Below are 72,089 nucleotides of genomic sequence, written 5' to 3' on the forward strand. Positions count from 1 at the left end.
TATGTGACAACATTGTACTCTACTGGCCCAGTGAAGCATGTTGTGACCTTTTCATATTAGAATTCGGCTCCAGTGCATCTGGATGAAGGTTTCATGCCCATTGTTTTAAGGCTAATGTTTATTACCAGAATTTAGATGTGGAATGTGCTTTATTGCTCTGGTTTCTATTAGAATATACATGTGAAATGCCTTGTATTGTTGTAAGTTCTGAGCAGGTGTTAGATTGCTAAATAATGCAGTTTGTGGCCTGAGAACTTAGACCAGGTGTTAAGATGATGCAATATGAATACTGGGAAAATCTAAGTGTCAAAAATTATGTAATTTGGGAGGACCTTAGAGACATGTTTGTTAGTAATGTTTAAATACTATTTCTCACAAGAGACTAGAGAGCATTTTGATCTTGGATATCCATCTTATCAGCACTTTGTCTTATGCTCACATGTAAGTTTTTGCGCTGTGATTTCTTGTAGGAATAGTTAAAGCTAGTAAAGATTATTTAGGTATTTTTCTTTGAAATCAGACCTGTACTACTGTATTATTTTAAGTTTCTGTGTGATCTCTGAACTCTTAGATATCTCTGAGGTGTAGTAGTTTTGTCTTGTGTTTTAATTATTTATTATTAGATATTTTTAAAACCTTCTACCTGTGGCTGGTTTATGTAGAGATAAAGTATGCTTTAAAGTACATTATATATTTATAGAGTTTTTTGTAGTAAGCCCTTCCAATAAGCCTTGAGACTGATTAGACATACTACCACTGGATTATAATATTGCAGTGTAATAAGTGGACACCCATTTAAGGGCCGTTTAGTAGCTGATATTATTAGCTGGGTGGTGGCAGTAATTACCACTGTATAGTCTGGGTAAAGGGGCACAGCTGGAGAATCTGTGTCAGCTTTTCCCAGTAATGTCTGTGTGGTTGTATAACCTCTTCTCAAGGTGTGTGTGTGTGTGTGTGTGTGTGTGTGTGTGTGTGTGTGTGTGTGTGTGTGTGTGTGTGTGTGTGTGTGTGTGTGTGTGTGTGTGTGTGTGTGTGTGTGTGTGTGTGTGTGTGTGTGTGTGTGTGTGTGTGTGTGTGTGTGTGTGTGTGTGTGTGTGTGTGTGTGTGTGTATGTATCAGCTACCTGGGCAGAGAGACAAAGCACTGGTTGGACAGAGAGGGTACTGGAGGTTTTAGCTTGCCCATTTAGGCTGGACCCTATAGCTGTGCCAGTGGGGAGTCTTACTGGGGACCTGGTGAGCAAAGGAGTAACCAGCCCCAGACTGACTGTGATCTCTGTGCGCACTTAAGGGAAATTGTACTTTACTGTGTGTATTAGTTGTTTAGTTGTCCTTTTCTCTTCTATGAGACGACCTTCCTGGTGTTAGTGGTGAGGATTGAGGCTCCTTGATTACTCGGCCAGGGCACGGTCGTCACAATCTGCATGAAAGCAGCTCTTTCCAGTCATAGTTGGGCACCAAGCAACACACACGGAATGCCAAGAACACCCCAAACTAGGGAGAGGGAGAATTAGAGCAGGGGTGGCATCATTGTATTAGGATGCTCGAAAAAGGGGTGATTTTGTTGATATCATGTTGTTGTGGGAAACAGGTAGATGAAACATTGGTAGATCAAGGAAGTTGTTATGTACAGATAAAATGTTCTGTCAAATACAAAGAATTACAGTAGATGTTATTTATATAATCTCAAGAACAGACATGAGTACAATGAGGAACTTGCAATCTCAGGTGATCGTTTTTATGGTAGGTTTAATAGTGTCAGTGGGAAATAGGAAGACAGTATATGTTGATGGGGAGCCAATGTGGATCAAATTGTCAGGATCTACAACTTTTTTGCAAGATATCATAAGCAAATGGAGCTAATAGATGCATATTTAAGGTAACCAGAGTAAAAAAGGCAAATAAAACTTCACTTTCTATTCCCATAGGTGCCAGGTATGGTGGAGAACAAATAAAATCTTAGTCAATGAAGAGTACGCCTACACAGCCAGGGATGATGCGGTGGGACGATTGATCCTGTCATACTATGCAACATTATCAGCATTGTTGGAACTGGAGCTTCCTGCTGAGGTTAGTAGACACTGGTGATTCCCCGTTTATAAATTAAAATAAAACTACTTCATTAAGTGGGTAAAACAGATATTATTGGAAGGGTTTGAAAATATACCAGGGGACTCAGTGGAAAAGTGGGAGAAGTTAAGAATAATAAAATAACTGTTAAGATTACAGAGTACTTAAAAAGTAAAAGTAAAAGTTGGAGACCACAGATCAGAGCAGTGCAACTTCAGACTAGAAGTAATAGATTGGTGCAAGAAAATAAGCCATGAAAGGTTAAGGAAGTGGCATTAGAATAATTGGATAGAAAGTTGCAACTATATAAAACAGCAATTAAGCATAATTACTTTGAGAGTGCTCTGAAATCAGCTAATACATTGGCCAGTAGGTTAAGACAACAACAAGCTGAAAGGGCTGCGTATAGAATAAAGAATCTTTTAGAGGGAAATAGTGAGGAGAGAAAAGGAAATACTGGAGGTGCTGTTATGAGACATTGTGTACAGGTGGGAAGGTTCATAATGAGGAAGACCACGTAGCAGAGAAATGTTGATCTAAAACTGCATTGTTGAGATTGGAGTATAGAAGTGAAGAATAGCTGATGCAGACATTCACAGCAGAAGAGATACAAGGTGTGGTACTGTTAGCGGCCAACAACAAATCACTGGGCTCTGATGGTTATTCCCTGGAGTTCTACAAGGTGGGAGGAGATCAAGCAATTAAGGAATGGGTGAATCTAGTCAATAAGATAACAGTAATAGGTAATTAGTAAAGAAATACCAAATTCTGGGAAGAAGTCAGTTAGTATGGCAATTCCCAAGAAGAGAAACACTTGCTCTGGCCTTCTTCCTACAGACTCATTTTAATACAAAACCATGACTATAAGGTGTTTATGATGTTGCAGGTGAAAAGGATAACAGTATTAAATTCAGATTTGTTACATCTGGATCAGTGTGGGTTTGTGGGAAGGTGCTAGATATTTGATACTGGGGACATTGTTGATTATTTAAGAAGTCCAAGCAAAAACGAAAGAGTACTGATGATGAGGCTTGACATGGAGGAAGTGTTTAACAAGGTGAGTGAAGTTTTTTGCTTATTATAACAGAGGAAATAGCTTAACTGGAATAATTAGTATGGCTTATGAGGCCAATCTATAAAGGGGTAAATGCAAGGAAACAATAGTACTAACAACAGGCTCTAGACAAGGTTGTCCAGTATCCTCACTGTTATTTGCTATCAACTCAGAACCACTGGGCATATAGATCTTGGAGTCAGATGTTAAGGGTATAGATGGAGGGGGAGTCAAGACATGTTGCAATAATGCTGTATACAGGTGACATATTGCTAACCTTATCTGCCCCTCAACCCCAAAATGAACCTGGAATGTAGTCTTTAATATGTTAGTAGGGTATGATCAGATGTTAGGATATAGTGTGAATGTAACAAAAATGCAAGCACTGGTGTAATTCCCATATGTGTAGGGGCATGAAAAAAATTAAATAGCCAGGTCTTTTCTGAAGGATACATGGGAAGGATCATATGCACTAACTATGGATGAAGTGATATAGAAAGTGTGAATGTTTTTCATAAACTGGTGGGTATTACCTACTGAGTTAGATAGTGGCCCTACAAATGCTTATTTTACCATAATTTCTATGTTTATCAACTGTATTCCGGAGTCAGATAGAAAGAATAAGTAATAAAGTAAAGTAATGGATGGGAAATTTCCTGTGGAAAAGAAGGCATCTTAGGGTTGCATGGCCCATGTTAGCATTGTCAAAAGATTTAGAAAGCCTAGAGTTCCTGCTATAACGCAGTACATGCAACCAGTGTAAATAAAAGATATTACTGATGCGTGAATGCTGAATATAAAGCAATCTGGAAGTGTATTCTACTGGAGAAGATAAGAAGGGAAGACAGAAGAGTTTTAAACTGACCAATGTCAAAAGACACGTGTAGTTAGCTGCTAAGGAAAGCAAAATAAGGTTACAAATATCAATACCAGTAGAATGCAATTCAGCAGGCAGTCACTCAGAATTGTTTTTGGAGATGGAATGTGGGCATTATGCAGCTAAAATATTGGTGTCATTTTGTTAATCAAGGAAACAAGGGGACCTTTGTGATATTAAAGCAAGACGTAAGTATTTTAGGAGTGTGAAGGAAACAGGGAGAGGAACAATCGGTTATAGTGAAATAGATATGGCTGGTGTAGGAAGGGAAGGTATCAGCTAAAAGGCTGGTAGGGGCAAGTTATCAAATTTTGCAGGATTGAAGGGTGAAGAAAGTTGAAAAAATGTGGACTAAATGGAGTGAGATATTTCAGGTGTACTAAGGACTGTGTAAGAGAATATCAACATTGATAAAGGGGTTTATGAGAGCTAGGAATTTTAGGATATTTGTGTGATGCTGTTCAAATGTGCACCCCTCCCCAGGGCAAGCACACTCCTTTGCAATTTTTGTCTTCCAAGTTTGCCCTCCCACCACAGGTAGATGGCTTGTCCTCCATGCCATCTTCCCCCCTAAGCACATGTGCCAACCTTAAGATTCCTTTAAGGTTTCCTATAAATAACTTTGTTCTTGAATGTGACAAGTGAACTCCATCACTTTTACACATCTTAGCCACCATTCTCATCTGACCATAAGACTCACAAGTGATCTGGCACTTGATCCAGGGCAGGTTTTGCATTTGGACCGAGTAACCTGAACCAAGGCATCTGTAAATGAGAAATGTGATCTGCCAGTGAGCTATCAATGCCTGGTATGTGTTGTGCCTTAACTGTGACATTTAGTGTTAAGTGCTTAAAACAATGGCTGGCTAGCCAGGTTGCAGCAAGCCAGCATTTGTCCAAAGCAGGTCAGCTCAGACTCAGCTTTCAGAAGGGGAGCTGTATGAACAGGTAGGAACAGGATAGGTCAGGAGGGTTAGAGTGGGATGAACACTCCTTTACTCCCTAGTTTAATGTTCACTATATGTACTATGTTGCTGTATCAGAATAAAGCCAAGCCACCCTCTCCTTCATGTGTTCTCCCCATATTTTCCAAGGCCACTATCACTGGAAAAAATTCCATCACTGCAAATGAAATGCTTAACCTGCCCTTAACTTGACTCAGCCATGCCACACTGAACCACTGCCCTTGGAAATAGCTCTCAAAACCTATTCCCCCTGCAGCATCTGTCTGTGGGCACCTGATGCAGTGGTTGGTTGTCCCTCTCCTGCCATATTGCTACCTCATTGTAATCTGGAAGAATACTCAGCCTTATCCCTAAATCCTTCTTCATTCCTTGTGAAACCCTAATCTGGTGATGTGGCTTTGTGCAACTGGATAATTTTGCAGCAAACCATCTTATAAATGAACGCCCCACCAGGATTACTCTGCATGCAGAGTTCATCAACCCTACTAGCTCTTGCAATTGTTTGAGTGTCATTTTATTCTGATCTACCACTTGACTTAATGCTAAATGTAACTTTTGTGCCTTGTCTATAGGAAGCCTACACTAACTATTCAATGTATCAATCTCTATACCTAAAAATGGTAATCTGTTTGTCGGGACCTCTGCTTTGTCTGCTGCCAGTAGTACCCATAGCTCTTTGCATACTTGATTAAAGGTGTCTACAGCTTATTGACATTCTCCTATGTTTTTTCTCCCTACAAATAAAAAAAATCCAAGTAATAAACAATGTTGTCTTCTCCACACACATCTCATATTACTTCAAGTGTAGGCCATTCTATGCCAAACCTGCTTGTAATTCTGTATAGAAAATCTGCATACCATCTTCTAACAAATGAACCCCATCCCCATCATACCTATCTGGCCACCTGACCCGAATGCCAGGGTTTGGAATGTACAGCAGACTAATGTTCCTTAACAACTTATCGATAGTATTATTAATTCTCCACCTCATCCTCTCCACTACTTCAATGGACCTAGCCCCCCTCCACCTTCTTCTCTGTACCACTTCTGACCAACAGATAATAGCCTGCGGGCAGCAATTGTGCATATAATTTACCTCCTGCACAATCAAACCAACCAAATCCTTTATTGGAAGCTGGCAAATATCATTACCCCTAAATGTATTCCCAGTCTAACTGTTTGTTGCAACACTGCCCTAAACTGATGCCATTGCATGCCTGCTACTCCAAACCAGACTGCCTCATAAGAATCTTGATTCTACCTTCTGAAGGATGAGTGGGCTGAAAATTGAGAGTTAAAGTCACTTACACATGACATAGCTTTTATAAGCATTGGACTTCCACCTGCCCAGCTTCTTAATATCAGCCTGTGATGCCTACACTGTGTGTGCAAATGAAGCTGCCCCTATATGAAAAGAATGTAATGTATATCTATCTGTGTATAAGCCACACAAATTAACAGCCTCCCTTAAGATTGCCCTCACCTGATACTGTGTAAGAGAACATCTTGCTGATAACAAAAGGATGGACCATCTAACATGCCCCTATAGTTGAGGTACTCCAACATAACTGTTGCCAACTTCCATTCCATACTCTTTAGGATAACAACTCATACCAACTGACTCTCCCCTTCTTGATTTGTTTTAGATTTAGCCACATAAACCCAAATGTCTTCCCCAAACACGTGTACATGTGCCAAAGGTAAAACCATCCGTAGTTGGTAGTATTCAACTTAGTTTCCCATTCTTTAAACAAGTCATGCAGACTTTTTTTTACATTTCTACATTAAGCTTAACAGTCTGAATTTCAATTTGCCCTGAAGTTTGTATATCAAAAAATGCTACTTTTGAATTCTGACCATAATGATTATAACGGATTCCTTGCCATTCATGTCTCAACCTACCATATTCATTATAGATGTTATCATTTATATTGGTAGGTTTGGTTTTTAAACTTTTTTACTAGTTTATGTTTTATACTACATAGAACAAGCCACACTCAAGAACTCAACCAAAGCCATGTGCTGTGAGATGGGTGAAGTGGCAACATGGTCAATGTGCCATTGTGCCAGTAATAACTTTGACACACATTCAGCTGCTTCCATACCACCAGAGATAGCGACTTATCATGTGCAGAAAATAAATGGAATTATGGCTACCTTATTAATCTTAAATACACTGCAACACTCCCACACACAAGCATAAGTCATAGCAATACAGTAGAGAGTTGATTATCCAAACTAATTGGGACCCAGGGTAGTTTGGTTAATCAAACTGTTCAGATAATCAAACATACATTAAACTGGGTAAAGAAATTCTAAAATCTTGTTTTATCTGCACTCAGGGAATACACTTTTCAAAAATTCAGCAAGTCTAGTGGACAATAAAGAATATTTTTCACACACAAGCAGGCTACAAGTTCAAAAAGCATGCACAAGCTAATACGTATAATGTTTACAAATTCAGATTTTATGATTTTTTCCTACTCAAAGACTTTGGAATACTGGGTTTGGATAACTGATGTTTTGGATCATCGATGTTTGGCTAATAGACTCTCGATTGTACCAGTTTTACTCTTATGTCAGCAAATACAGTGCAGTGTTTGACAGTGCACCTGCCCTGCCAGATCAATGATTGCTGTTTAACAATGATGAAGCAACAGCAGAGGTAAGATACTTGTATCCACAAATGGCCTTCATACCCATCAATTACAATTACTTTACTGGCTGTGTATACCATGGATGTCCAGTTATGGTTAACAATATAATAATGGTCAAATTATAAAAAAAGTATCCAACCTTAGTTCACAAAAATGCACACTAATCGTGCAGTTACTTTCAACAGACAGCTCCCACCCCTATCCAGCAGTTATAGCCAATTCTGTGTGCACTTCAGATTTAGGGCTGAGATCATGGTGATGGCCATGTAATGTATTTCAGCTTTGTTTGACACAACCAGTCTTACATTAGAGTAATCCAAGTCATTTCACACAATTCACATTAATTCTGCAAAGCCTGACAAATTAACAAACAATGGAAGTTAGTCATTTCCCCTACAGACAGCCCTGCAATTATAATTTGTCTGCATAAACCTTAGATGCCAGATGCTTATAAAATAATGAAAAAATGAATAAAGAAATAACTTACTCTCCCACCTTCTTGATCAGTGACAAAGCCAAAAAGACAACAAAAATATGAAGCAAAATCTAAGACATTCTTTAAAATCAGGGACATCTGAGAACTAAGGTGACAGACTCATGTGAAATGGCATAGATAGGAACATTCCTTGAAATGGGATCTTCTCTCTCTTCTCTCTCAACTTCTTTGCCCAGGAATCCAGAACAAAGCCAAAAACAATGAAGGAAGGGGACAAAGACCCAAAATTAGGGACGTTTTTAAATGTTACTCTACTTCATTTAGAACATTGGTAGAATAATAGGTTTTGCATCAGCATGTACTTTTTGAGGAGTACAAAATGTGAAACTCTTAATGTCTGGCATTATTAACTCATTGTCAGTGATTTACCAGAAAATCAAACATTTTTAGAATCAGTGAAAGAATATGAGGCAAAATCAGGGACGTTCTACAATTTTGTTTTTGTTAAAAATGCGTGAAATAAGTTAATATATAGATTCTATTAAACTTCATTTATTATAAAAGTAGCTAAGGGGTGATTTGGTTTCATTGACTAAAATCACAAGTCAGCAAAAGACACATGCATCCATTTATGTACCATCTGTTAAGAGATTTTTTTTTCCTGAGGATATCATTATATACCATTATACTGAACCAGGAAACCCCACAGGGTATCTCATTTCATCCAGTATATTGCCATCTGCTTACTGAAGTCTCACAGTGTCGCATTATCCCTCTGTATATGTTTCCTCTTGTGGCATCCTCTTTCTTTCTCTTTGTAGAACTGTTGGAAAATCAGGATGCAATATCACAGCTATGCCGAGCCCACTCATGTCTGCATTCCTTGTGATTAAGTACAATGAAGATCTAATTCTACCTTCTAGTTGGTTGTGGCATTCCCCTTCTTTCTCTTTGCAGAACTGTTGGAAGACCAGGATGCAATATCAATTTATATTTATATATATATATATATACATATATATATATATATATATATATATATATATATATATACGTGTGTGTGTGTGTGTGTGTGTGTGTGTGTAGCACTACTGTGACAAAGTACAGCAAATCCTTTTTAGTGAATTAAGTGCTTCCAAAAGCAACTCTGCACTAGTAGAATTAATTTCATATGAACTTTGGAGAAACTAATTCCACATCCTTGTTTTTGATCATAAGTATCCAAGTTATTTTTATTTTGAAGCTCAGCTTTTTCCATTAAAAGCATCAGGCAATAGTCATCCTACACCACATGTACTTACTTAGCTACTAATAGCTCTGAACATCAGAGACAAAGCCATAAATATGAGGAGACACATTCTCTAAATCAGGGAAAATTTTAAAATATTAGACTGGTTCATTTAAAAAGTTACAACATGCATTTTCTGAACTAAAATGTATGAAAATCTACTGTCTGGCACGGTTAACTGACTATTGCCGAGTGATTTACCAGAAAATTAAAAAAAACTTTCAAGGGACAGGGCAAAATTATACGTCCCAATCAGGCACATTCTGCAAAATCAGAGACAGTAAGCTGGTGGGTGGACTGGTCAACAAACCTCCTCAGTCATGACTGGAGCACTAAAGAGCAAGTAGTACAAACAATAAAGCATTCACATCTGGTATCCTGAGAGTGCCAGCATAAAAAAATAAAACAAAACAAAAAAACAAAAAAAAAAACAAAACAAAACTTACGTCACGCTACCACCAGCAGAAACTTCAGTTTCTCTTCACACTGCAGATATTCCATGTACTCTACACTTCTGAATTTGCTGTCTTTCTGCTCCTTCTCCCCCACAATCACAGGATTCATTGTCTGTGTATTCCACCATGTACTCCATATACTTTACACTTTCACATTTGCTGGCTTTCTGGTCCGTCCCACCTACAATCCACCTAACTCATTGTCTAGCTAGATCATAGGCAGAACTGCACAGGAAGCAAACATTTTGAATGGCCAGATGTACAGCTGTTTTGTCTTCAAACAGAGGTACTACTGAGGACCATTTATTTATTTTCTAAAAATAAAGAGGTGCTACATTTCTGTACTTTAAGAAAATAAGTAGAGGAAAAGTACCCCTAACAGAATGGTGCCCTAGATGGGTACTAGATTGCCTGTGCATAAGACTGCCCATGTTTACATCTGTATAATACATGAACACATATACTGTTATGCGTGTGCCCTTTTCTACAACATTATGGTAACACAGAAGGAAGTACTGTCCCACATGTACAATGATGCTATATTATCAATGTTATCTTGCCCAGTACATTAATACTTAGTAACATACATGACAGTTAAATGATACGCTGCTTAGGGAGTGTGTTATTTTATTTATTTTGTGTTTGTGTGTGTTTATAACTGAGAAGGTAAAGCACATTGAGTACATAAAGTCAGTACTGTTTCTAAAGCCATGCTTACCTGTAAGATGTCAAAAAAGGGCATTGCTCATGTCTATGGGAAAAATGCAGTGAGCTAGTAGTACAAGCAAAACAAAACAGTGGTATGCAACGATTTATTGCAAAAGAAAGGTTATTTCTGGTGGTTTAAAAGTAAGTACATGCTTCTCCTAAAGTCAATTATTTCTATTTTATATAAGCAGGTTAGGTAATCAGTTTAAATATCAAGCTGCAGAAATCTTCATCTTGCTTTAATATGAAATGCTTTAAACAGCAGAACAATTGATTATTTTAAGAATAATAACATCACAAAACTATGTAAAAATTAATTTATATGTGACTCATTTTACTGTAAATTAAAGTATATTTAGAAATTGTCATGGTGTCCCTAACACCAACTTTTTTCAGAACTCTAAATACATATTGGTAAAATATATACAATTTTGTAGATCCTGTTGGGAGAAGTTGGAATGATTGACATATGTGGTCTGTTGCATTGTCCCTCCACGTATTAAGGCTGGAACTGGTCCAGATCCAGGTGATTTTATTGCAAATCTATGAAACAGTTAAATGCAGCACTATGTAGAGGTGCACATTAAAAATGGACACTTTGAACCAGCGAAAAATAAATTGCATACAAAAAGGGAAACCTCTTCTCATTGTGACAAATTATAAGCAGCTTGGTATGCATGTCTTGGTTATGTTTGTAATTAAATAACAGACCAGCAAATATGACAGCTCTGGAAATAGAAGAAATTCACATTCAGGCATACATTTTAGAATAACAATATTAAGACAAATGTTAATAATATGGTGATTTACAATTCTATAACAGGAACAGACTCCTCACCCACATAAAACAAGAGCAACTTAGATCTGTGAATGGGAAACAGAAAATTTACCCTGGGATTGCCCCCTGTATTACTAATGGACAGAGGCAACTCTTAAATGCTTTATCCCATGTGTGGGTCTCCTCAGATTATCTGTGATACGATCCCAGTTATTATCATTAGCAGTAATGTATAATTATTGACCAAGGGATGGGTAAGGCCAATTTATAACCTAATGGGATAGGTTATTTCAAGCACAAAAAGGGAAATTGGCTAGGCTTAAAATGTCCCACAGAGGAAGCTAGCTTAATACTTACCTATGAACCTTTATGTTAAGGAGAACAAATAATGCATTCAGCTGTGGGAAAAAAAGCTTAGTCTAGGTTACAATAACTTTCCAGTTCTACTCATATTCAATTTGTTCTACTTTAATGCATTTCCTTTATTTCACAAAACTGTTTGGATGTAATATATATTTTATTCTTTTCTGAACACTCTAACAAATATCATCTTCATAGGATCATAGGTTGGTACTAGGCTATCAGCCCTAGGGCCTATACAAGCCTAGCCATAACAATTCCCTGGCTATTTCTTCCCACACTATTTACTTCCCTGGACCCCTGTCTAGCAGGGCAACTGACATGATCCCCGGGGTGAATTTCCTTTCTCCCATCCAATCGTCAAGGTTCCTTTTGAAGAGGGCTAAAGAGGCACTCTGCTTGACATGTATGGGCAGTCTATTCCAGACTCTGGGGAGTCTCTGAGTCAGGAACCTATCCCTCCAACATGTTTTGTTTATTGTGATGACAAGGTTTAAATCTCTGGAGCATGTGGCTCTGAGGGATTGGGATTTCTTTAAGCGTAGCATGTCCAACAGCTCTGGGTTTGACATGGCCTTGTATGTTAAGCAGAGATTGCCTCTGAGTAGACGATATGTGACAGAGTATAGCTGGAGTTTTTTAAGGCGGTCAGTGTAGGGCATCTGCTTTAGGCCTGTGATTCTTTTAGTGAGGTATTTCTGTGGCCTTTCCAGTTGTTGCAGATGTCTTGAGAGGTACATACCAAATGGGGCGTTGTATTCTATAATGGGTCTAATGAGGAATGAGTACAGTGGGACAATGACCTCCTTTTCTCTGGATGAAAATCCCTTAGTGATGAGGTGTGCGACATAGAAGGATTTCCTGACTGTTGTGGTGATGTGGTTATCGAAGGTGAGACCACTGTCCACCTGTGTCCCTAAGTCTCTTATCACACTTTTGGTGTTTAGTGTACTGCCACCTATGTGGTAATTCACAGGTACATGTTTTTTCCCAAAGGGGATAACTATACATTTCTTGCCATTGAGCTTGAGCCCATGGCTCTGGCACCAAGCATCTGTTTCTGTAAGGCCCTTTTGTAGAGTATCAACATCATTTGGGGATTCAATAATGGCTCCCAGTTTGCAGTCATCTGCGAACTTTGTTAGCCAGAGTCCCTTAGTGTTGGCCTGTACTTCAGAGAAGTAGATGCCAAACAAGAGCAGTCCCAGGACTGAACCCTGAGGTACTCCACTTGTCACTTGTCTGGAGCTGGATTTGGAGTTGGCTACTTTACAGTGTGGGTTCTGTCAGTAAGCCAGTTGGCAACCCATTGGGTGACGTAGGGGTTAATACCCAGCTTAGTAAGTTTATCTATGATTCCAGAGTGCGGGATGGTGTTAAAGGCCTTGGTGAGGTCTAGATAGGCTGTGTGGACCACCTTACCCTTGTCCATGGCTCTGGAGAATGATTCAAAGAAGTCAATCAGGTTCAGGAGACAAGCTCGGCTCTTCATGAACCCAAACTGAGTGGGGTCCAGTGTTTGAAGGTTGCCAATGTCTTTGTTTATAAGTTCCATGATAATACGCTCCATGGCCTTGCAGATAAGGCTCGTCAGACTGATGGGACGGTAGTTTCTGGGATCCAAGATGGATCCCCCCTTGTGGAGTGGGATAACTGTAGCTCTGCACCACTCAGTGGGCACAAAACCTGAGGTGAGGCTATGATTAAGCATGACACTTAGTTGAGGTGCCAGTTCGTATTGTAGTTCATGTAGTACACAGCTCAGGATATTATCTGGTCCCATGGATGCTGTATTCTTAGCTTTTGAGAGTGTGTTTTGTACCTGTGTGCCATTTTATTGGATTGGGCATTTGGCCGGTATTGAGAGATGGCCATTTAAGGTGAGAAGGGGGTGAAGTTGGCACTGAATTGATCTGCCAGGATATTGGCAATATCCTTGGGATAAGTATATTTAATGCCATTCTGTTTTAGCTCAGAGCAGGTCTGAGCATTTCCATTTAAATTCTTGACATAATTATAGAATGCCTTGTGGCTGTCTTTGGAATCTTTGGCAATTTTATTTTCGTAACTAGCTTTGGAGGATTTTATGAGGGATCTCAGTTTCTTACTGAGGCTGGTAAGGGAGTTTTTTGCATCCTGGGATTTTCCTCTTTTCTGCAACAGTTTCTTCCTTTTGTTGTAAAGTTTGTTTATGGCAGGGGACCACCAGATTGGCTTCCTTTTTTAGGAAAGCATCTTGGTTCTATTTGGGATGGCACAATTCATGCATGAGTGGATGTGCTCGTACAGTGCCTTAGTGTAGGATTCAGCAGTCAAACTTTCAGTTCCCGTCTGCATGGGTGTCATGAAGTTTGTCACTTCTGACTTGAGTAGCATGAAGTTGGCTTTGGAGAAGTTTTTTATGGAGGTTTCCTTACTGGGGGGTGGGGGTGGGATGTGGATGTTAAGAGCGATTAGCTTATGCTCAGACCTGATTAATGAGGGGGTGACCATAGGTGTGGAGCATCGGTTTCCCATGGTGGTAATGACCAGGTCTAGGATATTGGAGCCCCTGGTGGGACTATGGATTAGTTGATCCAGGGCATTGGAATTTATGAATTCCAAAAACCGTTGGGCAAAGGTGTTGGTACATGAGTAGTTTTAATAGTTAATGGCAGGGTAGTTAAAATCACCCAGTTTTAGGGTGCTTGGTTCTATCTTAATATTTTCCAGTATGTTTAGAAAGGAGTAGTGAGAATCTTGGGGCATGGTGGGGGATCTGTAGCAAGCTACAATTTGGATTGCAGTCTTACCTAGTGTTAGTTGCACCTGGAGAATTTCAGCCGCATTGTGTTGGGCAACTAGCCTGGTGGTGTGAATATCCTTGGTGAATATGGACACTCCTCCACCTTTGGTGTTTTGGTCCTGGTTTGGTGGCCGAAAAGTGTGGTAAGAGTTGTAGCCTGGTATTGCAGTGGTGCTCTCTGGAGCCTAGAACCAGGTCTCAGTTACTGCACAGATATCGATGTTCTCCATTTTTAGGAGTGCCTTGAGGGAGTGCATTTTGAGGTTTAGACTGCTAGCATTGAGTAGCATTACCTTCAGATTTTGCATGCTTGTACCTGTTACGGTGGTGGTTTTGTCCTTTGAACTTTGCCTAAAAAAGGCACTATAGGGGTGGCAAGAGCCTTAGCCAGTAACCTGAATCCCGGAGGCGACAGGTGCAGACCATCTCTGGCAAAGCATCGGGGTCTGTTGATCATGTCGTCCCAGGCAGACAGATACTGGATCCCCTTTGAATGACACCAGAAGCTTAGCCAATTGTTGAAGTCAATCATTTTGTCCTTATATTGTGGTATCATTCTGGGTGAAGGCAGGATGCTACTCAGGGCTAGGGTCATACCTGCCTGGGCCACATGATCCGAGAGCTCTTCCATGACTCTTTTCATGTAGTCCACAGAGGTACGTCTCAAGTCATTCACTCCAACATGGACAATGACAGAGTCATATTTGTACTTGTTGTGGAGTGACTTGAGTGCATGTGTTATGTGGTAGATCCTGGCACCCGACAGGCAGCTGATTGTAATTTTCTCCTTGTTCAACCTGGTGAGTGGGACATCAGTGTGCCGGACTATAGAGTCACCTACGACTAAATTGTTAGGTACATTGTCTTGCCTTAGGGGCTGTTGCTGGGTGGCACACTGGTGTTGTGAGCTATGTGACACTTTGGTTGTGATTGGTGTTTGTTTGCATTTCAGCTTCAGAAGTCCTTGTTGCTTGGGCAGGTTACAGTTAAGGGCCTCTGCATATGTGGATTTAGTGTTGCTATATGTGGGTGTTGGTGGTACGGGTTTAGGAGGGCTATGTGTTGCTTGAGGTGTATTGTGGGTGTTAACCTTCTCCTCTTGACTGTCTAGCACAATCTTGGGTGGAGAGAGCTTTGCTTCCAGTTTGGCTATGTAAGTGCATCTCTCACAGGTTGTAGTGTTGGGTGGTAGGAGGAGAGGGTTGTCTGTGTACATGAGGCAATTGCTGCATTACCCCAGTATGCCCAGACTCACCAGGTGGACAGGAGAAATCACCAGAAGCTGACCCTTGGACATGCCTGGTTTGGTGCTTTTTTTTTTTTTTTTTTTTTTGTAAGGTACAGGAGCTGTTTTCCCTTTCCTTAGCAAGGTACTTTGCAATTATAGGCTGTTTAGTGCCTACGATTAATTTCTCCTTATTAACAAGGAGAGTTGAGTGCTTGTATCAGTTTAAGGCTTCCTAGTGCTTTCCAGCAGGTATTAGAGCAATTGCTAGTCACAGGGATGCTTAAAGGTAAGATGAAAAAAATGCACACTGCAGTGTGCACTAGAGACGTTAGATGTGAAAGTAGGTAACTTAAGTTTTACCTGTTTAAAAAGTTAAGGTTTAGTGGAGAGTTACTATTTTTAAAACAGCAAGATGGATTGAAAGGGGTGATCACTTTTGGTGAACAGTTCACTATTTGAGCAAGTATTTACATGATTTACAGGGAGCAGTGAGATGCACTCAAGTGAGTGTTCACAGTTGTAATAGCACTATAATACATAGTTTGCAACCTTAACAGAACATGCACCTAAGTAGTTAAAAAGGTGACCTTGTAGTAAAGTGTGGAATTTATGGTGGCTTGTTACAGTTGCAAAAATGGTTGGAGTAGAGATATGACTTTTGGAGGGTCTTAAAGGAGGATGTACATTTTTGTAGTCTAAGATCAGGAGGAAGGTTATTCCAGGACTTGGCAATTTCGTAGGCAAAAAGAGATTCCCCTGAGTTGTTTTTGCAAGAGATGGTTTCAATTAAGGCTTTGTTACTGGAGCGTAGTTGTATGTTTGATTGGTGGAAGTTGAGGAGGTTGTGCAGGGCATGTGTTTTTTTCAAGGTAATACAGTATTTGGTGGGCTATATTGAGTTGGTGGTATGTTAGTAGGTTGGGGAATTCTAGCCCGTGTAGGGTTTGTAGGGCATGACAATGGTGGAAGTGTGATTTGGCATTAGCAGCGAATCTTACAATTTTGTTGTAACAAGTTGAGAGTTTTTTTTAGTCGGATTTATTTAGGTTGGTTAGTGAGGGAGAGGCATATAGTAGTGTGGACAAAAGGTGAGTTCTAGCTATGGACACACGTGATTCTGAGGTAAGGTACCTTTTGCATCTATAGAGGGAGCCTAATTTTTTATAAACTTTATAGATGGTTGTTGAAATGTGTTTGTTGAATTTGAGTTGTTGGTCAATGGTAACACCAAGGAGTTTTGCCTCTGAGACTGGGGTGATCTGGGTGTTGTTGGTGGAGACTATGGAAAAGGAGAGGTCAGTGGGTTTGGGTGGGTGAAACAACATGAGTTGAGTCTTTTTGGGGTTGAGTATAAGTTGTGAGCTATTGAGCCAGTTCTCAATTTCAGTAAAGGCTAGTTGGGCTTTTTGTTGTAGAAATTGGTTATTGGGTGCAGAGCAAATGAGGGTTGCGTCATTGGCATATTGGACAATGTTGACTTCTGTGGTAGCCAGGTGGAGTTGGTTGGTGAAGATATTAAAGAGAAATGGGCCAAGGATGAAACCTTGCGGTACACCTAGGGTGACTGGGAGTGGGGGGGATAGGGATTTGTTCCATTTGACAGACTGGTGTCTGTTATCTAGGTAGCTTTTAAACCAGTGCAGAGTGGGGGAGTCAAAGTTCAGGGCAGAGAGACAGGTTAGAAGTTTTTTGTGGGATACTGTGTTGAATGCTTTGGATAATCAAGGAAGGTGGCGGACACCAGTTTACCTTGGTTTCTGTAGGAGTTTATGGTGTTGGTGAATCCGAGTAGGGTGGTGGAGGTACTGTGGGATGGATGGAAGCCATGTTGGGTTGGGGGCAGAAGGCTATTGAAGAGGAGGTGGGAGTGAGGCTTGGTGGTATACAGATCTCTCTAGAATCTTTGGCAGGGGTCAAAGAATTGCCATTGGGCGATAGTTAGAGAGTTCATAGGAAGGGCCACCTTTGTGAAGGGGAATAATGAAAGAGGTTTTCCACAGGGTTGGCACGGTGTGTTCAGTAATGGATCTGTTAATTAGTAGTGAAACAGGATAGGCTATGACTGTTGATGCGAGTTGGAGGTGTTTGGCAGGAAGGGTGTCAGTGGCGAGGATGGTGGGTTTGAGCTTGGATAATAATTTTTGTATATAGGATGTTTGCACTAGTTTTAGTGAAAAGGGGGTACAGTTTTGTTGAGGTAAGGGGGTTTGGGGATGGTGGTGGTGGAGTTATTTATAAGTTTAAGTATGGAGGATTTGAGTTGTTGAAGTTGCAGGCTGTGTTAAGATCTGTACTGGGTGTATTGGGGGGTGGAGTGGTGGATTTGCCAGGTTGGAGTATATTATTTAATGTTGTCCAGTTGTTTTCAAACAACTGCAAACTAGACACAGTCAGAGAATCCCCCAATGACACTGATACCCTCCAGGAAGGCCTGCCTCAGACTAATAACTGCTGCCAGAGCTGCAGTCTAAAACTCAGTGCTATGAAATACATAGTGGTATCCCTTGGGAAGACGGCGACCCCTGGAAATTACCACATTGATAATACACCCGTAAGAGTAAACCTGGTGGTTGGGGATTTGGGAACACATATAGGCAGTAGTGTTGCTTTTGACCATCATGTGTCTTTGGTAGTAAGGAAATCATTCTATATCACTCAATTTATAAATAAGGGTATGGCACCTGGATCCAACGATGTCCTTATTCTGCTGTACTCAGCCCTTATTAGACCAGTCACTAAGTACAGCATCCCTTTTAGTGTGAACTTGAGTAGGCATATGTAACAACTGGAGCATCTGCAGGGGTTCCTCACAAAAAGAATAGATGGCCTAAACAACATGTCCTACTCAGACTGCTTCAAATCCCCATCTTTGTACCCTGTCTCATATAGATTGCTAAGAATTAATCTATGCCCAGCATACAAAGCATTCTCTGATCCTACTCTAATGGATCTGATGCACATCAACAAAACAAATAGCATCATAATTACCCACTCTAGGGACCTAAACCTCATCTGCCTCATAAATAAGACACACTGAAGGGACAGGTATGTGTCTCAGAGACTATCTCTTCTCTGGAACATCAAGATATTCAGACAAATATGCATGTTATGATACAAAATACCACTTATTTCAGTAGAGGACAAAGGAGTGTTAGGTTTAACAGACAAAGAAAAGTCAGAGGTGGAGAATTCACTTGCACATTTTACGGAGATTTTGCACTTGATAAAAATCCAGTTGGATATCAAGATGCACTTAAAATATATTCTGAGCTTCCAAACCTTCTTGGTGAACATGGAGAACAGACTAATGTAATGAGAGTATGGCTGTATCCACTAAAGAAATTAGATTCTAAGGCAGTGCTAAAGCAAACGGAGTCTGTTTTAGAGCAGTTTAATGAAACTGAAATGCAGTGTAATGATAATTTAAGTGACACTATTTCTGTGCAGTTTTCAGACATAAAAATTAAGATTGCCGATTTCAGAAATTTATGCTTTCAGTATAAGTTGATTTTTCACAGGTCTTTGACCAGAGTACTGCCATCTATTTGTGGTGGTGGACAGGAAGACAGGTCTTTGAGATACTAACAAGAAAAGAGCAATCACTGTTCAATACCAGCAAACTTACCAAATGGCTAGAAACTAAGGAAAGAAAAATTAATGAAATTCAAAGTTACGTAGATATGATGAAAAATATAAAACTTGCGACTTCAAGAAGGGAACTTGACAGAGAAGTTCTAGATCACAAGGTCGATTATGTAGACTGTTTCACATTCACACCACTGTCAAATCGCATTATGAACATATCCACAAGTGAAATGAAAGGACATGTAGACAAAAAAAAAGAAGTTATGTACTTACTCACCATAACGTTCCATGTTTATTGTCGATTTTTCATCTCCCCTCACATATGGGTCCAGATCTGATCCATCGGATCCGACTTTGCTGTTACCAAACTTGTGGCAACCAAAAAACTCTTGGACACCTCCCCTTACCCACAATGCATCTCTCCCCATTACCTCAGATCTTGTTTGTTAGAATCATAACCATAGAAGAAAGAATTTTAGCTTTAAATGCCCCAAAATATTTTAAACAAGACTATTTCTGGAGTATAGGGAAAAAATAACCTAATACTTCAGAATCTCTTCCCGTCAAACCAGGAACCCCATGGAAGGGGAATGGAGGGAGGGGATCTGAGGAGAAATGAAAAATTAACAATACAGATAGAACGTTATGGTAAGTACATAACTTCTTTATTCGATATTGTCAATTTTTCATCTCATCCTCACATATAGGATTGAGTCCCTAGCTACCTTTAATCCAGGTGGACTCACAGGAGAATGTTCCTCAGAACCATCGAACCAAATGAGACCTCCCCTGGAGACCAAATCTAACTTGTAATGAGTGATAATGGTATGATGCCCATGTGGCTGCTGCACAAATATCATCCATGGAAGCATTTGTCTGCAAGACTGTATATGTAGCCATAGCCCTGGTAGAGTGAGCTGAAATGGATTTGAAAGGTTTCATGCCTTTTCAGGTGTAAATGAAGAAAAAGTAACTTTGGAAACTGGTAGACCTTTCCTAAGATCTGCAAAGGCAATAAACAATTGGCTTACTTTCCAAAAATCTTTAGTTCTATGTAAATGCTAGGGTGTATTTACAAAGAGTAAGTAGACCTGTATCAAGAAACGGTCCTAGTCCTTTTAGACTTGAGTGGTATTTTAGTACCCGTAAAATAGACAGAAGCCCTCTCAACTGTACAGATTGTTGCAGAATGTCCAAATTTTGCCTCATACTTTTGGTCTGTTTTTCATAAAATTATGGTTTTCTGGCAAATTAGTGGCAAATCATTAACTATTGAAGTTAGAAAATATTGACAGACATTTGAGTTTCAGGCTTCCTACTCTTCAGAAAATTCATGCTAATGCAAAACCTGTTATTCTATCAACTTTCTAAGTTTTTAAGAGAAATAGTTAAAAAGTGTCCCTATTTTTGGGCCTTTGTCCCACTTTTACATATGGCTTTGTCCAGATTTCATGCTCTAAGTGTTTGAGAGGTATGGACAGGACCTATGTAAATAGAAACATAACTGTCTATGAACATCTAACAAGTGCAGGACATATTCACCCTTATTACTGAAGTTAGGGAAGAAGACAAGCAAAAGTATGGTCTAATTAATATTTGTTTGTGAAACAATTTTGGACAGAAAGGAAGGGTTGGTATGCAAAGAGACTCTGTCTTTATGAAAAACTAAATACGGAGGCTGAGAAGATAGTACCTGAATTTCTGAGATATCCTTCTTACAGATGTGATAGCCACTACAAATATAGTTTTCCAGGATAAGAACTTAACACAAGTAGCTGCTGATTCAAGGGACGGTTGAACAATCAGATGTAATACCAAATTAAGGTCCCAAAGAGGAGAAAGATCCTTGTGGCGAGGCCTCAACAACATGGTCCCTTTTAAGAAGGCTTTGAAAAGTTTGTGGGAAATTAGAGATAAGTTGTCTATCCCAATGTGAAAATTTGAAATGGCTGCTAACTGCACGTTAATAGTAGAAGCAACAGCTCCATTGTTGAAAAGATGGGCTAACAATTCTAGAATAGAGTGAATAGGAGCCATGAAAGGATCCAAACTGTGTTGTTGAGCCCAAATTACAAACCTCTTCCATTTACTCTTATAGAGTTTTTGAGTAGATGACTTATGGCAGAATATCACAGACTGGGGAGGACAGCATAGGTTGTCTGGCAATCAATGTAACTGGATGAATCAAGCTGTCGGCTTGAGGTTGTGAAGGTTGGGGGTGAAGCATTCCTTCAGGTGTGACAGTAGGTACAGAAAGGGTTCCAGAATCTCAGCCTCCTTCTGTAGATTAGGCCAGAGGAAAGGAAACCAGATTTGTCAAGGCCAATACGGGGCAATGAGGATTACTGCTCTCTTCAACCTGTCGGCTTTCTGAAACGAACTTGGGAATCAAGGGAATGGGGGAAAGCATACAATAGACCAGGAGTCCAATTGTGTATTAAAGCAACCCTTGGAGATTGCCCCGGTGGGGGGAATTAGGGTGAAATAGCTGCTGCATTTGTTGTTTAGGGGAGAGGCAAAAAGTCACAGCAAGGCTGGCTCCATGTGCAGAAAATGTTCTCCACTATGTTCTGGTTGAGGGACCACTCATGAGGCATGAGAATGGCTCTGGTCAACTTGTCTGCTATGACATTGGACCTTCCCAGAATGTGCATTGCTATAAGAAATCGGTTGAATGAAATCACCCATTGCCACATTCTGAGTGCTTCTGACACAGAGGGTATAATCTGGGTCTTCCCTCTTTGTTTATATACCAGACCACTGACATGTAGTCTGATTGGATCACTACCATCCCCAGAGGAAGAGCAGTCTGAAATGCCTGCAAAGAAGCATTGCTCTCATCTCCAGGATGTTTATGTGGAGCTTGGCCTCATCTGTGGACCAGGTTCCTTGGATCATCTTCCCCAGATGACACCCCCCACTTTATCTGGGAAGTATCCATGGTCACTGCAGCCTGTGGTTGAGCGGGAATAAAGGGTCAAACTTGTGTCACCTGTTCTGAACAAATCCACCATGAAAGATTCCTTTTGCATGTGTCTGTTATAAGAATTTGGTGAGACATTGGTTGGTGGATTATTGACCATTTAGCAGCCAGAAGCCATTGCATGTGAAACCTGGCTAATGGAACCAACACAATTGCCATGTATGACGAAAGGAGATACTGCCAGCACAGCTAGCTGGAATGTTGTAAATTATTACATGTCATTTGTGAATATCAAACTAATTTATACAAGATGCTAGTGTTACAAATGTGTTAGAACTTTATGTCACATAAGATGTTTGTGTTACAAGTGTATTAGAACTGTATTTCATGTGTATATCAAAGTTATTTGTACAGATGTTTGGGTTAAAAATGTATCTGTAAAGGGCTGTGTTTGAGGTGTATCCACAGTGTGCCCTCTTGGAAGAGAACAGAAATGTACATGCACTATTGTAACTGTTTTAATGTATATGTTAACAGAGGAAATTGGAGGGTTAACCTCAGTCCGGAAAACTTTAGAAAAATATCTGAAATTAAATTATTTTATAGGCTACCTCATAGGTAGCAAGAAACACAAAGTTTGAACTAGGAAGCTCTCTGTATTTTTTTTCGGGTAAACTAATTACTAGTCTTGAAATGTGGAGGAATGTAATTGTTTTATGAATTCCAGCATCTGCCAAATATCTGAGCAAAAGCCCTTGGAAGAGTATTTTTACAGGTAGATGCTAAATGTTACCAGCTGCCAGTAATGGGGGTTTTGGCCTGGGAACTAGAAGTCAAATGACAAGAAGCAACATCATTCTGCAAGTTATCCCAGCAGTAATATTTGAGATATTAATTTGAAAAGTCTCTTAGTGAAACAGGACATTCTGTATTCTGTCTTGAACCCAACAACAACAAGAAAAAACTTTCATCACATCTGCCTTGCTCTATTAGTAAGTTTTTAGGGTATAGTAATTCTATTAGATACAGTCAGGAATATAGTGAAGCTTAGCTTAGATATTTTTCTTTATTTGTGTGAGCCTGTACTGCAATGTTATTTTAAATATTTCCTGTGTTTTTGAACTTCATTGTCACTGTGAAATATATATTTAGTATTGTTGTGTTCCTTTATTATTTATTATTAAATGTATTTAAACCTTTCATTGTGGCTGATCTGTGTAGAGGTATTTAAGTTCTGAGAGTACTCGCATATTTATTTGGTGACACAGTGTAGGCCACTCCTAGTAGCCTTCCTCTTGGTCAAACTACCATTTGTATTAATATTAATATCACTCAGTGTATTGGGTACCCTTGGAAGTGCCTTAAGGTAGCTGGCAGAAGTGACTGGTGGCAGTGGTAACTGCCTTATAGTCTGGGCAGAAGGGGGCATAGCTTGTAAAACTGTGCCAGCCTCTTCCCCGGGTGTGTGTGTGTGTGTGTGTGTGTGTGTGTGTGTGTGTGTATAAAACAAATTTCCAAGAGTGTGTGTGTCAGCTACTTGGGCAGGGGCATGAAGCACTGGTTGCACACATAGGATGCTGAAGGTCTTGGCTTGGTCACTCAGCTGAGATCTAAACTCTATAGCTGTGCCAGTGGGGTGTCTTTTTGGGGATCTGGAGAAACAGTGAGAAACCAGCCCCGGACTGACTGTGGTCTCTGTGTTTTCTGAAGGGAAATTCCACTTGATGCAGAGAGCTGCATCTGGAAATACTGTGTGTGTACTTGTCATCCTCTCAATGAACATCCCACACTGTTGCCAGTGGTGAGGATTGAGGCTCTTTGATTACTGGTCAAGTGGTGGGTTGTCACACCATGGCCATAGATCCTAATGCCTGTAGAACATGTCGGGCAGCTACCTCTTGTTCCTGATAAATCTGTAAGTTTGCCATCTGATTGTTAATACTCTGGAAGGAGGAAGTTTTGCAATCATTTGAGTGGTGTCTGGTAGTGCTCCTATGAACTCTAGAGTCTACATAGATTCCAGATGGGATTTTTTGTAATTTATGGTTATGCTTAGCTCAGAACATACCTGAAGAATAGAGTCTCTTGCACTGATAAGTAGATGCCTGATAGGGGCGGATATGTGTCAGACAGCTAAATAAGGAAACACCTGAAATCCGTGTTATCTCAGGTGAGCCACAACCACTGCCATGCATTTGGTGAACACTCTGGGGGTTGTAGTGAGACCAAAGGGCAGTGCTCTAAACTGGCAATGACTGGCTCCCAGCTGGAAGCATAGATATCCTCTGGAGTATCTGTTCATTTTTATATGGTAGTACATATCCTGAAGATCGATAGAGCACATCCAGTCGTCCTGTTCATGAAAAGGAAGTATGGACTGAACCATTACCATTCGCAACTTGCAATGGCAAACTGACCTGCTCAGTCTGCTGAGATCCAAGATTGGTCTCCAGTCCCCTGTTTCCTTTGGAACCAAAAACAACCTTTAGTAAGTTCTGAATCCACCTCTGATCTCTGGGGACCTCTTGGATGACTCTATTTTTCTAGCAGTTTTTGAATTTGAATGACTGCCTGATCCCTTTGACTGAGTGGAATGTCTGGGAATCTCTTATTGGGAGGGGGCTGTTGAGAAAAGTGAATTTGGGGAATTTGGTAACCCCTTGATATTATGCTCTGCACCCACATATTGGGAGTTATGTTTTGCCAGGCCCTCTAGTGCAGGGATAGTCGACCCCTGATTGCCCCCAGAGGTAGACAATTGGGCCTCCTTTCAGAAGTGCTAAAAGGGCTTCCAAAAGAAAGACTCCCAGGACTCTTGGTTCTGTGGACCTCCTCTGCTGCAAGGGTGGTGTCTTCCATTATTGTTCCCCCCTCTGCCTCTAGGGGAAAAATATGCACATGTGTCTTGGTAGGACTGCTGAGACTTCTTGAACCACATTTTACTGCTGCCTCTCTGACCTTTAGTATAAGGTCTCTGAGGTGAAGAAAAACATGCCCACAGCAGAAAGGGTCTTACCTTCCTTCTCATACCTGATTAGTGTATCTTTGACTTTGGGACCAAAAAAGAGATGTGCCATAACACAGAGCATTGATGAATGAAGACTTAAAGGGTTTCACCAAATTGTAAAGGTGCATTCAAGCATGCCCCCCTCATAAAGATGGCAAAACCTGCTGCTCTGCTTGTTCCTTCGGCTGCATGCATGATGAGCATCATGGAAGAGTTAGCTACAGAATTTAGGGTGGCTAACTGGGAAGCTACTTTCTTTTTAGCTCACTCGGCTACTGCTCCTTCAAGGGTATCTGAAAGCTCCTTTATCAGATCCCTCTGTAACCTGGTGAAATGTGAAAGATAATTCAGCAACCACAAGGCAAAGGTCACTGAAGAGAACACTTGTTTCTCACATCTATCTATTGTTCTAGAATCCTTATTAGGAGGATGGATAGTTGAACTCTCCTTGGAAAGTTCCTTCTTGGTCTGTGCCACCATGACCATAGCATCTACTGCAACCCCTTTCATCCAGAAGACCTTGTTAGATGGGGTGGTTATAATTTTATTTGGTCTCCAGGGAGCAGGCTTGATGGAATCTGGAGTGACCCATATCTGCCGAGAAATCAAACCTATGAGCTCATCAGTAGGTGGAGTCACCCAGGAGGTGGATGGGCAGGAACCAAAGACTGCTAGGTACACCAACTCCTCAGGTGAAGGATTAATGGACTGCCAGCCACCCCTCTGTTTCAGAGTCTCCAGAATCTCCCCAAAGGAAACATCCTCAGGGGCTGACTGTGGGGATCCTTCTCCCTCATCGAGGTCAGTGTATTCCATGGCTGACTCTTCCATGGAGTCCAAATTTTTCCTTTTGCAAGGTCTCTTCCTAGGGACCTCCTCAGTGGGGTAGTCTGGGGAGGTATCAGAAAAGTCAGGGGTACCTGGGTGGGTATCCTAGCACCTGAGGTCCCACTGTCCTTCTGGAACATGGTGGTAAGAAGAGGAATGCAGGATATCTTGCTGGAATTGTGGATCTGAGGGTCAGGTGACCATTTACATGCAGTGGAAGCTATAGCCCTCTCCAAAGCCCCAAAGGCTGACCACTCCTGAATGGATGAGGACTCTGGCTCCAATAAGCCATGGCTTTGGGATGGGGTCCCCTCCACTCCAGATGGCAGTTCACCACGGGTTGAAGTCAGAACCGAGCTCACCTTCACATTAGCCCTGAGACACATTGACTGCTCCAAAGACCTGGGAGTTAAGCACACTTGAGGTTTGTAGGGCTCACTATGGCTCCAGGAACTCTCTGGCTCCAAAAATACCAAGGAGCTCTGAGCAAACTTCTGAAAGGCTAAAAGGCAGTGGGTGTATTGGACACGATGACTCAGAAGTTTGCCCTGAAGTTGGAGAAGGAGGAAGAGGGGGGAGTGGATGGTTTAGACAGACCTGGCACTGTAAGGGTTGAGGTTGAGGGGGACATAGTGATGCCCTGCAGCCAGAAATTCTTCTGCCTCATCCATTCCTCATCTTCTTCAGTAAGGTACCTAGTTGAATGGGAAAAAGAGGCATATGGGGAACTTGGTCTGGATAAGAAGAGAGACGGTACCCTCAATGGAACCGGATCAAAGGTCATGTAGTACGATGTCCTCGGTAGTGTCAGAATAGATTTGAAAAGATTAGCTGTTGGATCCAGCATCAATGAATCTGATCTGTCCTTACTAGATAGAATCAGAGCTGAAGAAATCAGATCCAACACAGTAGAGAGTGGTGCTGAAGGCTCCGATCAGGTGACAGACTCCACAGTCTTAGGAGATTTTGATATTTTTGTTCTTGGCTCCGAAGAATCTGTCAGCACCGAATATGGTCTTTTCTTTCCTCTATTAGAGGATTTAAAGTAAAGCAATGAAGCAGGGTTTGAATGAGCTGATTTCGTTTTTGTGAAAAATCCAGATTTATCTTTACTGTCAGAAATAGCCTCCCCAAAGGCTGAAGGCAACATGCCCCTCAGGTGAGGTTATTTTTCTTTCAACCAGAGCTCGATGGATGAAAGAGTGACAAATCAGACAGTCCTCTTGTAAGTGATGGGGTCCAAGGCAATAGACGCACAGGGAGTGTGACTCAGTAAAAGCGATCTTGTGCCTGTACTTTGTGCATTTTTTGAAGCGAGCAGGTTTCTCTTGCTTATTTGCCATAACACAAGAAAAAAATCAGACAGAGAATCCAATCACACATACACACACACACACACACACACACACACACACACACACACACACACACTTAGAGAAAAGGACAGAGGAAGGTTTATTTATTTATTTATTTATTTTTTTAATAAAGATAGATTGAAGTAAAGGAAAGGGAGAACTACTAACAATAGTAGCTAAGAAATACCCTTAAGGGTAAAGGGGAAGAGAATTAACCTACAAAAAGACGGTCGCTGGCGGGAAAGAAAGAGAAAGAGAGAAAGTGAAAGTAACCTAAATAAAGATGGTTACTGTAAAAGATAGATCCTAAATGATAAGGGAGAGACGAAAAAAATATAGAGAAATTTAGACTAAAGAGGAAAAATGTTTAAATAATACAATCTGATAACCAAGAGCTAGCTGATCAGACCATGTCTTTGCAAAGCAGCAAACAAGATCTGAGGTAATGGAGACAGATGCATTGTGGGTAGGGCAAGGTATCCAAGAGCTTTTTGGTTGCCATAAGCTTAGTAACAGCCAAGTTGGATCCGATAGATTGGATCAGGACCCATATGTGAGGATGAGATGAGAAATTGACAATATCAGATCTAATGATATGAAATCAGGAGAGGATCCCTGGTCTCTCTCAGTGCCAGTGAGTTAGAGCATGAGAGAACAGGCAAAATTATTTATAGAATTTGCAGGAGCTAATCAGACTGCACAAAATACCACATTTATTGTAGCTGCTGTGAATAACAGAGAACACACTGGTGCTTCTATTTACTTATATGAACAGGGAATCATAATTAGTGATCATTTTGAAACCCCATCACAGCCTGATGTAGCTATCCTCTATAGTGCAACATATAGCACCCTAACAATAAAGATGGGGATGCCAAACTATGGAGCAAACAATGTATTACATTACAGAGTAGAGTACTGCATTCCAGAAAAGCAAAACTGGGTACCAATTGGACCTCCAAGTGAGATTCAGTTGGTCACAATTTCTGGCTTGCTGCCAAATACCCACTACAGGTTCAAATGTACAGCAGTTTGCAAGGCTGGCATTAGTAAGGCTAGTAACATGAGCAGCATTATGAAAACACTTCCATGCTTCCCACCTGAACTTTCTCTGTATCAGAAAGAGTTATCTGCTGTAACAATTGTTTGGGTTAGACCTTCTGTGGTAGGAGAAGAAGTCAGTATCAGTCACTACATCACTGAATACAAAGAATTTACTAGTCAACAAACTCCAGAGGAATGTGCAGACACCTGGGTCCAGAAACAGACACACGAAGATGAGACAAGATGTGCCCTAGAGGCACTGAAACCTGATACATCATATATTATCAGTGTATTTGCCAGTTGTGGAACATCAGGTAAAAGTGACACAAGTGAAAAACTAACAGTATCAACATTATCTGAAGCTTGTGGGAAAAGGCCAATTGAGAATATTCTGAAAGACAGCAAGCTTATTGAAAAAGGAACACTTTCAGTTTATGCAGTCCCTCTAAACAAAACATTCTATAAGGGCAAATGTTACAAAAATGTGTATTAGGGAAAAGAAAGAAACAAAGCAAAAAATCAGTTATGGTTGTTTGAGCAAATGGGGCAGATAAAACCACCCTTATAATTGGGATGGTTAACTATATCCTGGGAGTGGCATGGAATGATGATTGTAGATTCAGAATAATAGAAGAGAGCACTTCTACCTCAGTATCTGAAAGTCAAACATCTGTAGTAACTGCTTATGAAATTAATCACCAGGATGGATTCCAAGTACCTTACACACTTACAATTATTGATACACCAGGGTTTGGGGATACTAGGGGAATATCAAGAGACAGAGAGATCATGGAACAGATCCATCAGTTTTTTTCTCAAATCCATGGGGCATTGACCAAATTGATGCCGTGTGTTTTGTAACCCAGGCTTCATTGGCTCGCTTAACACATACCCAGAAATGTTTTTGAGTCAGTCCTTTTCATTTTTGGAAAATAACACACAGATTCTGGTTACATTTGCAGATGGCCAAAGGCCACCTGTCCTTGAAGCTATAAAGAACTCAAGTATACCATGTCCAAAAGACAAAGATGGATTTTCCACTCATTTTAAATTTAACAACTCTGTTCTGTTTGTTGACAATTTGATAACCAGAAAATCAAATGAAGAAGATAGTGATGACAAATATGATAATTTTGACAAGCTGTTCTGGAAGATGGGAAGAACAGCATGAATACATTTTTGCTGCTCTGTTTAAAATGGAAACAAGGAGTTTATTTTTGACAAAAGAGGTACTCAAACAAAGAAAACAACTTGAGACGGCTATTGAGGGCATACAGCTTCAAGTACAAGCTGGACTTGCTAAACTAGATGAAATCAGAAAAACAAAGAACATTCTGGAGCAGCATGAAGCTGACAGAGATGCAAACAAACATTTTGTGTATGAAGTAGAAATAACGGTGCCAGTACAGAAGCCTATCACAGGCACAGGTTATATTACCAACTGCCAAAAGTGTCATTACACTTGCCATTATCCCTGTGCTATTCCCAATGATGATGGAAAACATGGATGTGCCGCAATGGGCAGCAATGGATACTGCACAGCTTGCCCTGGGAAGTGTTATTGGAGTGTTCACTTTAATCAAACGTACAGGTGGGAATATGTGCAGAAAAAGGTACAAAAAACAACAGATGAACTGAAACAAAAATATGAAAAAGCTCATGGTGCAAAACTGAGTACCCAACAAATTATTGATAAGCTTTTAGATGAATTTGCAGGCGTTGGAAGCATTGTACTTGAACTCATTGAAGTGTCCTCAGAGTGTGTTTCACGTCTAGAAGAAATAGCACTGAAAGGAAACCCACTCTCCATGCCCCAGTACATTGACTTGCTGATTGAAGCTGAAAAAACAGAAAAAAAACCTGGTTATATGGATCGCATAGAATCACTTAAAACTGTAAGGGAGCAAGCTGTGTTGATAGACAAAATTGCTCATAAAGAGCAGTTACTACCAGAACAATGGAAACAATACCAAGCTCAAACACAAAGGGCAAAAGGATGGAAAGATAAAGCAAAGGAGACACTCCTGAACTTTTGGAAATGGCTTGTGGAATACCCTATTAATTTTAAAAGTGATACCACAAGGATTCTAAGAACGAAGATACATATTGGTGGTACCACCGGTGACTAACTGGCAACCAAGAAATGAGAATTGGATTTGACTTTGCAGTAATTAACTGTAAAATAATCACTATTAACACATTAGCTCGAAAAAGTATTTTCTCTTTCAATTTAAAAAAGTAATGAATTCCCTGAAACATTATTCATAAAAGCTACCACCACATGTGGCAGTGCTTTTTCCTATCAATCAGGGATATGCCAGGGACACCACATCTGTTTAACTGCCAGGCAATTCCTCAGATGAAAAGTATTGTCATTACTTATGGCTGTTTGCAATTAGTTGTAGGGATTGTGCCTTCCAAACTGAATCTTAAATTAAATAGGTAGCTTGAAAGGGTTGAAATTGGGTTAGCCTTCTCATGTGCTATCAAATTTGTGTCAGCTTCTGCATAATGCACGTTTGCTAAATCTGGTTTTACTGTCATCTTCCCTCAAACAGGCAAGATTCAGTGCCTCACAGAGGCAGAGCACAGTACTCAGTATCACTAAGAAATGTCTACATTCAGATGTGAATGTGCTTCAGCTTGTAAAGCTCACGTGTTCTGTGGTATTTCTTTATACTCACAGAGGCAGGACACAGTACCCAGTATCACAACGTAATATCCACATTCGGATGTGAATGTGCTTCAGCTTGTAAAGCTCACGTGTTCTGTGGTATTTCTTTATACTCACAGAGGCAAGACACAGTACCAAGGAACAGTAAGAAATGTCCACGTTCAGAAGTGAATGTGCTTCAGCTTTTAAAGCTCACATATGTGTTCTCTGGTATTCCTTTATACTCACAGAGGCAGGACACAGTATCCAGTATCACTAAGGGTCATATCAACATTCATATGTAAGGATGTTTCAGCTTCCGGTGGTCATGCACTTGTTCCTTGGTATGTATGTATGTATGTGTCCTCAAAGAAGCAGGATACTGTACCTAGTCTAGTATCACAGTAAATCATGTCCACATTAAGATGTCAAGATGTTTCAGCTTTTCAGGTTCACAGATGTGTTCACTGAAGGTTAAGTACACATTCTCACAACGAGCTTCCCTGCTGCTGTAGCACTTAGAGGAACTGCTCTATTAACCTTTGATCCAGTGAAGCCTATGTGGAGGACAGCATCCCCACCTAACATTGGTACCATGACAGTAGTGTAGTAATTAGTTGCAGCTTTGCAATACTGCACTGCCATCCTACATCACTCCTTAGAAAAGCTGAAATCTAGGTTATGAATCTTTAATAAGCATACTGGATTTACTGATCAGGGATATTTTTATCCTGATTTCTAACACTTTCCTGTGGGATCTGTATTGAACTTAATCATGAACTGCATGGCTTTGAGTTAAGCTCCATATCTAGAGTTTCAGCAATACTGAAGATAAGGGAAGGACTGACAGTATCCTAGAAGAACCGCATTACCTGTTACAGGAGGAAGACATGCACCCACTGTCTTTCTCTCTGCTGCCACATCCAGAGAGTAGAGCCCCAGTAACAGCTTATTAGAGATCTAGTGGGGTCAGTTTTCAGTCTAGTGGTCCATGTTCATCATTACAGCTGACAATGCAGGCTACTACCTCAGGATCAACAGTAACTGTAACAAAAATTAATAAAAGGAGTTGCGCCCCTTCCTACTGTGATGATGCAATTCTTCTGTGAAGCAGCACATATATGCCCCTACATACCTGCAGCCCTCAAACAAGTGCTGCAGTTCTTTGTGGTTATACTCAGTGCTATGTTTGGTATTAAAAGTGCTCTGTCTATTTTTCTTCAGTTTATGCCATTCATGGTTTTGCTCTACAGCCTTACAAAGCAGGCCTATTTTCCTGAATAAATGCAATGTTTTTACATGCTGCTTTAAACGTTAGGAAACTATTCTTTGCAGTCCTCATTTTTTTGTTTTTTTACATTTTTTGTATAAGATATATAGTAATGGGTTAACCACAGTACCCTGAAGGGTTTTCTATATTTATTTTTAAACATGAGACTTTAGTGGTTAAAACCCATAACTGAAACTGATAATTAACTGCAGCTTTTCTCCTTGGGTCTCCACTGAAAATGGGCTACTAGCCCAGCTGGACTAACCCGGTTAACAAATGTCAATAAATAAACAAAAAAATAAAAATTAGCTTTCCTAAAGTGAAAGGAGAGTTAAAATCTCAACAAGCACTTTTCAGAAGCTCATGATTATATTTCTACATTTATGTCGTTAACAGTCTATGTGATTTATAAGCTGAGGACTTTTTATCAGTTATTTGTAGTTTCTTGTCAGTATACTCTTCAGTTCTCAGTTTAGTTTGGTTAGTATTTTGAGTTTATTTGAGTTGGGGGTTCTGTGCTCTCCATAGTTTTAAACAGATCATGTAAAATGTCAAGCCAAAGAGCCACTGGGTTGTACTGTATCCTGTGAAACCCACAGACTCCTGTTATTACCACTGTGAAAACATGTTTCCATAAGCACAAACCCTGTGGCAAATGGTATATATTTCCTGCTGTTCCCAAGAATGAAGTACACAGGAAGGCCAGTCAGGTGCAGCAGCTAGCAATGTAATATTTTTTGTCTGTTCAGTCTACCTTCCCTGTAAGAAATGTCTTATTATACAACGACCCCCCATTAAATATTCAAAAACGTGCACGTTGATTGGTCAACGTGCACGTTGTAAATCAGAGTTATAGTAATGGAAAAAGGTCCGGTCACCTGGACTTTTTCCATTACTATAACTCTTTTTTTTTTACAGCAACGGAGAACGCAAGATCTCCGTTGCTTCACACTGTCTCGCTATGTTAAACGTGTTTAACATAGCGAGACAGCTTTAAAAAAGCAACGGAGATTCTCCATTGCTTTTTTAAAAGCTGTCTCGCTATGTTAAACTCATTTAACATAGCGAAACAGTTTTTAAAAAGCAACGGAGATCTTGCTTTCTCCGTTGCTTTTTTCAAATCTGTCTCGCTATGTTAAATGGGTTTAACATAGCCAGACAGCTTTAAAAAAGCAACGGATATTCTCAGTTGCTTTTTTTAAAGCTGTCTCGCTATGTTAAACTCATTTAACATAGCGAAACAGTTTTTAAAAAGCAACAGAGATCTTGCTTTCTCCGTTGCTTTTTTCAAAACTGTCTCACTATGTTAAATGGGTTTAACATAGTGAGACAGCTTTAAAAAAGCAATGGATATTCTCCGTTGCTTTTTTTAAAGCTGTCTCGCTATGTTAAACTCATTTAACATAGCAAAACAGTTTTTAAAAAGCAACGGAGATCTTGATTTCTCCGTTGCTTTTGCCCACAGCTCTGATGTACTGCGTAGGCATGCGCATGCGCAGTACATCAGAACTGCAGCAGAATACCAGACAGCTACAGAAGGGCAGCAAGGAGGCATTATACAATGCCATTATTTAAGAAAAGTAATTTTTTTTTTTCTTAAATAATGTCATTTTATAATAGCAATAATCCACTTCTGGGTGTAGGTAATGCTGGATTTACCCACGGTTGGCTTTGTTTGGTCACTCGGGCTTTGCCCTCGTGACCAAACCACACCAACCATGGGTAAATCCAGCATTACCCACACCCAGGCGTGGGTTATTGCTATAATACTTCTCCCTACAACCAAACATAAATAATTGCTGTTTTATCCATTGCAGGCTACAATTTGATTTTAAAAATAATACAGTTAATAAATCAAATAAAATTAAACAAATAAATAAAAAATATAATAAAGCTGCAGTCTGAAAATGATCAAATAAATTCATCTATATTTATTATTCAGTACCAAGTTAAATACAAGGATTAAAGACACAATTTTATTTCAAAGAAACCAAAATGAAATACTCTGAAGACTTTGAATTCATTTAATTTGTTTTCTCCAAAATCAGTACCATGTTTTTAGGAAAGGTTTTATATTTTTCAGATTTTATCATTTTTATGTGACACTTATCTTGCAAGCCATTCATATTTCAGGTTTTGTGACATAAAATGTTGTAGTCTACAGACAAGTGTCTGAGAGAGCTTAGCTTCAAACTGCATACTCATCTACCATTAGCCATCTTTATTTAACATAGTGCAGTCCATTTCTTTTTGCTACATTTACTTTACAACCAGTTTAAACATTTATAATACGAAACCAAGACAACTAAGCAGCAACGAACTAGGAAAACCAAAAAGTGAGGCAAACAGACCCAGATAAAACAAACTTCAAGAGAATTTATTACGTAAGCGCTTTCGGAAACACAGTTAGTACTTTTCCTTCTTCAGACAAAATAAAATGGGAACACATTTCTTATTTAAAGGATCTTAAGTCAATTAATTAGCATCTTAATTGGCAACAATCCTCCATGCTAATTGCAAAATAATTTTAAGGCAATAACAACCACCAAAAAGTTTTTCTGCTAAAACCAGAATGGCACAGTAAAAAAGGCAACTCGGTTAAAAAATACAAAAATATTTTACAATAGAAATAGCCTCCAATGCAAAACCACTAAGCCTTTTAGACATCAAAAAATGCATTTTTGATATACAAACTAAATTATCAAAGTTTAAAAGTAAATTAATAAATAACTAGAATTTCAATTCCCAACACAAATGCCTATCTTTTAAGTGATAAAAGTTTAAGTAGACACTTGATGGAAATGGTCTCATTGAGACCTGGAGGGATGTGTGAGGCTGTCCTAATCTGCCATTTTAATTCTTCTAATTCGAGGTTTAATTGCCAAGGGCCACCTCTTTTGTCGGTTCTAACCTGATGTAACACTGAAAATTTGAAGGAATGCTCTGGAAAAACATCTACATGCCTGGCTAAAGCATTAATTTGATCGTTCTTCTCTATAGCGTAAAGATGTTCATAAATGCATTTTCTCAGCTTTCTTTCTGTTTTTCCGATGTAAAATGAATTACATTTCTGACAACAGGCACAATAGACTACACATTCAGAGTCACATGAATAGAACATTTGAATTTTATAACAAACGTCTCTTAATACTATTTGCTTTTCTAAATTAAGAAACCTACATTGCTTACATCTGCCACATTTGGCCATTCCTTTCCTCTTATTACTGTTAAAAGTGTTTGAATATTACAGTAGAGTTTTCAAATTTTTACCTCGCCTAAAGGTAATACTGGGTCTGTCCCCTAAAATTTTGTATAAAGAAGAGTTCTCCTGGATGACTGCCCAATTTTTATACAAAGTGTCCCTTATAAAAGGGACATCAATGTTAAAAGTACAAAAAAATCTTGTTGTTTGGTCAGGATCTTTCATCATATAATGATTATCATTGTTAACAAAATTAACATTGTCATCATTACTTCTAGTCAGAAAATCTTCTTCTTGTCTAACTAAAAGTGGCTTAAAATAACCCGAACGTCTCTTATCCATGACTTCAAGGGAAAGAGCGGCCAAAAGAGGGGCAGGATAACCTCTTCTTAGAAACATGGTTTCTAACAGTCCACATTCTTCCAAAAAATCTTTCTCATCCGAAATCATTCTGGCCGCTCTAACCAACTGACCCTTAACAACTCCTTTCTTCTGATGGTATGGATGAGAACTAGTAAAATGAAGAAAGGAGTTGGAATAGGTGGGCTTCCTATAGATGGAACTCTTAAATCTTTTCTCTATGTTACTTTTACTTAACAAAATGTCTAAAAAGTTAATAGTGTCACTTTTAGCAGTAAAGGTGAACTCCAAAAAATTAGTGAGACTAGAAATAGAAGTGATGAAATCCTGCACGTCAGCAAGAGGGCCCTTCCATAACATAAACATGTCATCCTGGTACCTTGTGTACCAGGCGATGTTTGCTTTAAAAAGTGGATTTTGGAACAGCATGGTTGTTTCCCAATGGGCAAGGACGCAGTTTGCGAAGCTGCCTCCGCAGGGTGAGCCCATAGCTATTCCCGATTTTTGCAGATAAAAATTCCCCTCAAACCAGAAAAAATGATTAGATAGGACCAACTCTAACAGTGTCTCAATAACATGAATCATATTGTTGTCAATACCTCTTCCAAAAAGAAACTCTCTAACCCATTCAACCCCTAAAGTTTGAGGAATCACTGTGTACAAGTCCCTTATGTCTACAGTCAAAAATGAATATTCTTCTTTGAAGGGAATAGACTTCAATTCTCTTAAAAAACCCCAGGAATCCTTACAAATTTGGGGTTCATTTTCAACCAAGGGTTTGAGGATGGAGTCTACATATTTCGCACACCCATAGGTGACAGAACCACAACCATCCACTATTGGTCTAAAGGGAGGTTCAACAACCTTTTTGTGGATTTTGGGTATGCCAAAGAAAGAAGCTACTCTGGGGGCTGGCATATTTAGAAAATTAAAGAGGTCCAAATCAATAGATCTTTCGATGAACAAATCATCCAAGACCCTTCTAATTCTACTATATGCATGATTCAACTCATTAATGCTCACCAGTTGATAAGAGGGGCTATTTAAGTGAGTCAACATAGATGAAACATAGGTAGAATGATTCATGCATACAAGGCCCCCTCCTTTATCCGGTTTCATAAGTCGTACACGACAATCTTTAAGAAGTTTGATAAACTCTAATTCATGCCTACAGACATTTCCTGCACGAGAGTTGACCTTCTTACTAGACTTGTTATTATGAAAGGCCCTGAGATCTAACTCACACATTTTATCAAAAGAGGCAATGGTCAGGTGCAATGGTGGATTAAATACACTAGAAATTCTTAAAGGTTCTAAACAGGACAAATGTGTACCAAACATTACATTAAAGTTAATTTTCCGAACATATAACTTAAGATCCATTATAGTGGTTACCAAATCCATCCTAGTATCAGGAACAAAGGTTAAACCTAAGGAAAAAAAATCAATAATGTCCTGAGGAAAAGAAATGTCAGAAAAGTTATATAGGAAAAAATCCCCTGCTGAATTAGTTAAAACATAGGGTGCAGGGGATTTATTGTCCCTTAACTTCTCCGTTGGTTCCTTCTCTTCCGAGAACGACCCTGTTGATTGGGTGTCCTCGGGTTGTTGGAGCCGTTGGTCTGGCGCCTCTGAAAACCCTGAAATTCCTGCTGATAAATATCAGCACCTGAATTGTTGGCCTCACAAGAGTTGTTGCCACGTACCTCCTGATTGTTATAATTATTGTTAAACCTTGGTGCTCGGTTGCTATCGAGCCCTTGTGCATTGTTCTGGTTCTTAATCCGCTCACTCCTCCTTAGGTCGTGGGGTACATTACCCTCAACACAATCTGTATCAAACAATTCATTGTCAGATGCAGAACCATTAGAGTTGGAACAATTAGCCACATTTGTTGTAAAAACCAATGGGGGGACAGGGTAAGCGCTACCAGAGTTGTATTGTTGAATACCCTGGCAATTTTCTTTCGCTTAGCCCCAGTTAGTTTCATAATGGTAACATCAATACTCGAGAACACCCTTAGGTATTCATATTTATAACGTAAAAAATCAACGTCAGAAGTGATGTCTTTTTCTAAAATTTCAAGGTCAGTTTTAAGTGCAACAACCTCAGTTTTATAGTTTTTAATTAACAACCTAATAAATTCAAAACCTTGCTTATTGAATAAAGCAAGAAGTTCTAAGTGGAAATCAGACTTGTCAATTAGGCCAACAGGGTAACGCCATTGTCTGAGCCCTTTAGGCACAATTTCTTTGTTAAGGCATTCTTCCAAGTACCCAATTTCAAGTTGCAGTTTCCTGCAACAAAACAGTTTATTATCAAAAACATGAATAGTAATGGTAAATTGTGTTGGCCAGTCGGTTGAGCTGAATCCCCCGAAAAAGACCTTGTTTCAGAAAAGAAGTTCTCCTTTTTTAAAAAGGACATTTGCGTTGGTGGACCCTTAATGTTATTCCCTCCGTTGTTGCTCAAAATGCCTGAGCGTGAAGTAGCTGGCCCTGGTTGCGCGTTGTTCCTCTGGCCAGGATGAATATTTTGAATGTTTAGAGGATTCTCACTGTTCTCCCTGTTCAAAGGAGAAGCAGCGTGTGCAAACGTGGTTGTTGACAAACCTCCCGACCCTGCTAGGTTCCCAGCAGCAAGCAGGGTCGGATGACAATCGTTCCCTCTTTTAGCGGAAACAGTTAAACCTTCAACTTTTTGCGTCAGGCTATCTACACGGCCCATTAAAGCTTGTAGAAGGGCTGTTAAATCTCCAGTGGCATTTGCCTCTCCAGAGGTGTTGGTAAGATTCCCCTCATTAACATTAGGGGAAAACAGCGATAGTTGAGTGTTTTGTGGGTCAGCCTCCCTTGACATCACGAAACCAAGACAACCAAGCAGCAACGAACTAGGAAAACCAAAAAGTGAGGCAAACAGACCCAGATAAAACAAACTTCAAGAGAATTTATTACGTAAGCGCTTTCAGAAACACAGTTAGTACTTTTCCTTCTTCAGACAAAATAAAATGGGAACACATTTCTTATTTAAAGGATCTTAAGTCAATTAATTAGCATCTTAATTGGCAACAATCCTCCATGCTAATTGCAAAATAATTTTAAGGCAATAACAACCACCAAAAAGATTTTCTGCTAAAACCAGAATGTCACAGTAAAAAAGGCAACTCGGTTAAAAAATACAAAAATATTTTACAATAGAAATAGCCTCCAATACAAAACCACTAAGCCTTTTAGACATCAAAACAATGCGTTTTTGATATACAAACTAAATTATCAAAGTTTAAAAGTAAATTAATAAATAACTAGAATTTCAATTCCCGACACAAATGCCTATCTTTTAAATGATAAAAGTTTAAGTAGACACTTGATGGAAATGGTCTCATTGAGACCTGGAGGGATGTGTGAGGCTGTCCTAATCTGCCATTTTAATTCTTCTAATTCGAGGTTTAATTGCCAAGGGCCACCTCTTTCGTCGGTTCTAACCTGATGTAACACTGAAAATTTGAAGGAATGCTCTGGAAAAACATCTACATGCCTGGCTAAAGCATTAATTTGATCGTTCTTCTCTATAGCGTAAAGATGTTCATATCCTTTAAATAAGAAATGTGTTCCCATTTTATTTTGTCTGAAGAAGGAAAAGTACTAACTGTGTTTCCGAAAGCGCTTACGTAATAAATTCTCTTGAAGTTTGTTTTATCTGGGTCTGTTTATAATACGAACCATTATTTTATGGAAAAGAAAAGAAAAATAAGTTACTAGACTTCTAAAAGAGGGATGACGAAGCTAATATAGTCAAGATAAAAAACTTAATTTGTTTAATAGAACAGAGAATCAAGGAGGGAATGCATAAGTAACAAGACTGCTAGCCTTCAAATTTTGAAGTCTTTTAAACATGAGAAAACAACAGTAATGTTATCTTTAAATGCTGATCATATTTATCTTAAAGTATTTTTGTTGAGATGTTAAATGAGTGCTTCAGTATTTCATTCGACTCAGAACATATCAAAATAATGTTTACCTGTTTGAATCTAAAGTTTGTTGTATACAATAACGCATTCATTTTTTGTGTAATAAAACAGTATTTTGACAGTGACTCCTTTTTGATTAATATGACATGCTTCAGGCAACATATTGACATGTTGTGGGTTTAGTGTGTAATTTATATAATAAAGTTTTGAACAGACACTTTAAAATGAGACGGATAAAATAAGACATGACTGAATAAATATAAAAAACAAATAATGAAAGCAGCACCATGAGACCTAGAACCATGTTTATATGGTTAAGTTAAATAATTGTACCTGATGCACATTCTAAAGGCTTTGTAAATCACAGGTAGCAATAATATACTACGTGTCCGTGACAGCAGAATATCACAACTCAACAAAAGTTCCTAACACCAGAGAGGCAAGCTTCTGAGTTTAACTGGATTGTGCCTGCAACTGCACCCTGTTTCCCTTTAAAAATACTTAGACTTTTCCCCTCACATCCTTAATGCAGAGAACGATACCTCTCAACTTTACAGATTGTTGCAGAATGTCCAGATTTTGGCCTCATATTTTGGTTCATTTTTCATATACTTGTGGGTTTCTGGCAAATTAGTGGTAAATCATTACAGATTGCAGTTAGAAAATAATGACAGACATTTGAGTTTCAGACTTCACATCCTTCAGAAAATTCATGCTAACGAAAACCTATTATTCTATCAACTTCCTAAGTTTGTAAGAGCAATATTTAAAAATTGTCCCTATTTTTGGGTCTTTGTCCCACTTTTATTTATGGCTTTGTCCAGATTTCTTGCTCTAAGAAGTTGAGAGGTATGTACAGAAACATGCATTGACTTTTAAAAAATATAAATAGGAAAGCTATATTCTGAATACTCACAGCTTAAGATGTTTGAAACTAATTGAGTATGTTTTAAAAAAAGTGATACAACCCCTCCCCCAACATATGCAGAATGAGCCAAGTCAGAAAGTTCCCTGATGTAGCCTGGCTGTATCTTCTCTATGAACCATACTGACTCTGTCACAATTTGAGGTACCCCAGAACACTTTAGGATCATAGCCGACCTTAGGCATAGGCCAACTAGGTGGCCGCCTAGGGCGTCACTCTATCAGGGGTGTTTTTCTAGTATTTATTTGTTTAAAATTTTTGTAGTAAAGAAATGGTTTCTTTAAATTGTGTTGAATGAATACAGGAAAAACTGAAGAGTAAGACATACTTTGAGAAAAATTAAGAAAAAAAAGTAATCTGGATGGTGTAGTTAGACAAAGATGGGGGCACTGGGTGGTGTGGGGGGGACTGTGCAGCTCTTTTGCTTAGGGAACCTGTTAACTAAAGGTCATCCCTATTTAGGATGTTACCATGTCTAACATCACAAATAATATGCTGTGTGCATTCGGATGTGTTGAAGAAAGAGCTAATGCTCGAGATAAGTTGCCACCCAGCTCAACTCATTACAGAATTCAGAGGCATGCCACTGACTTTTCGTCTCATTATAGCTGCTCAGTGTCTAGAAACAGAAATATCAGAAAAATGGAACACAATTGTATGTCTTAGAGATGTTTCATAGCCTGTATGGCAATAGACGCATAAAGGCTACTAGAAACAAGCCTACAACACAAAAAAGCAAACCACACTGGTGGAATCCTAACAAACACTGTGCAGCCAAAGGAAAACATTCATAGCTAAAATTAGGAAGTACAATGCCCAGCAGGATAAAAACTCTCTTATCAGGTGAAACAAATAACTAAGTGGGCAAAGTCAACTTTTTGAGGTAATGATAACCTCCCAGGACAAGAACAACCACAAGGCTATGTCTGAATCCTCAAAGGTGGTACACAATAGTGCACAGCACTGATTGTTAATGGAGTCACTTACACAGAGCTGGAAGATATAGAAAATCTGTTGGATGAAAAATTCTGATCTAGTTTACCCCCCCCCCCCCATTGCCTTCCAAGTATACCATCAAATATAACCCCCTCCAACTATTACTAGGGAGCAGGTCCTAAATATGCTCTCTGAAGCTAAGAACATTGCATCAGTGGGCACCAATAACATCCCAGGATGCCTCCTAAATTGTCTGAAGCATGACCTATCTGGACCTCTGGAGTCACTTAATCATAGCCTCCAGACAAGCTTTGTGCTACACGAGTGTATGACTGCAATGGTATCCCTCTGCACAAAGGAAGTCCATCAAAAGACCCTGAGAACTACAGAACCATAAGTTTGACTAGTCTCATATGCAAAGCCATGAAAAGAATTATCACAAATATTAATAATGACATAAGAAACCTACAGACGCTGAATCCAACCCAGTTTGCCTTTGCCAGAAGCAGATCATGCTTACTCAGCCTGGTAGCCTTCTTTGAAAAGGTCACAAAGGCAGTAGATTAGAACAAAATGGTGCATACTGCCTACCTTTATCTGGCTAAGGCATTTGATATAGTACCCTACTTGGCATTGTAAGCAAACTCATTGAGTTAGGCATTAACCCTATGTTATGTACTGCATAGCCAGCTGGCTCTCAAATAGCACTCAGGAACCTAGGATAGAGGAGACCACTTCCACAAAGAGACCGGTCACTAGCAGAGTCCCTTGGGGCCTTGTGCAGGACCCACTCTTTTTTGATATTTACTTCTCTGAAGTTAAAGCCAATGTCAAAGGCATCTTGCTGTCTAAGACTGCAGATGATGACGGCAAACTAGCAGCAGCCATAGAATCCCCTCAAGATATTAACATCCAACTAGAAGAGCTGACACAGACAAATGACTGGTGCAAAAGCCATGGTTTAAAACTCAGTGAGAAGAAATGCATAACAGTACCCTTTGAGAAGTCGGCCACCCTAGGAAACTACCTCATTGATAACTTACCCTTAAAAGGGAGCCCAGTAGTCAGGGATTTGGGGGTATATGTGGAGAATAACTTGGCTTTCGACCAACATTTGTGTAAGGTAGTAGGGAAATCATTCTATGTTGCTCAACTTATAAGCATGGGTATGGTATCTAGGTCCAAATATGTCACTGTTCCTTTGTATCTGACTCTCATCAGACCCATCACTGAGTACTACACCTCCTTCATTATGTACCTCACCAGGTGCATGCAACAATTAGAATGTCCATAGAGGTTCCTCACAAAAAAGAATACAGGGTGTAAACAACATGTCCTTTGCAGATTGCCTCAAAGCCCATATCTTTATTCAGTTTATTACAGACTGTTGAGAGGTGATCTGTGCCTGGCATACAAGGCATCATTGGATCCTGCTCTGATGGACCTTTTGCACATCAGCAAAACCAATGGCATCAGAACTACTCGATCTAGGGACTTGAACCTTGCTTGTGATATAACTAGGACAAACTGTTGGGATAGGTATGCGCATCAAAGAATTCACCTCCTCTGAACAGCTTCCTGTTCATGTGAAGCAGAATTCTTCTATAACCCCTTTTTAAGTGTAACCTGGACCAGTGCATGGGAAATCAAATTCACCCCAGGTCTAGCACCTCTGTCTTTAATGGATAGAGGCAGTCTGCAAGTCATACCATGTACCCCTTAAAATAATGTCTAAGGCTCAAAAGAATTGTGGGATACATCTGGGATGCATGGCTAGGCTTACCTTTGTTAGCCTAGTGTACACCTATTAACCACCTATGAAAAGTGAGCTCAGTATACAAAAACTGCAGGATAGTGTCAGTGACGATAAGGTGCCCTGCCTTCTCAATGAGGAGAGAGAATTATCCTGTAAACATGCCAGTGGTGTTGTTCAGGCAGTATTGTATCAGGCATACTAGGCATGCATTGTAAAAACACAGCCATGGCATTCTTTTTCTGCACCATGATCTAGGATTTGCACATATCCTTCTGCTTCTCCTTGGGGCACAAAGTACAAGATACTTGTACTGAAAACTACTCTACACATTATTTGTTTTATAGCCGTCCCTTTGTGCCACAGAATATTGAAGTAGATTTGTTTGTCTCTTTCGGCTTTTCCCGGTTAGGGGTTGCCACAGTGGAACTCCGGTCCGCTAATGATTGGCAGTTGATTTTTACGTACCAGCTTGCCAGGCCTGACGCACAACCTTCAACGAAGGTGCGCCCATCCACGCATGTCTCCACGCAGAAGACACTCTAGCTGAGGATCGAACCGGACAGTGTCTTACTGTGAGGCGACAACGCTACCGCAGCACCACCACCGCGGGAGAATATTGAAGTAGATACTTTACTTTGAAGAACAGCTGAAAGACCTAGTTTTAACAGAACAGGCAATGTCTTACAAGAGATGAATAGATGTACAGCTGCATGCAGCAAATGCATTTTGTGAATTGATGCATGAGGTGCTACATCCATTCCCAGTATGTAACCTACTGGGATTGTAGCCCATTTCCCCTAGTTGGTAGCCTGAAAATCTCTTTGAATGTAGCTCATGCAAATAACATTATGAGTTATTAAAAATTGGCATGTCTCAGATGTGTAGAAATCAGCCCCCCTCCAACACACACGCAGTATGCTTTTCACTCTCCCATAGTACGTCACATCTGGTATGGGAGTCATGATGGTAGACTGTACTTATGTGTACAGTAACATTGTGCTGCAGTGTCAAGCCCACATCATTATGGTATGCTCCATGCAGCACCTGTATCTAAATCAAGCATATGTCTGTGGATGACAGTGCAGCAGGACACTGCACTCACAGCACCTACATTTTGCATAGGACATGAATCTGCCTCAAATATGATCTGCTAGCCCAGCATTGCTTATTAGGGTTTGTGGTGTATGGTGGTAGAAATCACTCAATGCCCTGCAGATGTCTATATAGAGTAACACCACTAGTCATCATACAGTTGCTATCATATCTGTATGGTATGGGATTTTGGTGGCTCAGTTATGCCATAGCCCCAAAAAAAGCCCTTGTACTGCTACACAGATTTTGTAGGAGTGCACTTATCTTGGTAGGTCTGCATCTGTGCATTGCATGATGCCGACATTCACATCACAAAAATGGTATGAGAGTTTATAACATCACCTTCTAGGACTTTTGGGTGCATTAAAATAGTGTACTGAGTAGGCTCAAAGAGATGTCTACAGGCACCATAAGCCTCTGGCAGCACAGCCACGACATACCATTTGCACAGGTGTGGTGACACCTATCTGAAGAGTGAATAGGCTGTTAATGTGCATACACTTGTCAATATGTGTGAGCCATGCAGTATGCATTGGGCGTGGTATCTGAGGTAGATGCCTGAAGGATGCCAGAATATCCCCAGGCTAGTTTTGGAGGGGTGCTCATGATTACCAAGCACATAACTGTTGTCACATCTGTCTCTGAGCCTGAAGCATGAACTCTTGCAGATAGTGCTTGTAGGTATCAAGATTAAACTCTCATATCTTTGGTTCTTCTCAGTTAGTGTCAGTGTACATCTTCTGTGTTTGTGAATCAGCAAACTGTCAGTCTGCCCTGATAGTGCCATGGTGGGACCAACCAGCTATGTCTGTCACTTTTGATGGTCACTGTGTTAGATCCTGTACCCATTACTCTACCTGCCATCAAGCACTGGATATTGCTTTTCAGAGCTCTTTCTGTCTTTCCACTTGTTTACTTCTGTTGTATTTTCCTTTAACAGCATTTCTTATCTGTACCTTGAATTGCTCTGTATGTGTATGTGGGTAGCGGTTTCACTAATTTGTGTCATTATTATTGACCACGTAGTGCATTACATTTGGTTCAGGGTATATGAGTTAAGCCAGGGTAAATATCCTGAGAATGTAACAGTTGCACTTGTATAGGTCTTTTCTGAATCCTGCGTGTTGTGTGGATTTGTACTGAACAAATAAATGCCACCAAGGGAACAGAACAGGACAAACTAATCCCTACAAACAGCTGATACTGTGTGCACCTAGTTTCCTATTAAACACCCTCCTAAGTTTACTTATGAGAGGAAAATAGATTGGCACTGCAATTACTAAAAGAGCAAAACTGGCTGCAGCCGCACATGTCATAGTTTGTAACTCAGTCTGACTCTGATGACAGATAAGAGCTACTTTGCTCTTCCAGTCTTACAATATTTGTCTTGCCTACACTGTAACAAGACTCCGTTTTCTATCTACTTTACATTTTCTGTCCACTCTCTTTTCAGTACAACGTCCTTGTCCCATGAATCCCACAGCCACCATTATACAGTAACTTTTAGCTGAGGATTCCTCCTGAAACTTCATTGTTTCTGTTACTGTCATTTTTACATCTCTTCATAGAGACTTTACTTGTTCTGATTATTTAACAAGTTTTGCTGCACCTTTGAACACCGACACAACTAGCATTGACAAAATCTGTAACACTGTTAGTAAATTACTAGAACCTGCTACAGACTTATGCATGAGAAATGGTAAACAAAACTTCAGAATGCTTATGTGACGGAGTGACTACAACACTGATATTTAAAAATGGTGAAACACTTTGAGCTAAACAAACATGCACCTCTTGTCCCTGATATTTAAAACCTCCCATCATCATATTCCCCTATATAACTGATTGAAAGATGAAGTTCTTATACTGGTCAGCATGGGGCAGAGTAGATCATGTATAAATAATTTCCATTAGTACATATGGTCATCATGGCTCTTCTGTGATATTTGTGTGGCTTTTGGCCACAAGTCCCAAACAAATGCAAAAACTTGCTGGCTGTGGCACTTTAAGCAGTTATTACATTTTGCCCTTTTTACCTTGTTTACCTGCCCTGTGTTGAGTACCTGTAACACTTATAAGAATACCAAAATGCATTTACATAGAGCTCCTCTTAATCTCTGCTCTCTAATTCACCATTTCTGCTCCTGCGTCAGACAGGCTATTTGGTTTTACTTGCACAAAATTGTAGGAATAGATCTCAATATTTGGTTGCTTTACAGTCTTCAGAGTATAAGCCGTGGCAGTACTTCGACCCACACCAAGCTCTTATCCTCCTCCTTGGTACCCGTTCTAATTCACATTGTGTGTGTGTGTGTGGGGTGGGGGGTGTTTAATAACATTTACCACACATTACTGAACTTTTTACTGACTTTTAAAGAAACAAAGACCCCCCCCCGAAAAAAAATAAAATGATGTAAAGATGATGCATGACAAGAGTAAAACACCTTTCATAACCAGTTATGTAGGAGGGTTGACACTGTTAGCAAATATAAGACAGCACTAGTCATCATCATTCTCTTTTCCGTTGATCATCTCTTTCCATTTCTTCCTATCCTCTGCATCTTGCTCTGTCACACCAACCGCCTGCATGTCCTCTCTCACCACGTCCATAAACCTTATCTTAGGCCATCCTCTATTCCTCTTACCTGGCAGCTCCATCCTTAGCATCTTTTTCCCAATATACCCATCATCCCTCCTCAGCACATGTCCAAACCAACACAATCTCGTCTCTCTTGCTTTGTCTCCAAACTGCCCAACATGAGCTGACCCTCTAATATACCGATTCCTAATCCTATCCATCCTAGTCACACCGATTGCAAATCTTAACATCTTTAACTCTGCCACATCCAGCTCTGACTCCTGCCTTTTTGTCAATGCCACTGTCTCCAACCCATATAACATAGCTGGTCTCACTACACTCTTGTAGAACTTCCCTTTCACTCTTACGGATACCCGTCTGTCACAAATCACTCCTGACACTCTTCTCCACCCATTCCACCCTGCCTGTACTCTCTTCTTCACCTCTCTTCCACACTCACTATTACTCTGAACTGTTGATCCCAGCACTAGTATTGTTAACAAATCTAGGGGAAGAATAAACAAAATGTGTTTCATAATACATTGCAATGTAGCCATGGCCTGAGGCAAGAATGTTTAAGGACCAAAAAGCAGGCAAAAAAAAAGCCAAAAAAATCAGCCACACTATTTGAAAACAAAATTAGAAACAATCCTTTGGTTGAATACACCTCATCTTATGAAGTCAGATGGGTACAGTAGCCGGACTCTGTCTAAATAGGATGGCCCCTCTTGAGAACAGTATACTATTGTCTGTTCATAGTGACCTGTGTGGCACTGAATAACAACCTGACATAACATATAGGTAGAGTCTGTTAATACTTTGCATGTTGAATGTGTGCACCAAAATCTGTGTAATTATAAATCTAGCCATGTCATTTACCTTTCCAAGAAATAAAACTTGAAAAATTAAACAAAGTAGGAAGCCTGCACCTTACCCAGTAACTCATTCCCTCGGGTAGAATCTTACACAGACATTTTATAATTTTGACAGCTCTGCAATTCATTGTCTGCTTAGAGACCCAGGTTTCTACATTTAAAAAAATGGATATTACTGCTGACATACATTGCAGACAATTATTTAGTTATGTCCTTGGTAGTACTTGCTCAGGGGACAGGACTCCAAGGAGAATATGTCATCGAACCACAGGATAAGATCAGCCTTCCCTGCAATGTCTGACCACAAATGTTGCATCATTTGACATACTCATAGGATATGTCTAAGGTTTTCTTGGTGTCACTGCACTGAGGGCAGTTTTCAGAAGTACCAGAAAATATTGACTGTAACGCAAAGGTGTGCAATAAGCTTTATTTTAGATTTTGAGATGACTAGACTTCAGTTTGTAATTGTTATAATAGCACTGCCTCTGACCTTTAGGATTGGATGAGTCAGCTGTTAGGGTCTGGCCAATCAGTAAACCAAATGCAGTTTCACACAGAGAGCACTATATCATTGCTATGCTTCTTCTTCTTGCTTTTCCTAGTTAGGGGTCGCCACAGAGGATCACCTGTCTGCTCATGATTAGCAGTGGAGTTTTTACGGTGCTGAGTTGCTAGCCCGGCGCCCAACCTTCCAGAGAAGGCACACACACATGCACACACCCACACCTAGGGCCAGTTTAGAGTGTCCAATCCACCTACAGCATGTCTTTCGGATGTGGGAGGAAACAGGAGCACCCAGAGGAAACCCACGCGACCACAGGGAGGACATGCAGACTCTGCACAGAAGACACCCCAGCCGATGATCAAACCAGAGAACCTCTTGCTGTGAGGCGACAACGCTAACTGCTGCACCACCGCGGCCGCCCTATCTTTGCTACATACGTTAAATACTAAAGCAGTGAGATGTTTACTCATCACTGAAGCACTGAAGCACTTCTATTTGAAATGGTGGAGCAGCAGACAGTGCTTTTTAGTAGGTGATATAGCTGATACATTTCAAAAGCAGAGTGTTAACTAGGCTATGGCCTCACTGGCACCTACAAACTTTAAAGAATTCCATGATTCACAACAAAAAGTAATAACAATAGAGACCTAGGAGCTTGATTCACAACAAAAAGTAATAACAATAGAGACCTAGGAGCTTGATGTCTCCTTGCAATTTGAGAAAATGTAAGTCTTATAATCTATGCAATGTGTTTTGCATTCTTCCAAATAGAAGTGAAAATGGTCAGGAGTTGAGATTTAAGTCAGAACTGAAGCAATGAGGTGGGTAGCATGGAGCCTTGGAAAGATTTTCGCCATATCATGCTTCCCCGTTAATGATAAAAATAGGTTTTCCCATTTTTTTAGGATCACCCTTAACTTTATCCTTTATGACTTGCTGTTAATTGATCAGAATACAGCCCACATCTGCATATCTGAAAGCTAAGATACATACATCATGAGAAAGCCCAAGTCACTCCAAATGATATTGTGCTTAATTTGTTTATCAAAGGGTAAAAGGCAAGTTCATAGATATGAATACATCAAGCTACCTAGTGGGCTTCTAAAAACATAATGCCATAAAGTCGTGCCTGTATGCTGTACCTCCCTCTTAAACAATAAGAGTGAAACACATTACTGTACAATAACCAAGGTTTTGTTTCACAGCCTAAGTAGCTTGCTGTATAAAGAATCGAGCACTCTTTAGCAAATTGATTACACAATCTTGTATTTCTCCACCAGCAATGCATTCCAAGTGAAGAGTTTCTCAAGCAGAACAGGATCAGATAGTATCCTGAATACTAGGCATATATCTTCTCTTAGTGTACATGAAAATACTATGTCTGTCATATGTAGAATGTTCATATTATTACTTTGTTTTTAATTAAAAATAATGTGACTGGAGCTTCTCACTCTGGCCACTGTTGAAAAGGGGCAAAGGCCCAGAAGGTCCTTTCTAGTAAACAAAGACAAACAAACAAACAAACAAACAAACAAATAAAATAACTTAAACTGTGCACAATTACAGTTCCTTTAACGTACAAACAGCTCATAGTGTGTAACTCTAATCCATAGTTATAAAACACATATCTGCATCCAAATGGTAGCATGTCCAGACCACCCAATCAGAGGGATAATAGTTACTACAACAAACTTACAAGACTTTTTGAAATAACCAGTCAAGACTGTTGTGAAATAATGCATACTGTTTTGGAATGTAAAATGTAAAATATAAATAATTGTATATTACTCTAGGTAGGTAGAACATAAAACTGGTTTCTTTTAACCTTAAATTGTTCATGCTGTTTGTGTGTGCAGTAAGGCATGATGGGGTCCATGATGCAGATATTACTGCATGCCCAAGAGTGTTGTGAGTCAGGCAAGCAGACAAATGATAGTGTAGCTGCTCATGAACTGAGACCCCACAAATGATAAAGATATGAGTAAGTATTTGCCAAACTCGATGCAAATGTATATATTTGATAATTAGTACATTATACATTAGGACAAGAACACTCATCTATCTACCTACGTAACTGAATGAACTGCTTGAAACTTCAACAAGGAGTCTTTATTCCTCCCACAAGGAGGGAATCAGAAAGAATCTTTTATTTATTTATTTGACATTTGTTGACCAGGTTAGTCCATCTGAGCTTACGCCCTTTTTCAATAGAGACCCAGGGAGAAAAGCTCCAAAGTACAAATTATACAAGTAATGCAGAAATACACAGTTTAAATTTTACAAGTAATAAATTCACAGTACTTTTTTAGGAAGCAATGTAAAATAAGTACAGTAAGAAAGAAGTATGAACAATAGTTTAAAATAGGTGAACAATAATAGTAAAATATCCACGAACTCTGCAAAATGGACAACCTACGTAGCAGAGGATATTAAGGTTATTAGTAACAAAAAGTGGCCAAAAAGTATATTACACAAATACTGAGGGTCTAGTATTAAATGTAGAGAAGTAAAAGTGATACGAGGCAGTGGGAGTGGGATGAGAAAGAAAGTAATAAAAGAAAGAGAACAATTAGTATCATAATGGGGAGGGGGTTGGAGGGGCATAGGGAGTAGTCTCATAAATCTGCCAGATAAAGTGATTGTATCAGGACTAATTAATAATATTTTGAAACAAAGATATCAGAAAGTACTGTTAGGAACTTACCTTAACTGTAGATGTTATTCACTGCTACAGTGATGGCTCCTGTGACTTCCTGCTATGGAAGACCTAATGTCTGTTTGACTTTCCAGCATTTATTATCTTCCTCATCAAAGCCCAGTGGATTCCCTCTTACCTGAATGTCAGGATGTCAGTTGTATAACAGGGATGTTCGCTAGTACTACCTTCAGTTTTTTTCTTGCTCTGCCCAGCAAAAATGGGAAAGTGGTACCAGAGCAAAGACTGCCCTGATGGAACTAGTCTCCAGCTAAGGGACCCAACTAAAAGACACTAATGTGCCTGTCTTGGTTCGAAGTCAACCCTGAGGAGAGAAGGGGGTTCCTGAAGGGAAAACAGTGAGGGAGCATACAAGTACTGGTGACTGTGGTACTTCCCCAACCTAAGGATGTCAAGAAATAACAAGCGGAGACAGATGAACAATAAAAGTACTGCAATAGTGACTAAACTCAAATTTCTACAAATATTTTAAGTTTGTAACACAGCTGTGCAGTGCTCATCAGACTACACACTGTTGTTGCAGTAGTGATTCTTGGATGACCTTGGAGACAGCAATCCTTGTAGATGGCTATGGCAAGCCATTCACTGGTGGCTCTGGATGTAAGAACCAGATTCCAATGCTTAGAAAAGGTATGAAAACATTAAGTAGCTGCTTTGAGTATAGACTGTGTTCTGACCACGCCCAGCCAGAAATGGGTAGCTACACTGGCCTTAGTAGAGTGGGCCCTGACATGTCCATGTAGAGTTGCTATAAAAAAGTGACATAGAAGCAGATACAGTGTATTAGCTATTTTGATATTGCCTGTTTGCTCCATGGCTTCCTCTCCCTGACATTAGAAAGAAAATGAGCAACTGGACTGATTTTCTAAGTAATATCTCAGTTGTATGAGCTCATTTAAAGAATGCAAGATCTTTCCCCCTTATTTGTGGGTATGTGTAAAAAAACAGGGAGGTGAATAACCAGATTTAAAGATAACTGTCCTACCATAGGAAGAGAGAAGGCTCAGTACACAGGGTAACCCTGTCCTTCTGGAATAACAGAAATGCCTCTATGTACAAGGATTGGCAACTCTGAAAATGTTCCAGTAGTGGTCACTACCACTACCAAAATAGTCTTCTAGGACAAGAATCTAAGGGTTGTAACTTTGAAGATGGCTGCAGACTGATCAACAGCTTAAATTCAGCTCTCCCAGTGTTAAAACAGAAAATGAGAAGCTGCAGCCAGAGATATGTCAACCATGCATCTCAGCTGTCACTGATTTTGACTCAGTTTTTGCTCTGTCCCTCTTAAAACTAGTGACTTTTGGAGAAAAGGTGGTGAATTACACTTAATACATAATGAAAATAATTGGTATTATAGACTTATTTTACTTCAGGAAACATATATTAGTTCACATTTCACTTATTCTGCCAATATCTCAAATTAATAATGGTAACATTTTAAAACTGTCCCTGATTCTGTTGAGATTTGTCCCTCACTGATTGAGAGATATGTTGTCAACTTGAGCAAAATTCAGTTACTGGCTTGTAAGCACACTGCATGGATGCCTCCAAAGAAGAAACTAAGAGACCTTGAAAGAAAATCAGCTAGAAAAGGTGAAGAGAAAACGGACTGGGAAGAATCCTGTAGTCTTCCAGCAAAAAGTACTTCAGGCTCTAGCATTGGTGCAATTCAGACAGGGCTTCTAGTAATCTAGAGGAAAAAAAATAAGTCAAATGTGCTCAGAGCTGATTAAAATAAATGAAACACTGAAGGAGTATATCAACCCCAATAACAAAAAGCTGGAAAAATAGAAGAAACTTTAAAACATATTTAGATGAGCTGATAAAATTGCAAAAATCAGAGGTTGAAATGAAGAAAAGGTTGGCTGAGTATGAGACTGCTCATGAAGAGATGTTTCAAAAAATAGTAGACTTAGAGGACAGATCAGTAGGGAAAATCTGGAATTTTCTGCTGTACCAGAGAAATTAGAAGGAACAGAATGTATTTGCTTTAAGAAGGCATAGATAAGTAACTTGACTGGTATTCCACAGCAGGAACTGTTAACTGAAATGGCACACTGTGTGTATGCTCCTAATGTGGTCATGAGAAAGCAGCTAAGGCCTTTATTAGTAGAAATGTAAATCTACCAGAGTTGATCCTGATAAAACTGTGGCAAAAGGGCAACATACTGAAAGTTGGAGATAGTAGAGGATGTGTGCAAAATGATAATTCACTGCACACCAGGCAAGATAAATACATTTATTCCAGTAATCAGAGAATGTTGAGAGGCAGGTTTGAGATTCAAGCTGTTGTATCCAGCTGTCTTCAGAATATTTTTCCTTGAGGATCAAAGTAATTTTTAATGCAAATCAGATTGAGGAAGAAATGTAAAAATTTGTCCAACAAAAATTGAGCCATGAAGCAGTGAATTCAGTAGTAGGAACTTGGGGAGAATATACATATTATTCCCTGAGGTACAATAACTGGGATCAACTTGACAGAACATATCTATTTAATTGAGAACTTTGATACACATCCAGTAACTATTTCAGACCATGCACCAATAATTGCCAAGATAAAAATGCAGGGAAATGAGGTAGATTAATTTCTTCCAAGGATATTCCTTTTTAAAATAAAAATTCAATAACCCATTTGATTCCTGTATTTTGTGGAATAACTGTATACAAATCCTTGACATCTATAGTAACAAAGATGTCTTGCAGATTAAATTATAAATTATTAATCAATTCTAAAAAATTCCAGGAATCCCTAGAAATTTGTTCCTCTGCCTCCAAAAGTTTGTTTACTATCCAAATATTTTGCATATGTTTATAGAGAAACCTATTGATTTGGATATATATAATTATTTGAATATTCCAGCCCCCATTACACTTATTATATTTAGTGTCTCTAAGATCAATAACAATTTAAATGATCCACCAGTGCATCCACTAGTGGATGGATGTAATTCTATTAGAGACACTAAATATAATAAGTGTAATGGGGGCTGGAATATTCAAATAATTATATATATCCAAATCAATAGGTTTCTCTATAAACATATGTTTGATGTGCATACTAATTCGCCTATATGCTCCATTCATTTGGGTCCTTGTCATTAGCTCATATGTTCCAGTACATCATTTTGAAATAGTTTTAAATAATAATTATATTCCTTTTGAGGGGAAACTATTATTTACAGAAGAGAGGAGTAGCGATGGCCTCCCTGTGTGGTGCCATCTTCATTAATATTGTTATGGCCAAATGGGAATGCAAATATTTATTCAGTAATAATATTAGTAAAGCATTTCATCTTTATGTTCACTATTGGGATGATATTTTTATGGTATAGAAAGAAACTGAGGAGAATATAGCATCTTTTATACAATATATTAATAATACCACTGATTTTGTTTCTTTTACATATGAATCGGGCCATGAGGGAATATCCTATCTGGATGTCCTTCTGGAAAACGATGTGGTGAATAGTAAGTATACTGCCAAAATTCATAGGAGAAGTACATACTGCAACACATTCCTCCATTACACAAGTTCACACCCTTATCATCAAAAAAGATATGTTGTAAAAAGGCAACAAGTAAGAGCAGCAGGAATGGTTTCTTTGGAGATGGATTTTGAAGATGAATGTAGAAATCTGGTTGCATTATTTTATAAGAATGGAGTACCTAGTCCATTTATTACAGGATCTTGTTAGGGAGGTAAAAATAAAAGATTTTTTGATTATTTTAAACCCATATTGAGTAAGAAATCAGTTAATAATATTACTAACCAGTCACTTGTAAGTGAAAATGAAGGAAATGTAACCCAGTATTTCATCAATAATAACTATTTGACTAATTTTGTTACAACTTTCTTTTAATAGTGAGTATAAAAGATTAAGATGGAATTTTAATAAAAATTGGGTGATTATGTGTGACGATATACATGTGAGGAATAAAGCTGGGGAAAAACCCTTGATTGTGTATAGCAGAGGGATGAATTTTAAAACTATGCTGGAAAAAATGGATAATAAACAGTGTATTAGCAAAAATACTCTGGGTATGATGAAATGCGGCCATTGTCAGTATTGCAGGTTTATTAATATAGGACATAAGGTTAGGATACAGGACAATGAATATGAAATATGGGGAGATGTAATTGTGAAACAAAAGGAGTTGTTTATCTGGCTCTTTGCTAGTTATGTCCTTCTTTTTATCTAGGCAAGACAGAAATTACATGGGAGAATATATGAGCATGTATACGATATTAAAAAGAATAAGTTGAATAATGCTCTGGTTAAACATGTTCAAATGTATCACGAGCATCATTTTAAATTTATGGTTATAGAAAAAAAAATTAATAATGATCTCGGGGGAGGTGTCTTGGATTCTTATTTTAGAAAATAGGGAGCTGGTTTGGCAGATGATGCTTAATGCTTGTAATTGGCCTGGACTTAATGAACATAGTTCTATCACCAGCATTTTAAAACTTAAAGCTTTAGTAAGATAGTATTGTTCTAATACAATTTTAAACAGACCCTAAATATTTATTTATTTTATTTATGTGTCATAATTTTTATAAATCTGCCTAACATATGGCTATGGTATGTTTATAAGTGAGATTTTAAAGAAGTTTTTGTAGTTTTACTTACAAAATGCAGAATGTTTATATATGTTTTAACATGGGTTTGACACTCAGTAATGGCTCGATGATGTCATTATCACATGGTTATGGCAGGCTATTTAAAGTGGGTATTTTATTTTTAACTTTCGTAGATCGACTACTTTGTTTTTCATTATTGTCCATGCTAACATAACTTGTACTTGATTGACTGCTGTAACATTTAAATAGTCATCTGTTACATTGTGTTTAACATGGTCTGATGAAGTGGAATTTGCTATCCGTGAAAGTGCTTACCTGTTTGTACTTTTTAGAATAAAAGAATCAGCAAAACAAAGCAAAGATCGTATCTGCTGTGTTTGGAACCTCTGTGGTTGTTTTTGCTGCTACTATCTTTTTCCTTTGTGGCTCCTTTATCAGAAACGAGGTCTCTGTTATATCCTTTATTTTTAACTTTGTCTGATGAAATTCTTACTGTTATGAACAAAAGTGCTTATCTATGTAATTAATAATATAGTGTGATAATTATTTTATGGCTTTCTTCCCTTTGGAGACCATACGGTTTATGTAATAACCCTTTCAAGCCTGGCTCCTTCTGTCAGGAACATGTCATTTTGACAGAGGTAGTTTTGGCAAAAAAAAAACAAACAAGTACTGTTCACAAAAACTACCTTCACCGACATTGGAGTTTGCCTTGTTCTCCATTGTTGTGTGACCATGGAGTTAATATATATATATATATATATATATATATATATATATATATATATATATATATATATATATATATGTTTGGGGGGTGCAGTGGGGCTTGCCCTCTGTGTAAAAATAATAATAAAAAATAGTGTAATGTTTACTGAAGGTAGTTTTGCAAACAGTTTTTTTGATTTTTTTTCAGTTTTCTGAAGTTACCTTCAGTGACTAAACATGAATCCATTTCTAGCATACTGTGACATGGGTGGATGAAAAAAAGTTACTTAACACCCTATGCAACCTTTCCCTTTTCCTCCATTCTTTTGAAAACCTTCACATCATTCCCCAAAAGGCGAGCCCTTGCCAAGGGGGCATTAAGGACCTGTACAGCGACATCCTCTGGCAAATGTTGAAGCCTTAGCTAGAGGTATGTCTCCTAATCACAAAGCCAGTGGTTGCTACATTCAGTACTGAATCAACATCACAATAACCACACTTAGTGGAGAGTTTTGCCACCTGACTAGTAGTCTGTGTGACCTCTAATAATTTTACCTTCTCATCAGTATACAACACCTCCCCAAGCTGTTCTCCTTTGTGGTCTAGAAGAGCCATTTGTAACTTTGTCATACATGTCTGACAGTTACTAGTTTAAAAGGTTAGGGTAGCAGATATATAGATTTTCTTTCCAAAATCAGTCTAAAGCCCTGCTTTCATTGTCAATGGGAAGAGTGTTATGAGCAGGAACCAACTCAGACCTTTTCGGATTCATAGACAGGACAGCTGGATCCACAACTGGATTCCTGTTTAAGAATATAAGAGTGTCTTTCACCCTGTAGAACCTACCTGGCTTCTTAGCCATAAGACACTGAGATATATGTTCCTAGGAGGCTGCCAAGAAAGCATCCTCTAATGCTCCTAGAATAGAATGACTAGCCACAAGGTTTGGCTCCATCTTGGCCCAAATAAATCAAACTATCAGTTTTAGGCTCCTGATGTCTATCTACTTTCTCAGCTGAAGAAATCCTTCATCCTGGTGAGGGATCCTTCAAAGGAAATATCCCACGAGGAACAGTTAGAGGAGAGAGTGTACTAAGTGTCAAAATTAAAACCAAGAGTAGGAGAAGGCATCCAAGAGGAATAATAGTTCTTTTCCTTCATTTTTATGAGTTGTCTGCCTAGGCATGAGTGTGGTCCCTTTTCTGTTTTGAGGAGGGACATCTGAGACAAAGTTTATTGCTGGGCCAAAAACATTAAGAAGCTACTGTAAAGAAAATAAAAATTACTCCTCACTTACATACTGGTTTACCTATGAATTACACAATAGCCATAGTCAGTGGAGATGCAGATCACTTATCAAGTCATTATGATATGTTTTTCCATGCCAAAAAATCCAAACCTAAACCATCTGCGTCTCTGCTCATTCTAGTAATAACATTAAAACAGCTTTAAGTTTTGCATAAAAAAGTAATACCACCCACAGTCAAACCCCATCACAGTAGCGTATTCCAAGTCACAATTTACCCCTGCAATATTGTAACCAACAGAAGTCACCAAATAATTGAGGAAAGACTCCTTTACAATGCAGTGACCTCAGATGTTAAGGGCTGTTTTGTTTTCCTTAGAATGCAGTGACCATTTCCTCATATTATGGCAATCACATAGTACTTGTTTGTAAATCTTCACACAGCCATGTATTCTCTCTAACCACGTGGCAATCATAGAGATGTGTTTACTTCTTTAGTTTCACATACATAACAAAACAGTTCTGGCTCTTCACTCCAGTACCATCTGACCGCATGTGCTGTTTTCTCCAAGAAAGTTAAATTCTGAAGATTTATATCATCATGACAATCACTATGGTTATAAATAGATCTTCTAGATTGATAAGGGAGTGGACTGCAATTATCACAGATGCAAAGGTATTACATTTGCATTGAATGATTATGGTTTAATCTACAAAATATGTTTCAAACTGTGAGTATTAACACAATTCAAATACAATGTTATCATGCTAACATTGCAGTCACTGCAACCTCACCTCTCAAGCTGCTGGCTGATTGAAAATGTAGCATTCTGAAAACTATAACAGCTGCAACAATTACCTAGCTTGCATTCAGAAATTTAATATTTCTGAAACATTTAACAAAATTGTCTTCTCTAAAAACATTGTAAACTAAAACTTCACACATACGCAAATATAAATCACTGTATCTGCAAGGTTATATCAAGTGTGTTCTACTGTTATCTATTACAGCTCATGAGATAGTTTTCACTTTACAGAGTAAAGGAAATTGTCATATTAATACATGCATTACATTCAGATTTCACATACGTAAACTTGTCAAATTCAAGACTGTTGACCAGGAAGGCCCGAATGGACTAAAAAAGCTGGAACTATAATAGTTTTGAGTGTTGAAATGTTACTTGTGAAACTGTAACAGAGGCAGCTGTTAAATTCCCACCTGTACTATGGATTGCCAACTAGCAAGAATCCAGTAGGCAAAGTCAATGACTACATTGGTGGATAATTTTCCACAGTACCCTTTGCCACCAGATGTCAACTTATTCCAGCAAATGGCAACTCTCAGGCACACCCAGACTATATTAAAATAATCAGTATATTATCTGGGGGGCAGAACTTTTATCTGAAAATGCTGGATTAATCAGATTCCATTTTACGAGCACCACTGCAACTGATACCACCTTGTTTTAAACAGTAGTCCCCTTCAGTTTAAAGCCATTGCTTCAGTAGCCTATCCTTTCTACAGAATTCTCACTTTCGCCTTCCACAATGCTAATACAACACTCTTCAGGAGAGAAAACTGCCACCTGCACATGTCATAATTTTGAACTTCCTCCTACATCAGTTTTCAGACAATGTGGCATATTTATCCAAAATTCACAAGTCCAAATGCTAACATAATGCTACATGCAGCCCATTTGCTCCACTGCTAATCTGACAATTTTTGTTACTCCTCACACTTCTTATAAAACTACATAAATCACTTAGTCCTTTATCTCACTCATCACTCTTACACATCTTTTAATAGATACTCCCGGATTCCATTCCTCTGAAAGCAGGGCCTGCTTACAAACAGTGTCTCAATGGGTTGAAATAACATCCCGGGATGCCTCCTGAACGGTTTAAAATAAGAAAATCAGGACCTATGAATCATTATTTAATTATATTCATATATCATTACTTATCAGGGACTTCTGAGGAATTATAAGTATTAGTCGAGCAAAGTCTTGACTGTAGCAAACTAATATCAACAATCCATCCTCCCCATTAGGAAGGTCATGCTTACTTTTGATTGGATTCAACTTTGAACAACAATTTTGAAAAAGTTTGAAAATGTCTGTGCATACTGAAACTGTGCATACTGCCTTGATAGATCTTAAACATTATACTCAGGCATTGTCAACAAAAGGCCATGTAACTAAACTAACCACTCAGACATGCTGGGAAAATAAATACTTAGCAAAAATGGACTCAGGAGGTTAGAATTAGGAGGGACAGCTGGGGGAGGATGGCACCACCAGGAGGGTCCAAAGTGGTGGGGCTCTCTGTGCCAGCCTTCTTCTGCCGGACGTAGATCTTGATGTCAAAGCCAAAGATGATTCGCTTCTCACTGGGAGCAGTCATTGAATACCACATCTAAACATCAGAAGGGCTAACACAGACAAATGCCTGGTGCCAAAGTTAAGGCTTACAACTCAATACTAAGAAATGCATTACAGTACTTTTTGTGAATTTGACCACCCTGGGCAAATATGTTACCAATATAACAACCCTAAAAGTTGAAATGTCATTTGTTAAGTTAGTTAAGGAAGTGGGAACTAACCTACCCTAACTTCAACCAACCTGTGTCCATTTATTAAGAAAATCCTTCTATGTTGCTCAACTTATAAGCAAACTAAAGTAGGTAGTGAGAGGATCCTTCTATGTACCTCTACTTATAAGCCTCATCAGACCCATCACAGAATATAATGCACCCTTCGATATGTACCTGACCAGATACATGCAGCAAATGAAATGTCCACAAGGTTCCTTAACCCTCATGAGATACAATATACATTATATATGATATCTATCAACCTTCTTCCTTCTTATCTCAGTATCATATTTTCTATATGATGATGAGATCTTTGAGGTGCTTTCTAAGGTCTCTTTTGATGAGCCTTTACATAGCTTTACACAAATGCAATACAAACAGCTGAAAGACCTAAATTTTGCTTCTGACATAAATAAACATACTTTGACATCTGAATGACTGAAAGACATTGTTGCAGATTTTGCTAATCTCTACAACAAATTCCCATTAGACAGCACAGCCCTATTCCTGCCTATCGCACTCCATTCTCTATCAGATCATAACAGCATTAGACACTCAGTCACTCTAGTCTATGTTAGAGAATCTTTGAGGGCCAGAGACCATCATCCCCAAAATCCCCCAGCAGCCTATCCCGCATAGCCTATGTATATGGGGCCTATATCAGTGCAGCATAGCGTAGCTTAAGGATGATCCTTATTCACCACTCTTCTAGTATAGTGAACAAGTCAAAAACATGAAAAAGCAGTGAGCCAGTAGTCAAACAGATGAAAAGCAAAAAAAGCTAGAAAGCAAGAGTAAAAAGAAGTGAAAACATTTAAAATAAACAGTTGGTTTAAAAAACAGAAAAAAAAAATTTAATATTATAAACTTAAACAAATTTTCATCTTTTCCTAAAAGTAAAGCTACAGCCCACTAACTTTGTTCAAAAAACTTCACATACCACACCACCCCACATAAATACAAAAACAAGTCATCATGTCTAAAATGCGCATCTAGCGGATATCTACAACAAGACACCAAAACTTTAAATAACGTCAAAAACAACTGATGTGCTCTTGTGTAATAATTCTCAAATTAATAAAAACAAGAGCATCAGTATAGAATGACATTTAAAATCAAATGCATAACAACCAAAATTTTAAATTTAGAAATCACCTTCTCATAGCTAAATGTTTAAGAATGCTGCTAATAGACACATGCTTGTTGAGCCCAGGAAACATATAGGTGGCAGTTCGAATCTGCCAAAACAACTCTTCTTTTTCTAGCTGAATTTGCCAGGGTCCCCCTCTAATGTCAATTTCAATATGTTTAAGTATACTAAATTTAAAACTATGCTCTGGACATTTTGAAATATGTCTAGCCAGAGCATTAGTAGGATCATTCCTACTAATAGCATAATAGTTTTCATAAATGCGCTGCCTTAATTTCCTTTCGGTTTTACCTATATAGAAGGCAGCGCATTTCTCACAGCAGGCAGAATAAACAACACTTTTAGTTTCACAATTAAACTTGCCCCTAATGTTGTAAATATTGTCTCTAATTTTAACTTTGGATCTCAGGCTGACATATTTACATTGTCGACATGACCCACATTTAACCATACCAACCTTCACGGTGTAATCATTAACCTGCTTAGCTTCAAGCAAATATTTTAAGTTATACCCCCTCCTAAAGGTAATTTTTGGTATAAGGCCAAAGCGATTGAGCAAAGAACTATCCTCTGTGATAAGTGCCCAATTTTTATTAAGTATATATCTTAATACTAGATGGTCTTGGTTATACGTGCACAAGAAGCTTGTCCTAAACACATGATCACCAGTGTCATTACTAAAACCATTCTGGTTACTTGCACCATCATTGCCCAAACAGTCATGATTTGACAAAATAGGTTTAAAATAGCCAATTTTTTGTTTGTGGGTCACTTCAGATGTAATATCAGCTATCATAGTGCATGGATAGCCTCTGTTATTGAACATATCACCCAAGTTCTTACATTCTTCGATGAAATCAATTTCATTGGAGATCATCCTAGCTGTCCTCACCATTTGACCTTTTACAACAGCTTTTTTCTGATGGTGAGGGTGACAGCTAGTGTAATGTAAAAACGCATTAGAATAGGTGGGCTTCCTATAGATTACACTTTTGTATCTAGAATTAGCAGTGTCCTTAACTAAAAGGATATCCAAAAAGTTAATACTATACTCTTCCAAATTAAGGCAGCGCATTTATGAACACTATTATGTTATTAGTAGGAATGATCCTACTATTGCTCTGGCTAGACATATTTCAAAATGTCCAGAGCATAGTTTTAAATTTAGTATACTTAAACATATTGAAATTGACATTAGAGGGGGACCATGGCAAATTCAGCTAGAAAAAAAAAAAGTTGTTTTGGCAGATTCGAACTGCCGCCTATATGTTTCCTGGGCTCAACGAGCATGTGTCTATTAGCAGCATTCTTAAACATTTAGCTATGAGAAGGTGATTTCTAAATTTTAAATTTTGGTTGTTATGCATTTGATTTTAAATGTCATTCTGTACTGATGCTCTTGTTTTTATTAATTTGAGAATTATTACACAAGAGCGCATCAGTTGTTTTTGACGTTATTTAAAGTTTTGGTGTCTTGTTGTAGATATGCGCTAGATGCACGTTTTAGACATGATGACTTGTTTTTGTATTTATGTGGGGTGGTATGTGAAGTTTTTTTGAACGAAGTTAGTGGGCTGTAGCTTTAACTGTAGTTTAAGCAATCTGGCTAATTGGTTAATTAATTAAGTTGAATGTATATTAACTTATGAGTATGAGCCAGTACGCTTTGTCTGAAGAAGGAAAGACACTGTTTTTTCCGAAAGCGCTAATAAACCTGTTTTCAGTTTATAGCTCGTTTGTAGCTCGTGTTTTAATGTTTATTTCGTTGTGGTTATACTAGCTCACTTTGCTTTTGTGATCTTCCCTTTCAACTTGCTTTAGATGTTCCAATACCCAGTTAACACTTGTGGGCCTAGAATATGGAAAAAGGTTTAGACTCAATCTAAGTAAGGTGCTTCCCATAATGTTTTATCTCAGGGATGGCCAAGCTCTCTTTCCTTATTGGCTTTGACGTCACTGCAGTTTTCATATGAAGACACTTATTACCCCCCAAATTCCATTAAACTATAGGAGGAATGGAAGTCTGTAAAGTTTGAATGTATCAAACCCAGTATTTTTCAGACCATTGTCATTTTACTGCTGCAGTTTAATATTTTACACTGCTTTCAGAAAAAAACTGTGTCTTGACTTCCAAGCAAACTTCTGTAACTCTTTGGCAATGATTATGGGCATTTTATATGGCTGACATATGATGACAGTTGTGATTCCTACAAAACTATGCCTAGGTGGTTGTCAAGGTATTCATATTTTACATTGCTCATTACCACACAGTTCATTGCTTTGCATTCACAGAAAAGCTACACTGCCATCTTGGGGAAGAAATGTCAACACATTAACCTCTCCCAAGCTTTGTCAGGATCTGTATATATCATAGCATCCCTTGGCAGCAATTATCTTGTCTGACTACAGACAGCAAGGTAATCATCACAAAATTGCGGATACTGTATGTAAATATGTTGTCTTCACAACTACTCCATATCATCAGTGCCAGAGTGAATTGTATCTTTTTCAATGCACCATGTGATTGAGATATGTGTTTTACCAATCACTGTAACAAGACAAAGTGATATGAGGTACACATGGAATTGTAACACATAGTTTGAACAATATAGAGAATAGAAAATGCAGAATACAGTCACACCTCCCCTCCTTCCCCCAAAAAATCAGCTGATTTGTAAAAATAGCTTTATTCTAACTATAAAATACAAGAAAAACAGTGATTGACAGTGTAAACATTTAGCTGCATTCCATTAAAAGATAAAAACAGGATTTTAAAACCAGATAACTCATTTTGCAATAAATGTGTATACAAGTTAGATAAAAAGCACAAAAGAAAAAAGCAAAGGCAGATTACTGGGAACAGTTATGCTACTCAACATGATTACGGACAGCATTGATACTCTGATTCTCTAAAACAGTGTTTATAAACATTGTAATTAATGAGGCACAACCAGGAGATCTGACATACCAGTTAGTGGTGTACAATAACACTAGCAAAACAATGTACTTAGCCTGTAAATGTGAATTTCTGTCAGTCATGGCCACAGAGATATTAAAATTATGTAATTCTAAATCAAGTTTTAATAAATCTATTATACAAGTCTATCACTGCTCAGTCACCATTCATGCAACCTGTACAACAAATACATTCAGTGGTACCTGAAGAATTTAGATCATGATTTTTCAAATTTATGATTTTCAGTGGTCCTCAGAATTAAGTCCAAACTTGTGAGGAATGTCTATAACTTTAATTTTTGCTTTCCTAGTCTTTAAGATCACACAAAGTATTCAATGTTTTATGGAGAGAGAGTGAGAGAGAGAGAGAGAGAGAGAGAGAGAGAGAGAGAGAGAGAGAGAGAGAGAGAGAGATCCCTCAGTGACTAATTGCTGGGAGAGTCAAGGACTGTACACTACTAAAACCAGAGTAGCAGCCTTGCAAGTCCTGTTGTGCTCAACAGAAGTACATGGAATGGAATTACATGCCCAAAGCAGGTTGCATTTGTTAGAGGGTATAAAAAGGGGAGCTGTCTTACTAGTGAAATCCATCAGTTTTTCTACACTTGTTCCACGTCAGGGCTGGGTTAGTTCAAATCCTATCCTGGAAGACATTGGGCATAAAAAAGGAACCAATTCTAGATTTGATACCAGTCCATTGTAAGACACACCTGAAAGAACTTCCAATGTTACTTTAGCGCAGACAATTAATATAGCAGCACATCTTTGAAATTTGGTAGAAAACAGAGACCCTGGTGAAAACTTAAATAAAAGAGAGAAAATGTGCAAATTACACAAAGGCAGTCCAGCAGCAAAAATGAACTGGGGACCCAAGTGCTGTGAATCAGCTGTGCTGGCTGTTACACCATCTCGGCACCCTGAAAATGTAAACTTCAGCTTATTCAGATGTAGTACATGCACCAAACAAGAAGGCTATCTTACAAACTACACATGGAAATGCCAACTAGTACCATTTACAAAGCTGTTTTAGGCTCAACGGCCAGAAGGAAGTAAGTGTCTACTGAAATAGGTGTTAAAGTAGGCCAATACATTACCTTCTGCATAGAAAGTGCTACCTGGAATATTCAGGAACTATTCTAAGGCTGACCTCCTGCTATCAAGTGAGAGCCTGGCAAAATTTCAAGCCCCCATAAACCCTTAGAACTCTGCTGCCTATGCAGCACTGCTCACAGAAACCCTGCATAAGCATGTTAATAGATGCACAGAGGCAGCTGTACCCACCAGGAAGAAGTACAGAACTATCTCAAAAAACAAACCACCCTTGTGGAATCACAAAATCAAAAAGCTGTATAACAGGAGGAAGAAAATCATGGCAAAATTAGGAGGGTGCAGCACCCAGCAGAATAGAAGCACTCCCATCAAACTAAACAAACAACTCAGATGACAAATAAAGTCTAACAAAGCCAAATTTGAGGTAGGGTTGGCCTCTCAGGCCAAGGACAACCACAAAGCATTCTTTAGCAATGTCCACAACCTCAAAGGCAATACACAATTGTGTGCAGAGTTCATTGTAAATAGAGTCACCTATACTGAGCCAGAAGATATAGCAAACCTCCTGGCTGATAAATTCAGCTCCAACTTTACCCCCTCTCCCCCTCAAACTTCCCTCAGGAAATATCATCAAATATAACTCCCCCTAGTATCACTAGGGAACAGGTCCTTAATGCTTTCTCTAAGACCAAGAACACTGCATCAATGGGCCCAGACAATATCCCAGGATGCCTTCTAAATAGCATGAAATGTGATCTATCAGGGCCTCTGGAATTACTATTTAACTGTAGCCTCCAAACAAGCTTCATGCTTCATAAATGGAGAAAGGCAACAGTCATCTCTCTGCACAGCCATCTACAGACCCTGGAAACTACATACCCATAAGACTCACTAGTCTTATATGTAAAACCATGGAAAGAATTATCATGGAGATGACCAATAGAGATATAATAAACCTCCAGACACTGGACACAAACCAGTTTGGTTTCATTAAGGGCAGATCATGCCTACTCAACCTAGTGGACTTTTTGAGAAGTTCACCAAAGCAATGCATGAGGGCAAAATCATTCGCACTGCCTACCTTGACCTGGCCAAGGCATGACACAATACCCCACTCAGGCATTGTTGACAAACTCAAGAGGTTAGGTACAAACCCGTATGTCACCTGGTGGATAGGCAACTGGCTCACAGACAGGACCCAGGAAGATAAAATTGGGGAGTCCACCTCTGCAAAGAGGCCAGTCACAAGTGGAGTCCCTCAGGGATCAGTCCTTGGATCACTCCTTTTTGGCATTTACTTCTCAGAAGTCAAGGCCAATGTCACTGGTCTCTGGCTGGGTAAATTTGCAGGTGATTGCAAATTAGGAGCTGTCACTGAATCTCACACTGACACAACTGTTCTCCAGGAGGAGTTGACACAGACAAACAACCGGTGTCAGCGCCATGGACTAAAACTAAATGCCAAGAAATGCATAACAGTATCCTTTGGGAAGTCATCCATCCCTGGTAACTATCATATTGACAACACACCCCTTAGAGCTGACCCAATAGTCAGAGACTTAGGGACACACATACATAGTAATCTAGCCTTTGACCATCATGTGTCTACAGTGGTGAGGAAAACATGCTATGTTGCACAACTTATAAACAAAGGTATGGCATCTAAGTCCAAGGAAGTCATTGTTCCACTGTATTCAGCATTCATCAGGCCTATCATTGAGTGCAATGCCCCCTTTGGTATGTACCTAACCAGGCATATCCAACAATTGGAATGTCCACAGAGGTTCCTCACTAAAAGAATACAGGGCATAAGTAAAATGTCCTATGCAGACCACTTCAAGGTTCTATCCCTGTATTCTGTCTCCTACAGACTTTTGAGGGAGATCTATGCCTGGCATACATGGCATTGTCAGACCCTAGTCTGATGAACCTCCTGCATACCCATGAAACAAACAGCACCAGAATTACCCATTCTAAAGACTTAAACCTTGCCTGTGATATAAATAGGACATGCTGGAGACATAGGTATGTATCCCAGAGACTACCCCGTCTATGGATCTGGCTCCCCATCCATGTGAAGCAGAGTTCCTCCCTAACCCAATTCAAGTGCAACTTGGACAATTGGTTGGAAAACAGGAAATTCATCCCTGGTTTGGCACTTATGCCTCTAATGGACACAGGTAACTTGTAAATCATTCATCTCCCAGGCCCATTCTTACACTTATCGAGGGTATCAGAACTTGTCAGAGATTTGGGATGCATGGCTTGGCTTGTAAAGGCCCTTATGGTTGTTAGCCTAGTAAACACATATGAACCTATAAGGCACATGCCTTGGATAAGAAATGGAATAAAAAATCAAGATATTACTTAAATGTTAAAACTTTCTGAGCTTTGTGTTATTTGTTCTAAAAAGCAGTTATGGAAGTTAAATGTAGTAGTAGTAGTATGTAGAGTTTATATTTGCTTCATGTATGGGTGTAGGTACCCAGACAAACTGTATTAAGAACTGGTTATTTACTGTTACTTAAAACAAATATCCATAAGGCCACAGAAAAGCAACAGATTTAGGCTTGAGAAGACAGTCTTTCCAGTTGCATTTAATAACTCAGAAATCAGTATGCAAAGAAACCAAAATAAAGGACGACTACTAGGCACAGAATTCTTGAGAGATTTCTTATGCCGTTTAACTTTTTTGTTCTATTTCTAACAGAGCAAATCACTGCTATATATTAGGATTATGTCTTAAGTTTGTGTAACTGTCAAAATGCTTATCAGTTTTCGAGGTTGCACTTTGATTGGCCACATTTTGTGATTTACCATCAGCTTCGTACCTCATATTCACAGTGCTAAGTTCTCATGGAGGGACAGAGCCCTAGACTTCTAGTTTCAGGTGAATATAATGCAGTTGTGGAAACCAAACTTATTTCTGCAGATGTATTACTGGCTCTAGATGTTGATAGTAACAGTGAAGAAGTTAAGGACTTCTCTTTAAACAATGTATGTTCCCATTTGAAATAGTGACAACCTTTCTTGTTTTCTCCATGTCCATTTCCAACAGGACAGCAATAAAATGTTTTCCCATGGTGTGGGCCTGCATTGGTAACTGCACATTTTTTTGTTCTTCGGCCACAATTACAAAGAGGAGGAGTAATCTTTTTTGTTTTTGTAACTTGCAAGGACGACTGCCCAAAGGCAGTAGGCATTGAAAGCCCATTTAGTATGGTTTTGGGAGCTGTGTTTGACTACCTGTACCATGAACTGTTTTGAACTGGCACACAACTAAAAGATGAGCTTGTAGAAGTCAAGGATTTATTCACCAAGGATTCTTTGTCTTGGTAAACTGTGAAGGACTGCTTTACTGGAGGCAAGATGAGGCTTGTGGTTGAAGATTTTCTTTTCTGGACATTCTGACAAGATACTATCTTCTCTGAGGAGTCAGACTTACCTTGTACTTTAACTGCTTTATTATCTCTGGGATGAAGTGTTGTATCAGCTTGATTAGCCTTACTGGGCTCTGATATGTCTGGCTTAGAAATAGGCATTTTAAAAGTAGAAGACTCTGAGGATGACTTTGCAGTGCCACCCACATCATAGATGTATTAAGGCTCTTGTAAACAATAGCTGAAGGCTTTGTAGCCTCTAGTACTGGATCCTTAAATATAGCACAATTTAGTAAATGTTCTTTTGGTAGAAGATATACATCATTAAAATCTGGAGTTAGGCATTTTCAAATATCTGTGGAATAATGTATTTCTTCATCTGATTCTCCCAATCAGCAAGAATGGCCTCAGATTCTGAAACAGAGCTGAGTTCTATGTCAGAGATGTTATTAACAGATGTAGCAAATGTTGGGATAAGCACCAGGTTTGTATTAGTGAAGGAATAAGCATCATTTGGTGTTGATGTCAGCTTTCCTGTAGGAAAGCCATTTTTCAGATTCTTGGATACACAGAAAACAGGTTTGTGTACCTTCCCAAAGGCAGTAGGCATTGAAAGCCCATTTAGTATGGTTTTGGGAGCGACCAGACTTTGGTTGCAAAGTGAGTACTCTTTGCAGCAGCTCCAAATGCAGGTTCTTCAGAATTGTGTGTTTGACTACCTGTACCATGAACTGTAGGGCATTTTGTCTGAACTTCCTTCAAAATACTTTTATTTTTTTGAACTGGCAAAAATATCTACCTTTGTTTGCACTTCCAAATTCTGGTTAATTATGCTTGCACTGCCTTTATTTGTAATCTCAGTTTTGTCCTTGTATTCAGAGGCATTACCTTCCTCATGGATCAACACTGGGGATGTAACTAATGAAGTTCTTTTGAAAGTACCTGCTGAGAATTCCATAAAAACAAAACATATGGTCATACCTCTCAACATGGAAACATTAAAAAATCTAGACAAAAGCCTATGAAAAGTAGGTACAACTGACCAGAAGTCTGTATGCTGATTAACATAAAATTTGCATACACAATTGTGTAACCCCACCCACACTGCTGGCATTGTGGCATACCAACATTCAAATGCAAATGGAAGAACAACATAGCGGTCAACCTCCTAGTGTAAGAAATCTGGACAAAGCCTAAAATAATGGGGAGGGACAAAGATCCAAAAATAGGGACACATTTTAAATATTGCTCTTATAAACTTAGAAAGTTGTTAAAAATTACATGATTTGTGTTAGCATGCATTTTCTGAATGATATGATGTTTGAAATTCAAATATATTTCATTATATAGGGGCTTCAATCATCAGTAATTTGCCAGAAAAACACAAGTTTTAGGAGCAAGAGACCAAAAAAAAAAAAGAGGCAAAAATCTGAACATTCTGTGAAAATCTTGACAGCTGAGAGGTACAGTGGATATAAAAAGTGCATACCTCCCTGTTAAAATGTCAGGTTTTTGTGATATAAAAAAATGAGACCACAATGAATCATTTAAAAGTTTTTCCACCTTTAATGTGATCTATGCAGTTCAGTTGAAAAACAAACAAATCTGTTAGGGGAAAAAATTAAAAAATAAAAAACGTACAATAAGCTGGTTGCATAAGTGTGCACACCCTTAAACCAATACTTTGTTGAAGCACCTTTTGATTTAATTACAACATTCAGTCTTCTTGGATATGAGTCTATCAGCATGGCACATCTTCATTTAGCAGTATTTGCTCACTCTTCCTTGCAGAGGCGCTCCAAATCTGTCAGATTGCTAGAAACAAACAAGGAAGAAACAGAAGCAATGAACATAGCTGCGGCAATGGGACTGTAAAATAGCAAGCATTCTTTGTTGTAAACCAGATTATGTATTTGCATGTTAATGGATTTAGATTGGAATAAGTATTCCCATCAACAGCATACAATATGTTTTAGTTAAGTGTAAGGGCCACCGAATGACTTTAGTGAGAAATAGCAATCGATCCAGGGTGTCTAAATATATGAGCTCGGGGAAAGTGTATGTTCACAGTAAAAAGGATCTAGTCTGAAGCCCCAAGGACTTGACAGTAGGACACCCTTCTTGCATCTGAGGAGACCTGCATGTAGTAGTACTAACTATGTATGACACGTTTGTGTCAGTCCTTATTCTGGAAAAACTACCTCCTGCAGATCAACTGCATGGCAGCTTGGCATAAGTAAAAGAACAAATGTAGAATTATTCTCCCTTGTGGAACAAGACCCGATGTCATTTCCTTTGTGATGTCCATTGCCCTAGCTATGGATCAGTACAAGAGAAACTGTTTTCACTGATAACCTAGGGTTAAATTGGGAATGTGTATTAAAATGCATTTAGCACTGAGATATTATGTTACCAGGGGCTCGAGACAGTTGGGCTAACTGTGCAAAATTAGAGTTGTGTAACTTTTTGAGCTGTTCTTCAGGGTGTAATCTTCAGGGGTATAACATGGATTTTTTTTTATTTGTTCCCAACTTACCCAGAAACTTTCATCACTATCCTCCCTCACGCATCCACCACAAACAGCACTTGCTGTGGAGAACATACTTTTTTCACTACTACTAATTCCAGCACATAGTTTGCTCTGAAGTGAAGCAAATTACAGAGTTGATAGAAGGAGATCCTGACTCAGCAATGACTCCTGACCTAGGAATGGAATAGATTGTGGATTCCATCATGTAATGCAGACATGGGTGGTCTTCCTTGTGCAGAAGTTAACATAAATAAAAATTTGCACAGTGCACACACAGTGGGGCTCCAGTGCATTGCCTGCTCGCTCGCTAGCTCACTGCTGCTAATATTTGTTTATTTTACATTTGTTTACTGGGAATGTCCAACTGCGCCAGAAGCACATTTTCAGCAGAGGCCCGGGGAGAAAAGCTCCACAATAAAAAGTTCACAATACAGAGATGGCTGCTAACTGACATAAGGTAAATATGCAAGGTTCCAGTTGGAAACAATTAACATATTTAAATACAGTATGAAGTACTAGTGAAGAATCTACAACATGCAACAGAAATAATATTTTTTTTTGTAGAATGGCACACTCTGTTTACAATGCAGTAAGCATTATTTTAAAAGTGTTCCACTCCCTGATTGTTTCAGGACGTGTCCCCGATTCTGAT

At 39.0% G+C, this 72,089-nt stretch overlaps 1 protein-coding gene across 1 annotated transcript; it reads left to right on the forward strand.

The window, feature by feature from the left end:
• The first annotated feature begins 28,004 nt into the window (after nucleotides 1-28,004).
• LOC122787916 lies at nucleotides 28,005-30,600 on the forward strand. The gene is given in 5 exon segments (XM_044054842.1): nucleotides 28,005-28,869; nucleotides 28,941-29,203; nucleotides 29,206-29,302; nucleotides 29,365-29,406; nucleotides 29,495-30,600. Coding segments are annotated over 5 exon segments (2,304 nt in total). The 3' UTR covers nucleotides 30,532-30,600.
• Nucleotides 30,601-72,089: the final 41,489 nt, after the last annotated feature.

The sequence above is a fragment of the Protopterus annectens genome, chromosome 13.part0, assembly GCF_019279795.1.
Source record: "Protopterus annectens isolate FY-2018-M chromosome 13.part0, PAN1.0, whole genome shotgun sequence".
Taxonomy (NCBI): domain Eukaryota; kingdom Metazoa; phylum Chordata; order Ceratodontiformes; family Protopteridae; genus Protopterus; species Protopterus annectens.